At 44.5% G+C, this 54620-nt stretch overlaps 2 protein-coding genes across 5 annotated transcripts; one reads left to right on the top strand and one right to left on the bottom strand.

Annotated features, from left to right (window-relative positions):
• Window positions 1-9948: 9948 nt before the first annotated feature.
• On the bottom strand, window positions 9949-35928 carry LOC139159801 (zinc finger protein 585A-like). Of its 4 annotated transcripts, XM_070737194.1 has the most exons (7): window positions 33064-33142; window positions 31204-31360; window positions 28476-28558; window positions 24470-24552; window positions 21155-21843; window positions 18501-18618; window positions 9949-13497 (listed from the first exon to the last, which is right to left on the bottom strand). In XM_070737194.1, exons 5-7 carry the CDS (start codon window positions 21836-21838, stop codon window positions 10553-10555), a joined length of 3747 nt encoding a protein of 1248 aa, XP_070593295.1. In that variant the 5' UTR covers window positions 21839-21843; window positions 24470-24552; window positions 28476-28558; window positions 31204-31360; window positions 33064-33142; the 3' UTR covers window positions 9949-10552. The 4 variants fall into 4 exon arrangements, with proteins under 4 accessions (XP_070593295.1, XP_070593297.1, XP_070593296.1 ...); XM_070737196.1 differs by lacking the exons at window positions 31204-31360; window positions 33064-33142 and adding an exon at window positions 35910-35928; XM_070737195.1 differs by lacking the exon at window positions 31204-31360 and having other exon boundaries at window positions 33129-33240.
• Window positions 35929-40144: 4216 nt separating this feature from the next.
• LOC139159816 (zinc finger and SCAN domain-containing protein 22-like) lies at window positions 40145-54228 on the top strand. Its single transcript, XM_070737219.1, has 4 exons — window positions 40145-40385; window positions 41981-42814; window positions 48441-48564; window positions 52643-54228. The coding sequence occupies exons 2-4, from the start codon at window positions 42131-42133 to the stop codon at window positions 53809-53811; spliced, it is 1977 nt and encodes a 658-aa protein (XP_070593320.1). The 5' UTR covers window positions 40145-40385; window positions 41981-42130; the 3' UTR covers window positions 53812-54228.
• Window positions 54229-54620: the final 392 nt, after the last annotated feature.

Genomic DNA, 54620 nt, shown 5'->3' with positions numbered 1-54620 from the left:
AGTTCGCAGCGCCCTGGCGGCGGTTCCCTCCGCTTTGACGGCGCTGGTCCGCTCGCTCGTCCCCGCAACCGACCCACATTTCCGGGTTGGCGAGCCTGGATTGTTTTTCCTGCGAGCGCTGGTCCCCGCTAAGCCTTCGCTTAGCGGGGACCAGCGCTCGCAGGAAAAACAATCCAGGCTCGCCAACCCGGAAATGCGAGGCGAAGGACGGCGCTGGTCCGAAGTTGTAGAAGCGAGCCGAGCGGGCAGCCGGAGCTGCGCCCTCCTTCGCCCGCCTCCTTTCAGGCAGGCAGGTGGGGCTGCCCAACTGCGCAGAGCGGCTCCTCCCCTCCAGACGCGTGTCGGGGAAGCGGGTCGGTTGCGGGAACGAGCGAGCAGACCAGCGCCGTCAAAGCGGAGAGAACCGAGCAGATCAGCTGCTGGGCGGCCTCCCTGGGTCTTCCCGACTTCACCCTGTCAATTTGGTTAGTGGAGGCGGGAAACGGCAGGGGGGGGGGTATGTAAGACATACCCCGAAAGTAAGACCTAGTGGGGCTTTTGCGGGTAAAAAGATAGTAAGACACTGTCTTACTATCGGGGAAACACGGTATTTCCGGTATTTCATCTTACAATGGATATATGTTTATCCCAGGCATGTTTAAATTCAGTTACTGTGGATTTATCAACCACGTCTGCTGGAAGTTTGTTCCAAGGATCTACTACTCTTTCAGTAAAATAATATTTTCTCATGTTGCTTTTGATCTTTCCCCCAACTAAATTCAGACTGTGTCCCCTTGTTCTTGTGTTCACTTTCCTATTAAAAACACTTCCCTCCTGAACCTTATTTAACCCTTTAACATATTTAAATGTTTCGATCATGCCCCCGCCCCCTTTTCCTTCTGTCCTCCAGAATATACAGATTGAGTTCATGAAGTCTTTCCTGATACGTTTTATGCTTAAGACCTTCCACCATTCTTGTAGCCCGTCTTTGGACCCGTTCAATTTTGTCAATATCTTTTTGTAGGTGAGGTCTCCAGAACTGAACACAGTATTCCAAATGTGGTCTCCCCAGCGCTCTATATAAAGGGATCACAATCTCCCTCTTCCTGCTTGTTATACCTCTAGCTATGCAGCCAAGCATCCTACTTGCTTTTCCTACCGCCCGACCTCCTGTTCACCCATTTTGAGACTGTCAGAAATCACTACCCCTAAATCCTTCTCTTCTGAAGTTTTTGCTAACACAGAACTGCCAATGCAATACTCAGATTGAGGATTCCTTTTCTCCAAGTGCATTATTTTCCATTTGGAAACATTAAACTGCAGTTTCCATTGCTTTGACCATTTATCTAGTGAAGCTAAATCATTTACCATATTTCAGACCCCTCCAGGAATATCAACCCTAGGTTACAATGGGATACCAGGTTACAATGCCTTGGTCTCTTCAGCCTTGAAAGACGGCGTTTAATGGGTGACTTGATCGAAGTGTATAAAATCATGCATGGGATAGAAAAGTTGGATAGAGAAAAGTTCTTTTCTCTATCACACAATCCTCGGACGAGGGGACAGTCCCTGAAACTCATAGGTAAGAACGTGAGGACAAATCAAGGGAAATATTTCTTCACCCAGAGGCTTGTTGGTTTATGGAATTCACTTCCACAAGAGGTTGTGACAGCTGTCAGCCTGGATAGCTTCAAGGCAGGATTAGACAGATTCATGGATGTCAAGTGTATCGGTGATTATTGAAACAGATGTCCAAGTGCTGCCTCTATGTTGGTTGAGGCAGGCAGGATTCCCTTGAGTACCATTTGTTGGGGGTCAAGGGAAAGGGAGGGTCTTGCCTTCTCTTTCTGCTCAAGATCCCCATGGACAATTGGTGGACCACTGTGTGACGCAGAATGCTGGACTCGATGGGCTTTGGCCTGATTCAGCATGGCTCTCCTTATGTTCTTAAGTGAACTCTTGTAAATCGAGGACTCCCTGTGCTTTTACCAGCTCGAATCACAAAATAATATGCAAAGTTTTTTTCAAAACAGTTGGCTCGGGCAGATCAACAAAATCAATCACACCCAAGGAGGAAGGAAAGTCACTGTCTATCACTCGACACATTTGGGAACAGTAGTGGTACTCCTTGACATATTAATAATAATACTTAATAAGACATTAACACTTATTAATAAGACTTATTAAGACTTAATAAGACTTATTAAGTTGCGACCATTGTAAATCAAGTCACCCATACGGCCGATCCCAATTTTATGTTTCTTTTTTTGCAGCAGCTGTCAGAACTCCGGAGCAAGGTTATAAGAACCTTGAGAGAGGTCCACTATACAGGTAGTCCTCGAGTTATGACAATTTAGCCCAAAATTTTGGAGCTTAAAAGTGAGACATTTATTCAGTGACGTTTCCTTCATTTTATGACCTTTCTTGCCCCGGTGCCTAACTGAATTGTGGTGAAGTGGCTACGTGTACACAACCCTGCTTGAATTGGAGGAAACCAGTGCAACCCCAACCTACCTCCTGTTCTGTTGGGCTCTCTGGTAGACTCCTCCCGAAAATTCACAGGTGCAAATTTCAGACACACACACGTTTGAAAATTCAAAACAATGTTCTTTATAATGAAAATTCACTTAAACCAAGCCCTCTTTTGGTATAGCAAAGAGCACTTTGTCTCCAAACAAACTGGTAATTTGTACAAGTCCCTTATCAGTTCTGAGATACTTAGCTTGCAGCTGTGAGGCAATTCACAGTCCTTCTTTCACAAAGTGAAACACACTTTGCTCTGGTTTAGTTTCAAAGCAAAGAAAAATCAGCACACAAAAGGTCAAACGCAGCAAAGCAGGCACGAAACACAACGATCAGATAATCCTCCTCAATGGCCAAACCCACATGCTGCTATTTATAGCAGCCTCACTAATTACCACAGCCCCACCCAACCACAGGTGGCCTCATTTTCTTTGATAATAATCTCACAGTTGTTGCTGCCTATGCATCGCTCTCCGCATGCGTGGCTGTATCATTAACTCTTGTCCTGAATCCAAGGAGGAGATAGATAATTGATCTCCTTCTGAGCTGTCTGCCACACTCTCCTCCTCCCTGTCACTCATGTCTTCTTGGTCAGAGGAGCCTTCATCAGCAGATTCCACCGGGGGCAAAACAGGCCTGCAGCATGTGGATGTCTCCCCCACATCCACAGTCCTTGGGGCAGGAGCTGGGCCAGAGCTAACCACAGCACCCCCAAAAAATTTTTTAGCACAGGTAGTCCTCTACTTACAACCGTCTAGCTACAGTTTAAAAAATTGCAACAGCACTGAAAAAATACCTCACACTTATGACCATCAGCCTCTCTACAACTACGTGATCAGGATTCGGTACTTGCAAGTGACACGTAGTTATGACAATTGCCAAGATCTTGGGGTCATGCGATCACCAGGTTGTAAACTTCCCAGCTGACTTCTGATAAGCGAAGTCAATAGGGGGAACAGAGTTCATTTAATGACTGTGCAATTCACCATGCTTTGTTTAAAAACAAAGGCCACAAAGTTGTCAAAATAGAACACAACTCAGCCACCTCGCTTAGCAATGGAAATTCTGGTCTCTGTTGCGGTCGTTAAGTCGAGGACTGCCCGTACTGTCGGTATTACTGTTTATGCAACATCCTTCATTGTAGTATTGACGAAAGGAATGAGCAACCATTTGTGGCTGTCAATCATGAGTGTTAACCCGGCCATAGTGGGTCAGGCGGCCATTTTCCTGCACTGCTTGTAGCCCTCTAATTGGAAGAATCTGATTGGCTCTTGTGGAAAACAGAACATTCAATCAGAACAGTGCTTTTCAAACTAGGCAAAACACGTGGACTTCAACTCCCAGAATCCTTTAGCCACCACGCTGCCTGGGGAATTCTGGGAATTGAAGTCCACTTGTCTTAAAGTGGCCAAGTCTGAAACACACAGAACTAGAAATAAGATTGTATGCCCAATTTCTACCCTAAAAAAATTTCAGGTATGTATCAAGATTCCTGAACTAGCATGGACTGGGAGAAAAGAGGTAATCTCTGAATGTAGCAAAAAAAAATTTTTGCGCCTATCCACCTCTGTACAACTCTTGCCCTCTGATGAGGATCCAAGAGGTTAGGAAGTTTTCACCTCCATGAATGGATTTGTTCTCAACCTTCCTGAGATTTGCTTGAAGTACAGAGGTACTAGTCCTCATGAAAGTTAGAAACGGTTGTTTCAACATTTTCGTGAGGTTTTGACAGGAGGTCTGTTCTCCGAGCTTGCTGTTAGCTCTCGGACATTTCATTACCAAACTGTTCTGCCTGGCCGCGGGCCACCCTGAAATGAAGTAATTAACCAAACACACACACACACTCGCAGGCTTGTAAAAAGGAAGCAAAAAGGTTCTCTTTATGTACAGAAAATTGCAAGCCTCGGCGTTAGTTTATGAGTCCAACAGGTCAGAGTTAATCACTCAAGTCAGAACAGAAGCCTTTCTGGCTTATGTCAGCCACATTAACTCACGGCTTGAATGTCAGAATGTCCAAAGATATCCACAGCAAACACGAAATGACAATTCATCAAAGTCTTTCTTCAAACTGAACGATAAACTCCCACACTTATCTGCAAAAACTCCCCTTTATCAAGGCTGCGGCAGTGTCTTTAATTCTTAACACCTGTGACCTAGAATCTGATTCTGCGTTTGCGCAGCTGCTCTTGTTGTCCCAGCATTCTCCTGACCCTAACATTGAGAATAGGATCGTTCAATAAATCCTCCCTGTCTGATTCAGATGAAACTAGCTGGAGATCTGATTGGCTCCATTTCCCTCTCTGCCTCTCCAATCCCTTTCTGCTCCATTTCCCTCTCTTCGTCTCCAACCCTTTCCTCGTCCCTTTCTCCTTCTGTTTCACTGTCTGATTCCTCCTCCAGCCAGACGGGTCTTCTGTGATCAGACGGCTCCTACTCCTCTGAGTCCAAATCAGCAGCCGTAGGAGCTGGCCTGAAGCCAACCACAACACAAACTAGGTGTTGTGGTTGGCTCTGGGACAGCTCCTGCAACGGGGAATTTGGATGTTGGTTTAGGAAAGTCCTCAGGTTCCCAGAGACTTGTCTTACTGCTATCAGCTTCTGACAGTGAGGATTCATTGCCAAGGTCAGACGCCAGGGAGAAGAAGAATGAGATAGAGAGATGGATGCAGCCAGCCCATTAGTTAATGATCCCTTTAGTGGGTCATCGGACTCGGAGGAGGATCAGTGGATAGATGCCAGAATGCGCAGGCTCATGGCTAGAAGAGATCAACTGCGCAGGTATTGTCAGAGATAAGGGAGAACACCTGTGGCTGAGGCAATTAGGCTAATGGGGTTGCTGATAAATTACCAGCGTTGCAGAGCGTGCATGTGGGAGTTTATCTGGTTGGAGAAGGATACGTCGTGTTTGCACTGTTCCTGGACTTTCACAGACTTTTTGGGATATTTCACAGCTAAGTAAATCTTGTGGGCTCACTTGAAGAGGTTTGGCTGTGACACTCTCACAGCTGCTCTGTTTGCTTTTGTCTCACAGCTTTCAAGGACTGTTACCTGTGTGTGAGCTAATTTAAAGAGAGCTAATTTAAACACGCAGTTTAAAGTGCGTGTGCACAGCTTTATTTTGGATAAACTGTTTTTTCTGTTTACTTTAAAACAGCGTGTGTGTTTGACTTTACATTCCTGACTTAATTGGGGCTCGTAACATGAAGCACGGCATAACACTAGGTAGCATCTTCAGCTGAGGGGGTGGGGGGTGAAGTGCCGTGCATGGTCGGTTGGTCCTGGTCAAGGCACTTCACCCCAAAACCCCATGGCTGATATTACCTAGTTTGGTAATGAAATATCCGGGAACTAAACAGCAAGCTTGGAGAACAGACCCCTGCCAAAACCTCCAGGAAATGTTGAATCCCTGTATTGCTTGCTTTCCCTACCGCCCGACCGCACTGTCATAAATATGAACCAGTTGCCAAGTTGTTTGAATTTTGTAACCAAGTGTGAAGAACGGTCATTAAGTCACTTTGTTCAGTGCCTTTTTAACTTCGAAAGGTCACTAAATTTATTTATTCAATTTTTATTTGTTTATTCAATTTTTTTATGCCGCCCTTCTCCTTAGACTCAGGGCAGCTTACATGTTAGCAATAGCACTTTTTAAGAGAGCCAGCATGTTGCCCCCACAATCCGGGTCCTCATTTTACCCACCTCGGAAGGATGGAAGGCTGAGTCGACCTTGAGCCAGTGATGAGATTTGAACTGCTGACCTTCAGATGATGTACAGTCAGCTTCAGTGGCCTGCAGTGCAGCACTCTACCTGCTGCGCCACTCCGGCTCTAAATAAATGAATGGTGGTAATTCTAGGACTTAACCTGCACAACCTTATCCAGTCTACCGACAATGGGCAGAATTCAACAGCATAGAACCATGGTGGCAAGAAGAGAGCACACGAGCCGTTTCCCGTTTCTCTTCCGGGTTCTGCCATGCTGGTCTTCACGCACCGGAAGCGGAAAGAGCAGCTGCCCATTGCACATGCTGGAATCAAGAAGACCATCTTCCTGGCATGCACATGTACACTGGGCGGCTGTTCTTCCTGTTCCTGGCATACGCCCCTCCCCTTTTGACACTTGATGCCTAAAGGTTTTGCCAATATTGGCATAGAACAGTGATGTCGAACCTTTTTTTCCCTCGGTTGCCAAAATAGCCCGTGTGTGCTCTATCGCGCATGCACGAGTGCCCACACCCATAATTCAATGCCTGGGGAGGGAGAAAAGAGCCTCCCCCCCCCGAAGACCCTCCTGAGGCTGGAAACAGCCTGTTTCCCTGTTGGGCCCAGTAGGCTTGTATGTTAGCGAACCAAAACGGCATTCCGAGAAATAAAACAATTCCATGCCTGTGCTTATCACCGGGTGGGATTTAATAGCGGCCATGTCTGGATTCGACTGGAATCATTCCAACTGAGTGCCTTAGATCAGTGTTTCCCAACCTTGGCAACTTGAAGATACCGTTTCCCCGAAAATAAGTCACCCACGAAAGTAAGACACAGGAGAGGTTTCGTAGAATTGCCTAATACAGTAATACCCCTAGATACGAGCATAATTCGTTCCATAAGGGAGCTTGTATCTCGAGGCAACTCGTATTCTGGAACAAATAACTTTTTCCCCCTCCGAGATAACCAAAAGCAAGGATTCTTGCGCCACCTAGTGGACACTCGGCTCGTATCCCGAATTTGAGCTCGGGAGTAGAACAGAAATGTCTCTCCCCTTGTGGCTCGTATCTTGAAATACTCGCATGTAGAGCAGCTCATATCTAGGGGTACTACTGTATAAGGCATCCCCTGAAAGTAAGACGTAGGAGACATTTCATTTCGCAGCATCCACGAACAGAATATATATATAACATATATTTGAAGAAAGTATAATTGTTGTACATGGAAATAATGGTATGGTAGTAGTAAGAAATTCTTGATAGGATTCACAGTTTGTCTGGTTATGCTGGTTTGTGATGACAACTGCTGTACAGTATATAATGAATGTTCTTTCTTTTTTTGTTCAGCAATAAATGTGAATTCTTCTCCATTGAAAAAAAAAAGACATCCCCTGAAAATAAGACGAAGGACATCCTTGGGAGCAAAAATTAATATAAGACGCTGTCTTATTTTTGGGGAAACAGGGTATTTGGACTTCAACTCCCAGAATTCTGGGAGTTGAAGTCCAGATATCTTCAAGTTGCCAAGGTTGGGAAACACTGTCTTAGATTACATCTGGGTCAAAACCCCATCTCACATCCCCACACCCACAAGTGCAGTAATGTAGCTCTCTACGTGGGGCTACCTTTGAAAAGTGTTCGGAAACTTCAGATCGTGCAGAATGCAGCTGCGAGAGCAATCATGGGCTTTCCCAAAAATGCCCATGTAACACCAACACCCCGCAGTCTGCATTGGTTGCCGATCAGTTTCCGGTCACAATTCAAAGTGTTGGTCATCACCTATAAAGCCCTTCACGGCACCAGACCAGGGTATCTACGAGACCGCCTTCCGCTGCACGAATCCCATTGACCGGTTAGGTCCCACAGAGTTGGCCTTCTCCGGGTCCCGTCAACAAAACAATGTCGTTTGGCGGGGCCCAGGGGAAAAGCCTTCTCTGTGGCAGCCCCGGCCCTCTGGAACCAACTCCCCCAGGAGATTAGAATTGCCCCCACCCTCCTCGCCTTTCGTAAGCTCCTTAAAACCCACCTCTGCCGTCAGGCATGCAGGAACTGAGATATTCTTTCCCCCTAGGCCTTTACAATTACGCATGGTATGTTTGTTTGTTTGTATGTATGTTTGGTTTTACAATAAGGGTTTTTTAGTTGTTTTAGTATTGGATTTACATGCTGTTTTTTATTACTGTTGTTAGCCGCCCCGAGTCTACGGAGAGGGGCGGCATACAAATCCAATTAATAATAATAATAATAATAATAATAATAATAATAATAATAATAATTCGCCACTACATCACGCAGTCCTAGGTGCTTGGGAAGCGCCCGACTGGTAATGAAATACGAAATCCAGCATAGTGATCTCGTTTGCTGTGTTGTACTGACATAATAATAATAATAATAATAATAATAATAATAATAATAATAATAATAATAAATGAGGGCCAATCCTATGTCCCGATTCCTTCCTGTGTTTGTTACTCTGGCATCTGGAGAAAGGAATGTGGTGTGGCATCTCTCTCTCTCTCTCTCTCTCAAGCTGTGTCAGGCCCACCTTGGACTTCACATAATGACTTTGGGCCTGATGTCATGTTTCACCCTCCCCAGGCTCCAAAGGCTTCCCTGGAGCCAGGGAAGAGTACAAAACGCCCTCCCCCATCCCCCCGAAGGCTCTCTGGAAGCCAAAAACACCTCTATGCGAGCAAAAAATCAGCTGGCTGCTACACACGTGCACGTTGGAACTGAGCTAGGGCAACAACTCGTGCCAGCAGATATGGCTCCGCGTGCCACCTTTGGCACCCGTGCCATAGGTTCGCCATCACTGGCATAGAACATTGAAATAAAACCGCCACAACTCCCTCACTTCCCAATTATAGCTTAGTGTGACCTCTGCTTCTGAACAGTATCTTGTGGGAGCCCAGCTAATTGTGGTTTATTCAACAAACCATGTGTTGTGGTTAGCTCTGGCCAAGGAATGTAGGGGAAGCATCCACATGCCACAGGCCTGTTTTGTCCCCCGATAGAATCTGCCGACGAAGTCTCCTCTGACGAAGGAAGCGTGAGTGACAGGGAAGAGGGGAGTTTGGCAGACAGCCCAGGAGGAGATCAATCATCCTTATCATCCCTGGATTCTGAACAAGAACTTATGATGGACCCACACATGCGTAGAGTGATGCACAGGAGAGAACAACTGAAGGATTATTACAGGAGATAAGTGAGGCCGCCTGTGGTTGGGTGGGGCTGCTGTAATTAGTGCTACAGATAAAAAGAGCAGCGTGCTGGTTTAGCCTCGTGGAAGTTTATCTGATTCATAGTTCCGTCAAGATCATGGTTTGCTGTTTCCCTGTTCAAGACTGTGTGTGGAATTTCTGGACTTTGGAACTGGACTCAATTTCCCAGTTACTGGGTGAGAAATTGGATTGCATTTAACCTGTGCCTTGTGTGTACCAGAAAATCCCTTTGACATTTAAAAAGGGAGTTGTTTCTGCTTTTCTGTTGATAAAGACCTTTTGTTTTCTTTCTTATCGTGTGGTGTGTGTCTGTTTGGACTAATTACCCTGTAATTACGGGTGTTTGGGACACGCCGGCAGAACACCATGTATCAAACAAATCATGGCTTAGCCCAATGTGGATTAGAGCCAGCTTCCAGGTTTCTTCTCATCTCCCCAGGAGTGCAGAGACTGAACCTGAGGATGCAGCCCCCTGGGACAATGATGTGGGGCAGACAAGTCACTGTTAAGGAGACACAAGCCTCGCTGGTTTCATTCTGCACTCTGCATTTTTATTAGTAGCTCCTTTCCATTAAAACTGAACAAGTAACAGATTTGTGATCATGACGATATAAGTCCCAACGATGCAAAAGAATTCCCAACCATTGTATTACTCACACTTCTGAGGACTTTCACACAAGAGTCAGTGACATGGCACAAAAAGTTCCTTGTTTTTTACTTATTTTTTTTGTCAATATATTTAGAAACCCTGAGTCTGTTCCCCCTTGCCCCACCCAACTCAACTCAACTATCTGCACCTACCAATATACAAGAGCCAACTGAAATGACGCCACGTTCAATAACAAAAGCCAGATGTTGGATGGGCATCCATGTTGGAATTTTTGAAATGTAATGAAGGGGCCAGCAAATCAACAGGGCCTCAGACAGGCAAAGCTCCATTTGGGATTTGCTGATATCCTGCCTCCTTTGGTGAGACCATGGCTTTCGTTATGTGACGGCTCAGAGAAGATTCCGGAAGATTCCCTTCCGTTAAAACTGACAGGGTTTAGTGATTTTTCCTCAGGTTTGCCGCCGAAATATGCAGCACAGTTTCTGGACGTCGGCTTCTGTTAATCGATCGGCCCGTTTTGAGGTCATGCCGTCACCACCTCCGGAGTGTTCAAGGTTGGAACGGGGATCTCCTCTTGGAATTCTAGAGGGCCGTCACACACGCCGGACTCCGACGCGGTGCGTTCGGGCGATTCCGGGGCGGTTAGGAATTCATTGTCCAGAAGTTGCACGGTTAACTCCGCCATCCCGGTGTGGGACTTCTCGTGCCTTTTGAGGCTGTCTTTGTACACGAAGCTTTTCTCGCAGTGCGAGCAGTGGAATGACTTTCCTTCTTGATGAGCGAACCAGTGCCTCCTCAAGCTTGCGGACTGCGTGAAGTGCTTCCCACACTCGTTGCAGGTGTAACGCTTCTCCTTGAGGTGGAACCGTTTGTGTTTCTGTAGCAGCTTCAATTTGGAGAATTTTTTCCCACACTGGAGACAAGGGTAGTTGCCCCCACTTCTGCCGGGTAGCTTTTGAAGCAGGGAGTTCGGCGGTTCTTCCTTACAAGCCTTCGGGGGTTCCTGGAGGGCTGGTTTCTCTTCACAGTGGCTGGATTCGTCCAGTTTCTCTCCCGCGTGGATACTCTGGTGCTCCGTGAGAGATGATACGGAGGTGAAGGTTTCTCCACACTCAGCGCATGGATGACATTTCTCTTCGACTGCATCGTCTTCGGGCAGGAAAGAGACCGCTGGCTCCTGCTTATGGGCCTTCTCCTGGTGTATTTTAAGAGCCGAATCCCACCGGAAGCTTTCTCCGCAATCGGGGCACCGACAGGGCTTCTCCTGGGAATGGATGCGCTGATGTCTCAAGAGGCGGGATGGCCAATTAAAAACTTTCCCACACTCGGCACAGGGATACGTTTTCCCCAGGACGATCGGACTCTCGTCGAAAAAAAGCCCGAGTTTTTCTCTCTCGTGGATCTTTCTATGCCGCAGAAGGGCTGAAACCCCCAAAAAACTCTCTCCGCACTTGGCGCATTTGAAAGCTTTCTCTTCAGTGGAAACTGGCTGGGGCTTGGAATTGCCTTCTCCCTGAGACACGGGCTGCGAAACAAGGGCCTGTTCCTTTTCCTCGATCTTGTGTATATCTTTGCAGTGCACCAACAACGAGGACTGCCAGAAGAAACGCTTCCCACAGGTGGCGCACTTGTGCTTCCTCTCCCCGGCGTGAGTGCTCTGGTGGCTGGAGAGATGGGAAGGTATCCTGAACTCCTGCTTTGGGAGGAGGTGAGCCACCTTCGTGTCCGCGTGGGCCTTCTTATGGTGCAGGCTAAACGAGGAAGCCCACCTGAAGCTCTCGCCGCATTTTGAACATTTGTACGGTTTCTCTCCAGTGTGGATGCGCTGATGCCGGACCAAGAGGTACGAGTGGACAAAGCTTTTCCCGCAATTGGAACAAACGTAGGACTTTTCCTGCGGGGAGGATTTTGGGGGCAAAGGGTCTCCTGGTTTCTTGGTCTCGTGGCTCTTTCGGTGTCTCAGAAGAGAGCGAGCCCACATGAAAGTCTTCTCACAGCTGGTGCATGGGTAGGTCTTCCTGGCGTGGACGCGCCGGTGGTTTATCAGGCTCGAGGAACGGTCAAAACTTTTACCGCACTCAAAACATTTGTAGGAACTCCCTTGCCCCAGGGGTAATTTTTGGAGGAGGGGGACCAGTCGCTTCCCCCTGTGGACCTTCTTCCGATGTCGGTTGAGCGACGACGGCCACATGAAGGACTCCCCGCATTCCGTACACCTGTGGGGCTTCTCGCCAGTGTGGATCCGCCAATGTCGTACGAGGTCCCAGTGTTGTCTGAACGTCTTCCCGCACTCCAAACACTCATTACCGGCAGCTTTGTCTTGCGAAACAGACACCGACGGCACCGGAGGTTTCGGCTTCTGGTTCTTATGGCCCTTCACGTGTCTTTGGAAAGTCGCGTGCCACATGAAAGTCTGCTCGCATTTCGGACACTTGTAGGGATTCTCGCCCGTATGGACCCGCTGGTGCCTTCTTAGATGGGACATCCGGTCGAAAAACTTCCCACACTCCGAGCAGGTTTTCTCTCTTCTGTCCGGCGCCTGTTGCGAGGAGCTATTTATTTTTGCTCTCTGGTGGAACTTTTTGTGTTTTTCCAAGGATTTGAGCGCCGGGAAACTCTTCTCACACTCGGGGCATTTATAGAGTTTCTTTCCGACGGGGAAAGGCCGAAATTTCATGAGATGGGACGCTGGCTTGAAGATTTTCTTTTCGTACGAAAGCGGGATAGGTTTGTTCTTCAAATGGATCTTTTTATGCCGGTGATACGACGAATTCCAAATGAAGCTTTTCTCGCAGTCCGGGCACTTGTACCGTCTCTGTGGGGTAACGTCCGTTGGCTGTTCCTTCAGCTCCAGAGGTTGGTTTTTTCCAGATGTCTCTCCACTCTCTGTCCTGCTATTGGGATTCTGATCCTGGTGGGTCGTTTTGTGTACATTTAGGTCCAGCACGCTGTCGAATTGCTCTCCACACTCGCTGCAAATGTTCTGCGCGATTTGGTCCAAGGGAGGATGAGCTAAATCCTCACCCGGCTGGGCGCGAGAGACGTTAGGGTCCCCTCCGTCAGTACTGTGGGTCCTTTGGTGCCTTTTCAGGGCCGTCTTGTGGTAGAAACTTTTGTCGCACCGGACACACTTGTACGCTTTTTCCCCCGTGTGGATCCTTTGGTGCTGGGTAAGGTACGAGTTCCGTGAGAATGTTTTCCCGCACACCAAACACTGTTTTCTTCTTTTCTCCTTCTGGGTGTCTGAACAGAAGACTATGATTTCTGCTTTTCTGCCGTCCTGCTCGTAATTGATGATGAATGGATTCCCCTCCGTGTGGTACATTCCCGGCTGCCCTCCAAGGATCTCTTCTGGATCGTAACATGGCAGAGCAACGCTATTCGCTCTCTCCGGAGGAACCCCGTGGTGCTCTGCTTGCTTTGTGCTTTCCTGCAGGTGGTTTTCACTCTCACGCAGCTTCCAAATACCTGCAGAAATGACAAACACATCTCCGGGTGAGAGAGGACCCGAGGCCCACAAGAGAACACTTAACAGAACTAATCAGCATTGTGACATCTGGTTGCCAAGCAACGATTCCCCGAATGTCCCAAAGTTGCTTTTTCAAGAGGCAACTGGACTTATGGTTTTTCAGGAAACATTCATTTCCTGGATGTTCTGCCAGAGACCACCTTCTGCCGCAAGAATCCCAGTTAGGTCCCACAGAGTTGGTCTCCTCCGGGTCCTGTCAATTAAACAATGTCGTTTGGCGGGACCCAGGGGAAGAGCCTTCTCTGTGGTAGCTCCGACTCTCTGGAATCAGCTCCCTCCAGAGATTAGAACTGCCCCCACCCTCCTTGCCTTTCGCAAACTCCTTAAAACCCACCTCTGCCGTCAAGCGTGGGGGAACTGAGACATCTCCCCCTGCCTATGTAGTTTTTTGTGTATGATGACTGTATGTATGTTTTTATATATTGGGGTTTCTTGTTTTTTAGACTTTTTTAAATGTATTATTGTTATTTTAGATTCCAACTATTAGATTTGTTATTATACAGTGATACCTCGTCTTACAAACGCCTCGTCATACAAACTTTTCGAGATACAAACCCAGGGTTTAAGATTTTTTTGCCTCTTCTTACAAACTATTTTCACCTTACAAACCCACCGCCGCCGCTGGGATGCCCCACGTCCAGACTTCCATTGCCAGCGAAGCACCCGTTTTTTCAGTGCTGGGATTCCTCTGAGGCTCCGTTCCATGGGAAACCCCACTTCCGGACTTCCGTGTTTTTGTGATGCTGCAGGGGAATCCCAGCAGTGCAAAAATGGGTGCTTTGCTGGCAACGGAAGTCCAGAGGTGGGGTTTCCCAGTGAAGGGAGCATCAGTGAAATCGCAGCATCGCAAAAACACCAAAGTCCTCAAAACCCCACCTCCGGACCTCTGTGTTTTTGCGATGCTGCAATCAGGGGAATCCCAGCAGCGCAAAAACTGGTGCTTCAGCTGGCAAAAGGGGTGAATTTTGGGCTTGCACGCATTAATCGCTTTTCCATTGATTCCTATGGGAAACATTGTTTCGTCTTACAAACTTTTCACCTTAAGAACCTTGTCCCAGAACCAATTAAGTTTGTAAGACAAGGTATCACTGTATATTGTTTTTATCATTGCTGTAAGCCACCCCAAGTCTACGGAGAGGGGCGGCATACAAATCTAATTAATAATAATAATAATAATAATAATAATAATAATAATAATAATAATAATAATAATACCGATTTTACTAGTTGATGCAAAGAGAAGAGAGGAGAGGAGAAGAGAAAATAAAAGGTGTTATAACTAAATAAAAGATCTAGACAGGTTGTCTAGTCCAGTTCCCTGCTCAGGCAAGAAACTGTATAACAATTCAGACAAATGGTTGCTCAATCTCTTCTTAAAAACCTCCAGTGTTGGAGCACCAACAACTTCTGAAGGCAAACCATTCCATCGGTTTTCTTATTAGGAATTTTCTCCTAAGACTTTAGGATTTGCTTCTCTCCTTGATTAGTTTCCACCCATTGCTTCTTGCCCTACCCTCAGGTGCTTTGGGGAATAGCTTGACTCCCCCTTCTTTGTGGCAACCCCTGAGATATTGGAACACTGCTATCCTGTCACCCTTAGTCCTTCTTTTCATTAAAGTAGACATACCCAGTTCCTGCAACCGTTCTTCGTGCTTTATCCTCCAGTCCTCTAATCATCTTTGTCGCTCTTCTCTGCACTCTTTCTAGAGTCACAACATCCTTTCTGCATCGTGGTGACCAAAACTGGATGCAGTATTCCAAGTGTGGCCTTACCAAGTGATAATAACATGTGATCTTGATTCTATATCCCTCTGTTAATGCAGAGATACCCAGCCCCTGCAACCATTCTTCGTATGTTCTAACCTCCAATCCCCTAATCATCTTTGTTTCTCTTGTCTGAACTCTCTATCACTTACTTGTTACGCCCCTCTCTGTACTCCTATAGATCAGTGTTTCCCAACCTTGGCAACTTGAAGATATTTGGACTTCAACTCCCAAAATTCCCCAGCCAGTGAATGCTGGCTGGAGAATTCTGGGAGTTGAAGTCCAAATATCTTCAAACTGCCAAGGTTGGGAAACACTGCTATAGATAGATACTCCTCATTCATGAATTTATTATTTGGACTTATATGCCACCCAACTCCCAGACAACTCTGGGCCGCTCACAGCCAACTACACATAAAATGTAAAATATTACCACCACCACCCTGAAACAATTCAAAGCAATTTAAAATCAACAATTAAAACAGTTTAAAAAACCATGCATATCTTTAATGGATGGATCCTGATAGATCAATGGCCCCAGGCCTGCCAGAAAAGCCAGGTCTTTACGTATTTTCGGAAGGCCAGTAGGGTGGGGCAGTCCAGATCTTGGGAGACAGCTGGTTCTAAAGAATGGAAGCAGCCACAGAGAAGGCCCTCCCCCGGTTAGCTGTTTAGCTGACGGGACCCAAAGAAGACCAACCCTGTGGGCCCTTACCGGTCGCTGAGAGCGATGCGGTAGAAGCCGTTCTTGAAGATAGTCTGGCTCTAAGCCATGTAGGGCTTAACAACCAGTTGGTCCAAACGAATAATGGGCCGTCAATTTTGAAAGCCGATCCTGGCCGGAGAATTCTGGGAGCTGAAGTCCAAGTTACTTTACATAGAAACATAGAAGATTGACGGCAGAAAAAGACCTCATGGTCCATCTAGTCTGCCCTTATACTATTTCCTGTATTTTATCTTAGGATGGATATACGTTTATGCCAGGCATGTTTAACCTTACTGTTCAGTTCGGGTCATATGTGACCCGAAGCCAAGTTTGAGTCCCTGTAAAAAAATTTCCCTGCATATCTGAAACTTGAAATTTCATGACTTTTCATCATTTCAGGGGTTCTCTCTATGAGAATTCTTTTTGGGGGGGTGGGGGGTTTCTTTCTTGCTGAAAAACAAAAAGTCACACTAGTTGTGTTCCCGGGTCACCCTGACCTGGACCGAAAACTCTTCATTTGAAGTGCTTATGTTTGGTCAATTTGAATACTTTTTTCACTTGGAAAGTAGTCCGAACATTTCTGCACACAATGATATGAAAATTGAAATGAAAAAAGTAATTCTTATTGGTTTATTTTGCTGATAGAATGCATGCCCCCCCCGTTTTTGTGAAATATTTTTCAATTTATGGATAGTTTTGCTTGCAAAATGTGTTCAATTTTACTAAAGTTGGTGTGGGATTGGTAGTTTGAACATTTCTGAATATAAGAAAAATATAAATGAACTGAAAGAAATGTTTCTTATTGGTTGTTTACAATCATAAATAACCCCCCCCCTGACTGCTTGCAAACATTTTCACTTTATATTTACGCAAGCTTCAAATCCGAAATATTTTAAATATCTTATGCATTCATTTACTCAATTTAATATTGCTGATCATCAAAACAATATTTTTGGGGTGGTGGCTAATTCTTTTCTGGGCAAAAAAAAAGCATCACTTCGAGTCTGTTTCTGTTCGTATATGACCGGACCAAAAAGAATTTTTTAGGCAATTGAATTTGATCTTTTTGAAAACCTTTTCAACTGGAAAACTAGTTTGAACATTTATGAACATAATGATATGAAAATTGAACTGAAAAAATGGAGGCTTATATTTTTATTTTTATCAAAAAGCCCCTCCCCCCATGTTTTCTGAATTTGTTTTCAATTTATACTTTTTTTAGGCTACAAATCTCTAAGGAATATTCCCCCAAAAGTTTTGATATACTAAATTGAACAATCCTGAACATAAGAAAAATAGAAATGAACTGAAAAAAATGATTCTTATTGGTTTATTTTTGCCACAAAAGGGCCACCACCCCCCCGGCCTTGTAAACCTAAAAAAAATCCACAAACACGGGGGGCGGAGGCACATTTATGTGCAAAATAAACCAATAAGGATTAATTTTTTCAGTTCAATTTTCATTCCATTGTGTGCAGAAATGTTCAAACTTGTTTCCAGGCGAAAAAAGCTTTGAAAAAGACCAAATATAAGTACCTAAAATGATCAATTTGCAGTCCGGGTCAAATAGACCTGGGAACATAAGATTAGGGAGTTTTCTTGAACTGAACAGCAAGGTTAAATTCAGTTACTGGGGATTTAACAAATACATCTCCTGGAAGTTTGTTCCAAGTATCTACTACTCTTTCAGTAAAATAATATTTTCTCAGGTTGCTTCTGATCTTTCCCACAACTTACTTCAGATTGTGCCCCTTGTTCTTGTGTTCACTTTCCTATTAAAAACACTTCCCTCCTGGACCTTATTTAACCCTTTAACGTATTTAAATGTTTCGGTCATGTCCCGCCTTTCCCTTCTGCCCTCTAGACTATACAGATTGAGTTCATTAAGTCTTTCCTGATAGGTTTTGTGCTTAAGACCTTCCACCATTCTTGTAGCCAGTCTTTGGACAGTTCAATTTTGTCAATATCTTTTTATAGGTGAGGTCTCCAGAACTGAACACAGTATTCCAAATGGGGTCTCACCAGCACTCTAAAGCAGCCCAGGGTAAATGCAAAAACATATATATTTTTCCTTTGGAACAGAAGAACAAAGGGGAAGGAGAGGGGCGGCATACAAATCTAATAAAGTATTATTATTATTATTATTATTATTATTATTATTATTATTATTATTATTATTATTAAATATTATACTATATTATTATTATTATTATTATATTATATAATAAATTATTATATTAAGAATAATAATATATTATTAATAATATAAGAATTTATTATATTATAATAATATTAAATTATCAATATATAATAATAATAATTATGATAATGATGATTATTATTATTATCATCATTATTATTATCTTAAAGTTGCCTTGGCTGAGAAATGCTGCCCCAGAGTCTGACCACCTAGATTGGGTAGCCCCCCACCTGCAAAAGGCCTTAAATTAAAATAAGCGCCTCAAATCTTACCTGCATCATCATCATCATCATCTTCAATCTTCAGCTCCCTGGCAAATTTCTGCCCGGCATCGGAGGGCCCTCTCTCCAAGAGTTGCATATTTTCAGACCTCGGACCAAGCTCCTGTCCCTACAGGAATAACCAAGTGGATGTAAGAGATTGCAAGAGAGAGCAGCGATAACAGCAGTAGCACTTAGACCTGTGATGGCGAACCTGTGGCAAGTGGAGCCATCTCTGTGGGCACGTGAGCCAACACCCTAGGTCAACCCCCCCCACCATCCAGCTGATTTTCGTGTCTCTGCCGCGAATGTGGGATAACCATGCTTCCCCCTGCCCTCCTAGGAGTCTCCACGCATCCTGTTTTGGATGCCAGGTAAGTACAGGGCTCACGTGGGTGAAAAACAGGACTTCCGGAAATCAGGAAATGGACCATTTCTGGCATCCGGAGCCCACGGGAGGCCGTTTTTGCCCTCCTGGAAGTTCGTGAAAAGCCTCTAAGAGCCTTGGAAGGGAAAAAAAATGGGTCTCCTGGAAGTGGGCCCATTTTTTGCCTCTAAAGCCCACGGGAGGCTGTTTTCACCCTCCTGGAGGCTCAAGGAAAGACTGTGGAGCCTCGGAGGGCAAAAAATGGGCCTACCGGAAGTCCAGAAACAGGTGGTTTGCAGCCTCCAGAGCAGTGTTTCCCAACCTTGGCAACTTGAAGATATCTGGACTTCAACTCCCAGAATTCCCCAGCCAGCGAATGCTGGCTGGGGAATTCTGGGAGTTGAAGTCCAGATATCTTCAAGTTGCCAAGGTTGGGAAACACTGCTCCATAGGTATCAGGCCCAAAATGGGGTGGTGCACATGTGTTGGGGGGGGGGGTGTTCATGCGTGTAGGCACAGTGGGCATGGTGCACATGGAGGCACTGCATTCAGGATGTGGCCACATGAGCTTTTGGCACCCTAGGGAAAAAAGTTTCGCCGTCCTTGACTTAAGACTTATACACCATTTCACAGTGTATTAAGCTCTCTCTCTCTTTAAGCAGATAATAAATTCAGCCTATTGCCCTCGACAATCTGGGTTCTCATTTTACGGATCTCGGAAAGATAGAAGGCTGAGTCAGCCTTGAGACTGTTGAGGATCGAACTGCAGGCTGTGGGCAGAGTCCTAAGAACCAGTCCGAACGGGGAGCTAAACGCTGCTGAAATAAAAGTCAACAAAAAACCCAGATTCATTTAACAGCTGCGTTTTTCATTTAACAACTTCCGCGCGTCAACGTGGCAAGGAGAGTTATAAAATGGGAGCAACAATGCAAAATTGGTATAGGTATATAGTGGACCACATTCAATTTGAGATTATGGATAAAAGGATGAATTGGATGAATGAAACTGATTTGCAACAGCTGATGGGGCGATGGGACAAGCTAAGACGATATATGGCGAGTAGGATCCGAGACCAAGCTCTAAGAAACAAGTTGGAATCACTCTATAACAGAGGTCTTCAAACTTAGCAATTTTAAGACTTGTGGACTTCAACTCCCAGAATTCTCCAGCCAGCATAGCTAGTTGGTGAATTCTGGGAGTTGAAGTGCACAAGTCTTAAAGTTGCCAAGTTTGGGGACCCCTGCTCTATAATATGCAAAGAAATATTTCACTCTTGGGTTTAAATGATTCATACAAGAAATAACCCCAACTAGTGGTGGGGTATGATTGATTGTCTGGTGGTGGGATCACTGAGCACATATTATATGTTATATGTGTGTTTTATATTATAAAAATCAATAAAAATATTAATTTTTTAAAAAGTAAAATAAGAGCAAAACTCATTTCATTCTCACTTAATGTAAATTTTGGGCTCAACAGTGGTCATACATTGAGGACTACTGTAGCTACCAGGGAGAAAGAGAAGGTTTCAAACTCCCGATGATTAACTAGATTTCACGTTTTCGTCAGGATGTTCCCGACTCATGTTCCCAATTGGGCTGTTTCATTCATTCACCTCGGTACGCCCGTGTTACTCCAACGTTACACACGCTGCATTGGTTGCCAGTCGGTCTCCAAACGCAATTCAAGGTGTTGGTTATCACCTTTCAAGCCCTAAATGGCTCAGGGCCAGACTATTTACAGGACCGCCTCCCCCCTCATGCCTCGTTGCGTCCAGTAAGGACCCACAGCAGTGGCCCCCAAACTACGGCCCGCAGGTGAGTGACAGGAAACCAGAAAACCTTGTATAGCCAATCAGATGTTAACAAAAGAAAATTAAAAACAAAACATAAACATATATGAATTTCAGACTTCTTCCCCCCCCCTCTAAATAGTACGTTCCCATTTTGTTTTTTATTTTAAAATAAGGTATGTGCAGTGTGCATAGGGGTTTGTTCATAGTTTTTTTTATAGTCCAGCCCTCCAACAGTCCGAGGGACAATGAACTGGCCCCCTGTGTAAAACGTTTGGGGACCCGACCCAAAGGGTCCGCCTTCTCCAGGTCCCGTCCACCAAACAATGTCGGTTGCTGGGACCTCAGGGAAGAGCCTTCTCTGTGGTGGCTCTGACCCTTCGGAAGCCACTGCCTCCAGACTTTTTTTGTATGTTCCGTCCCGCGCTCCACTTTGCCGCTTCCTGTCCGATCGCAGCCAATGTCAGAGGAAAATAAACAGAAGGGGAAGAGCTCCCGCACACCTACCTCTTGTTCCGTGATGCCTGGCACCCACTGCCTGAGCAAGAAGTCCTCGGCCAGGGAAATGACCTGGGCGCTGTTCTCCGCATTATGTCTCTTAATCCAGCTCTGCATCTCGGCCGGAAGGATGGCCAGGAACTGCTCCAGGATCAGCATCTCCAGAATCTGCTCCTTGGAGTGTCTCTCCACTTTCAGCCACTGGCGGCAGAGGCTCTGCAGCTGGTCGTACACCTGCCTCGGCCCTTCGGCCTCCTGGTAGCAGAAGCACCGGAAGTGCTGCCGCTGCTTCTCCCGGCTCACCGCGTCGGCCTGCAAGATGGCCGCCTTCATTTTCCCGTAATCCTCCCTGTCTCCCGCCTCCAGGCTGCTGTAGGCTTGCTCGGCGTCCCCTCCCAAGGTGGGCCGCAGGCGGGCCGCCCATTCCTCCTGGGGCCACTGGAAAGCCCTGGCGACTTGCTCAAAGGAGGCTAGGAAGATGTGAGCGTCCTCCCAGGGAGAAGGCTCCGGGAGGGCCTGGGGGACTTCCACCGTAGTCAGGAACTCCTGCCACCGAGTCTCCCAGAGTTCGCCCAAATCCTCTTGGTTTTCCACCTTCACTTCCTGCTGAGTAGCTGTGCTTCTGGAGAAGAAGACGGGTGTGAGGGTGGGCGGGCTGTCTCCTCCAGGGTCCTCCTCTTGGCCCAGCATCATGGCGCCTAGGAACGCAAACAGAGTGGGTCAGTGCCATCTCTCGAAGCAAGAGGCGGTCCTCAACTTACAACCAAAGCTGAGCCCACCATTTAAGTTTGATTTCATTGGATTTGTATGCCGCCCCTCTCCGTAGACTCGGGGCGGCTAACAACAGTAGTAAACAGCATATGACAACCCAATATAAACAGTTAAAAACCCCTATTGTAAAACCAAACATACATACAGACATACCATGCATAAAATTGTAAAGGCCTAGGGGGAAAGAGTATCTCAATTCCCCCATGCCTGGCGGCAGAGGTGGGTTTTAAGAAGCTTACGAAAGGCAAGGAGGGTGGGAGCAATTCTAATCGTAAGACGAAAGGTTTGTAAGACGAAACTTTGTTTCCCATAGGAAACAATGTAAAGTCAATTAATCCGTGCAACCAAAAAAACCCCCCGCAAAAAAACGGCTTTCGGCGACTGCTGGGAAGCCGCGTGGCTGTTTTAAAAGGTGACAGCCGGCCTGGGGGGCTTCCCAGCACCCCCCCGAACCCGTGTTCGGTGTTCGGGGGGGTGCTGGCAAGCCCCCCAGACCGGCTACGACCTTTTAAAACACCCGCGCCGCTTCCCAGCTGTCTCCTGAAGCTGAACGCTAAAGCCGAACTTCCGCGTTCGGCTTCGGGAGACAGCTGGGAAGCGGCGCGGGTGTTTTAAAAGGTCGCAGCCGGCCTGGGGGGCTTCCCAGCAACCTCCCGAACCGAACCCGGGGTTCAGCAAAATTTTGCCTCTTCTTACGAACTTTGTTCGAGTTATGAACCGGCGTTCGGGAGGCTTCTGGGAAGCCCCGCCGCCCGGCTGTCACCTTTTAAAACAGCCGCGCGGCTTCCCAGCAGTCTCCGAACGCTGGTTTGTAACTCCAAAAAAGTTCGTAAGAAGAGGCAAAATTTTTCTGAACCCCGGGTTCGTATCACGAGTTGTTCGTAAGATGAGGGGTTCGTATCTTGAGGTACCACTGTATAGCTTTTCTCTATTAAAACATTACAATAACCTTTACTGACTGGTCTTCAAATTCACTTATTATTTGAGTCTTACAAATCTGCTCAGCACATTATTCCCAAAAGTAATTTTCTTATAATCCTTTAAGCCAAGTAGATTATAGAAACATAGAAACATAGAAGTCTGACGGCAGAAAAAGACCTCATGGTCCATCTAGTCTGCCCTTATACTATTTTCTGTATTTTATCTTAGGATGGATATATGTTTATCCCAGGTATGTTTAAATTCAGTTACTGTGGATTTACGAACCACGTCTGCTGGAAGTTTGTTCCAAGCATCTACTACTGTTTCAGTAAAATATTTTCTCATGTTGCCTTTGATCTTTCCCCCAACTAACTTCAGATTGTGTCCCCTTGTTCTTGTGTTCACTTTCCTATTAAAAACACTTCCCTCCTTAACCTTATTTAACCCTTTAACATATTTAAATGTTTCGATCATGTCCCCCCTTTTCCTTCTGTCCTCCAGACTATACAGATTGAGTTCATTAAGTCTTTCCTGATAGGTTTTAGGCTTAAGACCTTCCACCATTCTTGTAGCCTTTGATATATTTAAATGTTTAAACTTCTTCTCTCTCCTCCCTTTTATCTATCTATCTATCTATCTATCTATCTATCTATCTATCTATCTATCTACCTACCTACCTACCTACCTATCATCACCTATCTATCTATCTATCTATCTATCTATCTATCTATCTATCTATCTATCTATCTATCTATCTATCTATCTACTGGATTTGTATGCCGCCCCTCTCCGGAGACTCGGAGTGGCTAACAGCAACAATAAAACAGTGTACAATAGTGATCTAATACTAAAAACGATTAAAAACCCATTAATATAAAAACCAAACATACATACATACATACCATGCATAGAATTGTAAAGGCCTAGGGGGAAAGAGGATCTCAATTTCCCCATGCCTGAGGGCAGAGGTGGGTTTTAAGTATCTTACGAAAGGCAAGGAGGGTGGGGGCAATTCTAATCTCTGGGGGGAGTTGGTTCCAGAGGGCTGGGGCCACCACAGAGAAGGCTCTTCCCCTGGGTCCCGCCAATGCATTCATTCATTCATTCATTCATTCATTCATTAGATTTGTATGCCGCCCCTACTCTCTTTTCCCTTCTCTTGAGTGCTTCCCCTTACTCATAAGACAACTAGACACAAGAACATTTTTCCCCAAACACCATCACTATACAAAACCAATAATTCCCTCAAGAATGTCAAATTATTTACTAAACCTCACTATTACTAGTTTTTTCTCATCAGTCCTATCACCCATCTCCTCCTACTTATGATTGTCTGACTGTAACTTGTTGCTTGTATCAAGATTTTTATTAATATTGTTTCTTCATTGCTTATTTGACCCCTATGACTACCATTAAGCGTTTTTTACTTCATGATTCTTGACAAATCTATATTTTCTTTCATATACACTGAGAGCACACGCAGCATAGACAAATTCCTTGTGTGTCCAATCACACTTGGCCAATAAAGAATTCTATAATTGAAAGACTGAAATTTTCTTCTCCATTTTTAGTCTAATATTTATATTACATTTCACTTTGCCAAACTTTGGGGAAATTTTTTTTTCTCCTTACCTTTATTCTCACCCCTGCTTAAGCCTTGGCTTCGTTGGTAGGCTTAAGCTTGCAGCTTTCGGAAGATTCAGTTCATAATTGCCCTACAGGAGACAAGTGGGATGTTAAAAAAAATACCAGATGGTTTTACTAAAGAAAAGTAACAAACAAAAAAAACACCAAGGGAGTGGAAAAGATATCAAAAGAGATAAGCAAGCGGCTCCTCCCCATAAAATAATGAACTGTCTACTCTGTTCCCCCCAAAATAAGACATCCCCTGATAATAAGCCCAATCAAGTTTTTGAGTGCATGGCAATAAGGTCAAGTGCTTATTTTAGGCTACAAAAAAAAAATAAGACAAGGTCGTATTTTCGGGGAAACACAGTATTTATAATCAGAATAAGATAAATCACTTTTTACTGTAAAAAAGGGAAAGGGAAGAGACTGCGTTGCGACATTCTGAGCAGAATCGAAGAAATAAGAACATAAGAAACTACAAAGAGCCATGCTGAATCAGGCCAAAGCCCATCGAGTCCAGCATTCTGTGTCACACAGAATTAAATTCAGTTACTGTGGATTTACCGACGACGTCTGCTACTCTTTCAGTAAAATAATATTTTCTCACATTACTTCTAATCTTTCCCCCAACTAACCTCAGATTGTGCCCCCTTGTTCTTTTGTTCACTTTCCTATTGAAAACACTTCCTTCCTGAACCTTATTTAACCCTTTAACATATTTAAATGTTTCGATCATGTCCCCCCTTTCCCTTCTGTCCTCTAGGCCAGTGTTTCCCAACCTTGGCAATTTGAAGATATCTGGACTTCAACTCCCAGAATAGAAGTCCAAATATCTTCAAATTGCCAAGGTTGAGAAACACTGCTCTAGGCTATACAGAGTGAGTTCATTAAGTCTTTCCTGATAAGTTTTATGGTTCAAACCTTCCACCGTTCTTGTAGCCTGTCTTTGGAGCCGTTCAATTTTGTCAATATCTTTTTGTAGCTGAGGTCTCCAGAACTGAACACAGTATTATTCCAAATGTGGTCTCACCAGCGCTCTATACAGCGGGATCACTGTCTCCCTCTTCCTGCTTGTTATACCTCTAGCTATGCAGCCAAGCATCCTACTTGCTTTCCCTACCGCCTGACTGCACTGTTCACCCATTTTGAGACTGTCAGAAATCACTACCCCTAAATCCTTCTCTTCCGAAGTTTTTGCTAACACAGAACTGCCAATACAATACACTCATATTCTTCCTGTGGGTCCTTCCTTCCTCTCACCATTGACCCACTGAGGGCTCCTGCCTCGCTTCTCTGATCATTTCCTAGGCAACATTTCTTCCTCCCGTTTCCTACTCACAGTCATACATTCTGTATTTAATACAGAAAAAGATATTTGCAGAGAAAAGAGAACGGCACCAGATCCAACTTGTCAAGGACATTAGTAACTGTGACTCTGCCAAGTTAACCCAGGCTTTGATAGATCACAAAAAATGTGGTTAGTTTTGATCTCAGATATTTAGGTAAGCAAAGGAAATCTAAGGGGCCGTCCTGAAAGTCTTTGGATAAAAAGCTTTCCGAAAGGGAAGTGCTCAGTGACAGGAAATTAGACCCGGTTAAATAAAAAAAGCACCTAAACCCAGAACATTTTTAAGGAGGCTGGAATGAAATGGTATAGGTTTCCTGCCTGAGCAAGGGGTGGAATAGAAACATAGAAGTCTGACGGCAGAAAAAGACCTCATGGTCCATCTAGTCTGCCCTTATACAGTGGTACCTCGAGATACGAGTTTAATTCGTTCCGGACCTGGGCTCTTAAGTCGAGCAGCTCTTATCTCGAACGACTTTTCCCCATAGGAATTAATGTAAATAATTTTAATTGGTTCCAGCCCTCAAAAAACTCACAAAGTTAGTCTAAATTATGCAGAAAGACATGTTTTTAATGAAGAAATGTACATGTACATATAAATGAATAATGAAGTTTCTTTCACTTAACTTGTAAACTTTCTTAAACTTTTAAATTTACATATGTTCAACTTCTCTGCCACCCAATCCTGTAGGACAGAGGTCCCCAACCCTTTTTGCACCAGGGACCGGCTTTAAGCGATCAAGAGAGGAATGGGTGAATGAATGGACGGAGGGTGGGAAGGAAGGAAGGAAAGAGGGAAGGGACAGGAACAGAGGAAGGAAGCAAGGAAACTTATGAAAGGGGAGAGTAAGAGAGGAATGAGTGAAGGGAGGGAGGGAGGGAAGAAGGTGGGAAGGAGAAAGAAAAGAAGAAATAGAGGAAGGGAAGGTAAAAGAGAGAAAGAAAAAGAGCAAGAAAGAAAGCAAGAAAGAAAGAAAGCAAGAAAGAAAGAAAGGAAGAAAGAAAGGGGGAAAGGACAGGAACAGAGGAAGGAAGCAAGGAAACTTATGAAAGGGGAGAGTAAGAGAGGAATGAGTGAAGGGAGGGAGGGAGGGAAGAAGGTGGGAAGGAGAAAGAAAAGAAGAAATAGAGGAAGGGAAGGTAAAAGAGAGAAAGAAAAAGAGCAAGAAAGAAAGCTGCAAGCACCCCCCCGAGCCCCCCAGGCCGGCTGCAACCTTTTAAAACACGCGCGCCGCTTCGCAGCTGTCTCCTGAAGCCGAACGCGGAAGTTAGCGTTTGGCTTCAGGAGACAGCTCCTTGGCACTTGTATCTCGAATTTGGGCTTGTAAGTAGAACAAAAATATCTCTCCCCTCCCAGCTCTTATCTCGAGTTGCTCTTAAGTAGAGCAGCTCTTATGTCGGGGTTCCACTGTACTATTTTCTGTATTTTATCTTAGGATGGATCTATGTTTATCCCAGGTGTGTTTAAAATCAGTTACTGTGGATTTATCTACCATGTCTGCTGGAAGTTTGTTCCAAGGATCTACTACTCTTTCAGTAAAATAATATTTTCTCATATTGCTTTTGATCTTTCCCCCAACTAACTTCAGATTGTGTCCCCTTGTTCTTATGTTCACTTTCCTATTAAAAACACTTCCCTCCTGAACCTTATTTAACCCTTTAACATATTTAAATGTTTAAACTTCTTCTCTCTCCTCCTTTTAATCTATCTATCTATCTATCTATCTATCTATCTATCTATCTATCTATCTATCTATCTATCTATCTATCTATCTATCTATCTATCGGATTTGTATGCCGCCCCTCTCTGGAGACTCGGAGCGGCTAACAGCAACAATAAAACAGTGTACAATAGTAATCTAATACTAAAAACGATTAAAAACCCATTAATATAAAAACCAAACATACATACATACATACCATGCATAGAATTGTAAAGGCCTAGGGGGAAAGAGGATCTCAATTCCCCCATGCCTGATGGCAAAGGTGGGTTTTAAGTAGCTTACGAAAGGCAAGGAGGGTGGGGGCAATTATAATCTCTGGGGGGAGTTGGTTCCAGAGGGCCGGGGCCGCCACAGAGAAGGCTCTTCCCCTGGGTCCCGCCAATGCATTCATTCATTCATTCATTTATTAGATTTGTATGCCGCCCCTACTCTCTTTTCCCTTCTCTTGAGTGCTTCCCCTTACTCATAAGACAACTAGACACAAGAACATTTTTCCCCGAACGCCATCACTATACAAAACCAATAATTCCCTCACGAGTGTCAAATTATTTACTAAACCTCACTACTATTACTAGTTTTTTCTCATCAGTCCTATCACCCATCTCCTCCTACTTATGATTGTCTGACTGTAATTTGTTGCTTGTATCCAGATTTTTATTAATATTGATTGTTTGTTAATTAATATTGATTCATTGCTTATTTGACCCCGATGACAATCGTTAAGCGTTTTTTACCTCATGATTCTTGACAAATCTATATTTTCTTTCATATACACTGAGAGCACACGCAGCATAGACAAATTCCTTGTGTGTCCAATCACACTTGGCCAATAAAGAATTCTATAATTGAAAGACTGAAATTTTCTTCTCCATTTTTAGTCTAATATTTATATTACATTTCACTTTGCCAAACTTTGGGGAATTTTTTTTTTTCTCCTTACCTTAATTCTCACCCCTGCTTAAGCCTTGGCTTCGTTTGTAGGCTTAAGCTTGCAGCTTTCGGAAGATTCAGTTCATAATTGCCCTACAGGAGACAAGTGGGATGTTTAAAAAAATACCAGATGGTTTTACTAAAGAAAAGTAATACAGTGGTCCCCCGATTATTGCGAGGGTTCCGTTCCAGGACCCCTCGCAATGATCGGTTTTTCGCGAAGTAGCGGTGCGGAAGTAAAAACACCATCTGCGCATGCGCAGATGGTGTTTTTACTTCCGCCGCAGCAGCGAGGAGCCGAAGATTGGGGTTTCCCCACCGCCCACGCAAACTCCTCGCTGCCGCTCGCCCGCCCTTCGCCCGCCCACGCCGTTCGCTCGCGCCGCTTCCCAGCTGAGTCCTGAAGCCAATTCGCTTCAGGACTCAGCTGGGAAGCGGCGCGAGCGAAGGGCGTGGGCGGGCGAAGGGCGGGCGAGCGGCGGGCGCGCGGGCAGGCAGGCGGCGGACAAGCCGTTCGCTCGTGCCGCTCGCTCGCGCCGCTTCCCAGCTGAGTCCTGAAGCCAATTCGCTTCAGGACTCAGCTGGGAAGCGGCGCGAGCGAACGGCGTGGGCGGGCGAGCGGCGGGCGCGCGGGCAGGCAAGATAAGCGGCGGGCGCAGCAGCAGCGAGGAGTTTGCATGGGCGGTGGGGAAACTCCTCGCTGATGCCCGCCGCTCGCCCTCCCGCCAGCAAGAGGGGGAAGACCCAGGGAAGCCGCCCAGCAGCTGATTATGCCCGGCTCCATCTACGCATGCGTGGCCATAGGAAAAAAGGGCACTGATGCGCAGATGGTGTTTTGACTTCCGGGTTGAAAAATCGCCATATAGCCGTTCGCAATGATCGGGATCGCGATACCCGGGGGATCACTGTAATAATTAAAAAAAACCAACACCAAGGGAGTGGAGAAGGTATCAAAAGAGATAAGCAAGCGGCTCCTCCCCATAAAATAATGAACTGTCTACTCTGTTCCCACCAAAATAAGACATAGAAACATAGAATACAGATGGCAGAAAAAGACCTCATGGTCCATCTAGTCTGCCCTTCTCTTCTGAAGTTTTTGCTAACACAGAACTGCCAATACAATACTCATATTCTTCCTGTGGGTCCTTCCTTCCTCTCACCATTGAGCCACTGAGGAGGGCTCCTTCCTCGCTTCTCTGATCATTTCCTAGGCAACATTTCTTCCTCCCGTTTCCTACTCACAGTCATACATTCTGTATTTAATACAGAAAAAGATATTTGCAGAGAAAAGAGAACGGCACCAGATCCAACTTGTCAAGGACATTAGTAACTGTGACTCTACCAAGTTAACCCAGGCTTTGATAGATCACAAAAAATGAGGTCAGGTTTTGATCTCAGATATTTGTAAGCAAAGGAAATCTAAGGGGCCGTCCTGAAAGTCTTTGGATAAAAAGCTTTCCGAAAGGGAAGTGCTCAGTGACAGGAAATTAGACCCGGTTAAATAAAAAAAGCACCTAAACCCAGAACATTTTTAAGGAGACTGGAAAACTGTCTGAAATGGTATAGGTTTCCAGCTTGAGCAAGGGGTGGAATACTGTGGATTTATCTATCACGTCTGCTGGAAGTTTGTTCCAAGCATCTACTATTCTTTCAGTAAAATAATATTTTCTCACGTTGCTTTTGATCTTTCCCCCAACTAACTTCAGATTGTGCCCCCTTGTTCTTGTGTTCACTTTCCTATTAAAAACACTTCCCTCCTGGACCTTATTCAACCCTTTAACATATTTAAATGTTTCGATCATGTCCCCCCTTTTCCTTCTGTCCTCCAGACCAGCGATTTTCAACCTTTTTTGAGCTGCGGCACCTTTTTTACATTTACGAAACCCTGGGGCACATTGAGCCGGTGGGGGGGTGGGGGGGTGGCTAAAAAAAGTTTGGACAAAAAAATTATCTCTCTCTCTCTTCCTCCCCTTCGCTCTATTTCTTTCTCTCTCCCTCTTTCTCTCCCTTCCTTCCTCTTTCTCTCTCCATCCCTCTTTCTTTCTCTTCCTTCCTTCCTTTCTTTTTTGCTCTTTCTACCTCCCTCCCTACCGCCCTCTATGTCTTTCTCTCTCTCTCTCCTTCCTTCCCCCCCTCTCTCTCTTGCTTTCTTTCTCTCTCTCTCTTTCTTTCTCTCTTTCTTTCTTTCTCTCTCTCTCTTGCTTTCTTTTTCTCTGAGCTTCACGGCACACATGACCATGTCTCGCGGCACACTAGTGTGCTGCGGCACACTGGTTGAAAAACACTGCTCCAGACTATACAGATTGAGTTCATTAAGTCTTTACTGATACGTTTTATGCTTAAGACCTTCCACAATTCTTGTGGACCATCTTTGGACCAGTTCAATTTTGTCAATATCTTTTTGTAGGTGGGGTGTCAATATCTTTTTGTAGGTGAAGATCTCCAAAGTCTATTGTTTTGTTATTCTGAATGGGAAAAATCTCACAGAAATGGAAGCCCTAAGCAAATTGGGGGGGAAATTCACACACATAAAAGAACTCAACACAGTCTTGTTTCTATAAATAATTAGGAAGGTGGTAAGTTCCCACATACTCAAATTCTCTGGAAATTGAGAATGTGCCAACAAAAGTTACCATCTTAAAATGCTGAATCTTGCCAACAAACCAGCATTAATTTATCATGAATACTGTAGCCTTGATTCATATATTTCTTTACTTTAAAACCTTCACGGTACCTACAATTTTTGAAGGCAAGTTGCTCCAAGGGTTAATTGTTCTCTTTGTTGGGAAGTCTCTCCTTACTTCCAGGTTGCTTCTCTCTTTGATTAGTTCCCACCCATTATTTCTTGTTCTACCTTCAGGTGCTTTGGAGAATAGTTTGGCTCCCTCTTCTATACTGCTCAAAAAAATAAAGGGAACACTTAACACAATATAACTCCAAGTAAATCAAACTTCTGTGAAATCAAACTGTCCACTTAGGAAGCAACACTGATTTGACAATCAATTTCACATGCTGTTGTGCACATTCAACTTTGTACAGGACAAAGTATTCAATGAGGTTATTTCATTCATTCAGATCTAGGATATGTATATTATTTGAGTATTCCTTTTATTTTTTTTGAGCAGTGTAGTTTGATTGTTAAGTTAGTTTGACTCCCTCTTCTAGTTAGTGTAATAATAGTTAGGCTATTATGTCTAACAATTCCTGCAACCATTCTTCTTTAGGGACGCCTGCCGGAGCCCATCCTCATGGGATTTCTCTCTATTGGTGTGCATGTAAACATTTTTGTTTATTTATTCGCATTTCCCGCTTCTGAACTGCCCATCATCCTCAAGAGAGGGGCTCTTCTCTTTATTTATTTATTATTTCAATTTCTAGGCTGCCTTTGTCCGAAGACTCAGGACGGCTTACAACATAGAATAAATACAAGACATAGCATGGTAGAAACTGAAGTTAAACCAAACCAATAAATAAAATCTAAAAACCATTAGCCATACTAAAATCCAAATTTAAACCACCCTAAAAAACCCATATCTAAAAATCATTCACCTTTCCTTCCACCATTCCAATAGAATAGAATAACAAAATTGAAAGATAATAATAACAAGAGTTGGAAGGGACCTTGGAGGTCTTCTAGTCCAGTGTTTCCCAACCTTGGCAACTTGAAGATATTTGGACTTCAACTCCCAGAATTCCCCAGCCAGCATTTGCTGGCTGGGGAATTCTGGGAGTTGAAGTCCACATATCTTCAAGTTGCCAAGGTTGGGAAATACTGTTCTAGTCCAACCCCCTTTTTGGCAGGAAACCCTACACCACTTCAGACAGGTGGCTATCCAACATCTGCTTAAAAACTTCCAGTGTTTTTAAAGAGACCTTGAAGGTCTTCTACTCCAACCCCGTTTGGCAGGAAGCCCTACACCACTTCAGATAGGTGGTTAGCCAACATCTGCTTAAAAACTTCCAGTATTGGATCATTCACAACTTCTGGAGGCAAGCTGTTCCATTGAGTAATTGTTCTAAAATGTCAAAAAAATTCTCCTAGGTTGCTTTTCTCCTTGATTTACTTTCCATCCATTGCTTCTTGTCCTGCTTTCAGGGACTTTGGAGAATAACTCCCTCCTCCTTCAATATTAAATAGACTTATTAAGGAAGGCGGATCTAATTAAATTTGAATGGATTCCCCAGACAGCCACACACCCGCTACTTTGTTTCTCCTTGGCAAGTCTCTGAAGGCAAGTCAAAAGTTCACACTTATTAGCAGGGTTTTTTTTAAAAAAGAAACCTATTAATTTTTTTAAACATTTTTTTTTAATAAATTGGTGCACCACCGGGACAGCAGTCACCGAGTCCCTATGGAAGGGGGAGGTCTCCTGCGGGCCCTTCCCCAGCTAAGGGAGCAGATCCTGGGGATCTTTTGGGATCGAGCCGCTCGACTGCTCTGCAAAAATGCCCCAAGGAAGGGAGGGGAGGGGGAAGGGGAGGGATAAAAAGCCCCCACCCTTTTCCAAATCTCCAGCCCACGCTTTGTTTTTGCTGCACGCGCCCCTTTGCCCCGGGAAAGGCACGAGCGCGTCTTTCCCCGCCTTCGGCGAAGTCACCTTTATTTGCACCGCTGCTTTGCCGCTCCGGAGCACGAAGGAGCCCGATGAAGCTTGCGACTCACCGTCAAGGGGGGGAGGGGGGGAGAATGACCCGTCGAAGAACCCAGGCCGGAAGTCGGGGAATATGGCTTGCCCCGCCCGTCCGTCCCCTTGACCGCTCCTCACCATCAACTCTGTGGTCTGTGGCGCGGGAGCCGCTCTAGGATGTTGCAGCTCTGCCGATTTGCGGCCGCGTTTTCTCCACTGGATTCTCCTACCGCTTCTGTGCCTGACGTTAATCAAAGGCTGTTATTTTCTTTTCGTTTTGAACAAAGCACCACTTTCGTGGTTGGCGGATTGGTGGTTTTTAAAAAAAAACATAATTTGTTAAAATAAAATAAAACACCACTTTGGTTGTGTTTTGTTTTATTTTAACATATTCTGTTTTGGTTCAAAAACAACCACCAAAGTACCTTCGATTTGGTTGTTGGTGGGTTGTTTTTTTTCCACTGGGTGTGCCAATTGTGAGATGTTCCCATAAAACAACTGTGCATTTTGGATGACCACAAGCCAGCTTGTATTTTTCGGAGAAGGGCGGCATACAAATCTAATAAATTATTATTAAATTATTATTTATTTATTTATTTATCAGATTTGTATGCCGCCCCTCTCCGCAGACTCGGTAGTCCAGTAGTTGGTAATTACAGGTAGTCCTCAATTGACCACAGTCCGTTTAGTTCGAAGTCACAACAGAATTGAAAAAAAGGATTTATGACCCTAACCATTGGAGCATCCCCATGGTCACATGCAAGAGCGGATTGCCACCGGTACAGTAAAGCAGTGTTTCCCAAACTTGGCAACTTGAAGATATCTGGACTTCAACTCTGGGGAATTCTGGGAGTTGAAGTCGAAATATCTTCAAGTTGCCAAGGTTGGGAAACACTGCAGTAAAGGACAGTGTACTGGTAGCTTTGTAGCTACACTGTGTGCAGCTTTGGTTATTTTGCGTGTGTGCGCGTCGCATCCTGTGAATGCACAGGAAGCAAAATTTTGTGAGGGGACGCATGCCCAAGACTTTGGCAATTTTTTGCTTCTGCACATGTGCGGAAGCAAAAAAATTGCCAAAAATTTTGCACATGAGCACGTCCGCTTGCAAGATCATATGCTGCAACATCCTGCCTGTCGGCGACTACTTCAGCTTCAACCACAACAACACAAGAGCACACAACAGATTTAAACTTAATATTAACCGCTCCAAACTTGACTGTAAAAAATATGACTTCAGTAACCAAATTGTCGAAGCGTGGAACTCATTACCGGACTCCATAGTGTCATCCCCAAACCCCCAACACTTTACCCTTAGATTATCTACGGTTGACGTATCCAGATTCCTAAGAGGTCAGTAAGGGGCGAGTACAAGTGCACTAGAGTGCCTTCCGTCCCCTGTCCTATTGCTCTCCTATATCTCCTATACCTTTCTTCTATTCCTATATCTCTTCTTCTATTCTTTCATTGATATGTTCTATTCCTATAATTTCTCTTCTATTCTTTCTTAGATATATTTTACTATGAGTACATCCTCTATAACCGTCATCATGTATTTTACTATGTGTATATTGATATATACCCACTAAAACCCTCATTGTGCATTGGACAAAATAAATAAATTAAAAAATAACAATTTGCAGAAGCAAAAACACACTGGGACACACGCACGCACAAGATAACAAAAGCTGCACGCACAGCACGCAGGTAGAAGCAGTAAAAGGAATCTGCCCCTGGTCACATGATCAAAATTCAAAAGGCTCACATTGATACATGATGGTTGGAGTGTCCCAGAGTCATGTGATCACCATTCGCGACCTTTCAACTAGCAGAAACAATGAGGAAGACAGCAACCCTCTTACTACCTTAACCCGCCTGCAAGGATTCGCTTAGAAATTGTGGGAATATAAAATGGGGCAAAACTCACTTATCAACTGTCTTGCTTAGTGTTCTGTCGGGCTCTCTGATAGGAGCCTCCTGAAAATTCAAGGGTACAAATTTCAATCACACATGTTTGAAAATTCAAAACAATGTTCTTTATCACAAAATTCAAAATAACTTCAGATCGTGCAGAATGCAGCTGCGAGAGCAGTCATGGGCTTACCTGGTATGCCCATGTTTCACCATCACTCTGCAGTCTGCATTGGCTGCCGATCAGTTTCCGGTCACAATTCAAAGTGTTGGTTATGACCTTTAAAGCCCTTCATGGCACTGGACCAGAATATCTCCGAGACCGCCTTCTGCCGCACGAATCCCAGCGACCAATTAGGTCCCACAGAGTGGGCCTTCTCTGGGTCCCGTCAACTAAACAATGTCAGTCGGCGGGCCCCAGGGGAAGAGCCTTCTCTGTGGCAGCCCCAACTCTCTGGAACCAACTCCCCCCAGAGATTAGGACTGCCCCTACTCTCCCTGCCTTCCGTAAACTCCTTAAAACCCACCTTTGCCGTCAGGCATGGGGGAACTGAAACACCTCCCCCGGGCATGTTCAATTTATACATGGTATGTTTGTGTGTGTGTTTGTTAGTAAATGGGGTTCTTTTAAAATCTTTTTAAATATTTTAAATCTATTTGGATTTGTTATGATTCGCCGTATCTTGTTGTGAGCCGCTCCGAGTCTGCGGAGAGGGGCGGCATACAAATCTAAATAATAAATAATAAATAAATAAACTAAAAAGCACTGTTTTTGTATTGCAAAGAGCACTCTTCCCAAAACAACCGGGTAGTCTGTACAATTTCCCTTAAGCAGTCATTAAGTACTTAGCTAGCAGCTGTGAAGAAACTTCACACCCCTTCTTCTTCCAAGGGAGACACACACACACCTTGCTCTGCTTTGTTTTCCAAGGCTTGAAAAAGCAACAAAGTGCAGAAAACACAGGATTCCTGAGGAACTCTGATCAGATATTCTTCCACAACAGCCAAACCCACATGCTGCTATTTATAGCACTATCCCTAATTACTGGAGCCCCACCCAAACACAGGTGGCCTCACTTATTTCCTGTAATATGTTCTTACTTGGTCTCTTCTACGCATAATTCTACGCTTGCGTGGGTCCAAAATGTCATCATCTGAATCAAGGGAAGATAAGGGAGATTGCTGGGAGACATCACACAAGTGTTCCAATATCTCAGGGGTTGCCACATAGAAGGAGGAGTCAACCTATTCTCCAAAGCACCTGAAGAAGCAAAGGGTGGAAACTAAACAAGAAGAGAAGCAACTTAGCACTAAGGAGAAATTTTCTGACAGAACAATTAATCAGTGGAACAACTGGCCACCAGAAGTCATGAATGCTCTAGTACTGGAAGTTTTTTTTAGAAGAAATTGGATAACCTTTTGTCTCAAATGGTTTAGGATCTGCTGCAAAGGGTTGGACTAGAAGACCTCCAAGGTCCCTCCCCACTCTGGTCCCTTCCAATTCCAAAAATAATACTTGTCTTGGAGGGATAAAGCATATCGCTGAGATTTAATATAGATGAGTGTCAACAAACTCAAACTCAACCCAGACAAAACGGAGTGGCTGTGGGTCTTGCCTCCCAAGGACAATTTATTTATTTATTTATTTATTCGATTTTTATGCTGCCCTTCTCCTTAGACTCAGGGCGGCTTACAACATGTTAGCAATAGCACTTTTTTAACAGAGCAAGGCTATTGCCCCCACAATCCGGGTCCTCATTTTACCCACCTCGGAAGGATGGAAGGCTGAGTCAACCTTGAGCCGGTGATGAGATTTGAACCGCTGACCTTCAGATCTACAGTCAGCTTCAGTGGCCTGCACTACAGCACTCTACCTGCTGCGCCACCCCGGCTCTTCCATCTGTCCGTCCATTACCCTGGGGGGAGAATCACTGACCCCCTCAGAGAAGGTTCGCAACTTGGGTGTCCTCCTCGATCCACAGCTCACATTAGAGAAACATCTTTCAACTGTGGCGAGGGGGGCATTCGCCCAGGTTCGCCTGGTGCACCAGTTGCGGCCCTATCTGGACCGGGAGTCACTGCTCACAGTCACTCATGCCCTCATCACCTCGAGGCTCGACTACTGTAACTTTCTCTACATGGGGCTACCTTTGAAAAATGTTCGGAAACTTCAGATTGTGCAGAATGCAGCTGCGAGAGCAATCATGGGCTTTCCCAAATATGCCCATGTTACACCAACACTCCGCAGTCTGCATTGGTTGCCGATCAGTTTCCGATCACAATTCAAAGTGTTGGTTATGATCTATAAAGCCCTTCATGGCACCGGACCAGATTATCTCAGGGACCGCCTTCTGCTGCACGAATCCCAGCGACCAGTTAGGTCCCACAGAGTGGATCTTCTCTGGGTCCCGTCAACTGAACAATGTCGCTTGGCGGGACCCAGGGGAAGAGCCTTCTCTGTGGCGGCCCCGGCCCTCTGGAACCAACTCCCCCCAGAGATTAGAATTGCCCCCACCTTCCTTGCCTTTCGTAAGTTACTTAAAACCCACCTCTGCCGTCAGGCATGGGGGAATTGAGATCCTCTTTCCCCCTAGACCTTTACAATTCTATGCATGGTATGTATGTATGTATGTATGTATGTATGTATGTATGTTTGCTTTTTATATTAATGGGTTTTTAATCGTTTTTAGTATTAGATTACTATTGTACACTGTTTTATTGTTGCTGTTAGCCGCTCCGAGTCTCCGGAGAGGGTCGGCATACAAATCCAATCAATCAATCAATCAATAAATAATGATAATAGAGTTGGAAGGAACCATGGAGGTCTTCCAGTGCAACCCTCTGCTCAGGCAGGAAGCCCTAATTAATGCTATAATTATCATTCTTAAGATGGCTATTATTACAATTGTGCCCTGCTAAGCGCACCTGCAGTGGAGAGCTGACTCATGGTCGCTGGTGTGTGTGTGTAGCCTTTGAAGTGGTGGTGTGGTTTGCGAGAGGAATTATACACAACACAAAAGCTTCCTTGCGGAGTCTCGGGTTGCAACATCCGGCAAATGTTCTACCCTCTATCTAGATCCTATTTCCAGCTCTTGTTTATTTTACCGTCTAGCAGGGAGTGCTGCAAAGCATTCAAGGGCGAGCACAAATATGTGTGTGTGTGTATACACTGCTCAAAAAAAAAAAAGGGAACACTTAAACAATACAACTCCAAGTAAATCAAACTTCTGTGAAATCAATCTGTCCACTGAGGAAGCAACACTGATTGACAATCCATTTCACATGCTGTTGTGCACATTCAACTTTGTACAGAGCAAAGTATTCAATGAGAATATTTCATTCATCCAGGATATATTATTTGAGTGTTCATTTTATGTTTTTTTGAGCAGTGTATGTGTGTTTGGGTGTGTATGTGTGTATAGATTGTTGGGAGTTCTGGCTCTTTCCTGTGTAATATTTTGAGTGTCTTTGCGATGTTTCGGCAAAATTACATTCGCCATCATCAGGCTGAAGTTATTGGCTTTGAGCTGCTTTGAGTATGAGTATATACCAGTGTTTCCCAACCTTGGCAAGTTGAAGATATTTGGACTTCAACTCCCAGAATTCCCCAGCCAGCATTTGCTGGCTGGGGAGTTCTGGGGGTTGAAATCCAAATAAACCATATTCAAAGCAGCATGAAACCAATAACTTCAGCCTGATGATGGCGAATTTAATTCCGGGGGAATCAATTTCCCCATGCCTGACGACAGAGGTGGGTTTTGAGGAGTTTGCGAAAGGCAAGGAGGGTGGGGGCAATCCTAATCTCCAGGGAGAGTTGATTCCACAGGGTCAGGGCCGCCACAGAGAAGGCTCTTCCTCTGGGTCCCGCCAGACTATACTGTTTTGTTGACGGGACCTGAAGGCCAACTCTGTGGGACCTAACCGGTCGCTGGGATTCCACAGGTGCAGAAGCAAAATCGTGCTGGCCCCACAAGCACTTATGAGCCGCAGTGGCGAGTGTAATTTAGCGTTCTGGCTTGTAGCCCACCGCTGCATATACCCGTGAAAATATACAAAAACAAATATATCTATATTTATATATCTATATAGCCGAGGTGGTGCAGTGGGTAGAGTGCAGCACTGCAGGCCCCTAAAGCTGACTGCTAGATCTGCAGGTCAGTGGTTCAAATCTCATCACCGGCTCAAGGTTGACTCAGCTTTCCATCCTTCCGAGGTGGGTAAAATGAGGACCCGGATTGTGGGGGCAATAGGCTGGCTCCGTTAAAAAGTGCTATTGCTAACATGTTGTAAGCCGCCCTGAGTTTAAGGAGAAGGGTGGCATTAAAATAAATTGAATAAATAAATAAATAAATAAATAAATAAATATCTATATATTTTTATATACAGTATCTATATCTCTATATATGCTTTGCTGATGTATCTATCTACCTACCTACTTACCTACCTATCCATATCTCTCCCTACCCCTCTCTCTCTCTCTATCTCCGAGTCTCTGAAGAGGGGCAGCATACAAATCTAATAAATAATAATAATAAATAATAATTCTCTCTCTCTCATCTCTCTCTCTCTCTCTATCTCCAAGTCTCTGAAGAGGGGCAGCATACAAATCTAATAAATAATAATAATAAATAATAATTCTCTCTCATCTCATCTCATCTCATCTCATCTCATCTCATCTCATCTCATCTCATCTATCTATCTATCTATCTATCTATCTATCTATCTATCTATCTATCTATCTATCTATCTATCTCCGAGTCTCTGAAGAGGGGCAGCATACAAATCTAATAAATAATAATAATAAATAATAATTCTCTCTCTCTCTCATCTATCTATCTATCTATCTATCTATCTATCTATCTATCTATCTATCTATCTATCTATCTATCCTAATCTAATCTAATCTAATCTAATCTAATCTAATCTTTCCTTAGGAGCACAAAGGGCCCCTCTGCCCCCCTCAATAAATTTTCCAAAAAAGCAAAAGAGAAAGAGAGACGATCAGAAAGATCCAACCAGCAGAGGGCTAGACGCGACGCGCCTCCTTTTTGGCCTAAAAAAACCAACCACCACAAGATTGCAAAAGGATGTGAACGTTGCAGTCTTCTTCCTAGAGTGGCTCTTCCCCCGGAAATGGACTTTTGGGAGAAAGAGAGAGGGAGGGAGAGAGAGAGAAAAACCATGGAGCCTGGGAGGTAAGGAAGCACGTTTACCTCCCAGCAGGGTTTCCCCATTTTTAAACAAAATTTTGAATCACAATTGCAAGCAGCCCGGAAGGAAGGAAAAAAACGCTGAAGCAACGCGTGGGAGCAGAAATCGAAGATTCTACCACGCTCGGGTGCCTTTGTAGTGCGAAAGGGGGAAAATTGGAAAAAAGGAGGCAGGTAAACTTGGTTGCTATCGCCTACACATTGTTTGTGCATTGTAATACAAATGTCTATATTACACGCGTAAATTATACAGTAGTCTTATGCATTAAATGTATACGTTCATCATCATCATGATTATTAGCGCAATTCATCCCTTTAAACAGATTAAGGGAGTTGGAAGGGAACTTGCACATCATCTAGCCCAGGGGAAGGCAAAGTTGGCGCTTCTATGACTTGTGGACTTCAACTCCCAGAATTCCTGAGCCAATCATGCTAGCTCAGGAATTCTGGGAGTTGAAGTCTACATGTCATAGAAGAGCTAACTTTGCCTACCCCTGATTCTAGTCCAACCCCTTGCCTCTACCTAGGATTGAACTCACAACAACGTCCTGATCGCGAGGCAAGAACTCCACCTCTAGGCCATATCTAGATATCACCATTCATGTGCATTTATGTATTTTTAAATTCGACTTCTATGCCGCCCAATCCCGAAGGACTCATGAGCCTTTTATTCAGGAGCTCAAGGTGCTTTAAATAGAACCCCCCATGTTATCTCCCAACAACAAATTTATGGGGTAGGACAGAGAGAGAGAGCGAATCCTCCCTCAGTTGTATTGGATCCCTTTCTTCTCCAAGAGGATATTTGTTAGCTCAGGGTTGAAATAAAGGGGCCTTGTTGCGCTCTGAGCTTGATTTCTTTTCTTGCAGGCGTTTCATTACCTGATTAGGTAATGCTGTCAATGCTAAGGGGCGGCTTGGTTTATCACTTGGTTTACTTCATTTATTTGCAAACAACGCTGGGAGGCTTGCAGGATTGAAATCATAAAAAGATAACTATTTCTTAAACAATAGAAGTGGAATCCCAATCAAAGATAAAATTATAGTTAAATGCCTATAGTAGTAAATTATATATATTATATATTATAATGTATATTGTAAATTATTATAGCAATATTTCTTTATTTTGATTGCATTGGCATTCTTCAGTCTCAAAAGAACATGGTATCATGCTCTGGATTCCCCAGATTTTGATTAATAATGTGATATTATTATAATGTGATATTAGTGTGATATTAGACTAAGGAATAAAGGAATTTAAAAAACCCCGCTCCCCTCAATCTTTCTTACCAATTTATCTTTAATTGCCAACAAGACGGATGATTTTCACAACACATCTGCCCTATGCTTTACTAAAACTTGGCTAAGCGAGGAAATTGATGATAATAGCATGCACACACCGAGGTTTCAGATACTTCGAGCAGGCAGGATTGCAGAATTATCGGGGGGAAAAGGGAGGGGGCATATGTCAACAACAGCAGGTCTCAGGACATAACCATGTCTTATTCGACCTGTATGAAAATCATTAAGTGTTGTACCTCATGATTCCTGACAAATATATATTTTCTTTTATGTACACTGAGAAGCATATGCACCAAAGACAAATTCCTTGTGTGTCCAATCACACTTGGCCAATAAAATAATTATATTCTATTATTATTAATAATTATTAATATTATTAATAGCCAATATTGTGAAATTAAAAACCCCAACAACCTCAAGCCGCCCAGCATTCCCTGTGGCTGATTTGAAAATTCCTTTTGTGTCTTTAGCTTTTCTTCCTTGACCAACAAGGATCCAGAGATCATAAACTGAGGAGTCAACCTTGATTGCAGCACGGTTCCAAAGGTCTGGATCCCGGGGCAGGTTCTGGAGCATCGGACTGGTTAGTGCTTTTGCCTGGAGACCCTTTGAGAAGGACAATGGAAGAGCAGGACCTCAGGGATCACCCGCAGGAGAAAGACCCTCGCAGGGGGGAACCCCCGCCCCGAAGGAGAGAGATCAAGCAGGAACCGGATGAGGGATCCTTTCAGCAATGGGAAACTCAGTGGCGGGAGTTCCTGAAGACGGTAGACAGCCCGTGTTCAGGGAGCTCTAAACCACCTGTAGATCCATGGGAAAATAGTTCGGCCTTCCTGGACTCCTTCGAGCAGGTGGCCCGAGCTTGTCGATGGCCCGAGGACGAATGGGTAGCCCGGCTCGAGCCAGCCTTGAACGGAGAGGCCGAACAGGCCTGCCTGAACCTGGAAGAGGGCAGCAAGGAAGATTACGGGAAAGTGAAGGCGGCCATTTTGCAAAGGGATGCCCGGCGGCGGGAAGAACAGCGCCAGCGTTTTCGGCGCTTACGTTACCAGGACGTGGAAGGACCCCGCGGGGCTTACCGCCGACTCCAGGAACATTGCCAGCGGTGGTTGAAGGCGGACATGAGCACCAAAGAGCAGATCGTGGAGCTGCTGATCCTGGAGCAGTTCCTGGCCATCCTACCGCCAGATATGCAGCGCTGGGTCCGGGCGTGCGGCCCCGAGAGCTGCTCCCAGGCAGTGGTCTTGGTGGAAGACTTCCTTGACAAGAAGGAAGAGCTCAGCATGTGGGAACAGCACACAGGGGTATCAGTGAAGGGCTGCAAAACGTTTTACTACCACACTGTGGGCCTGGCTTATTTTGTGGGTGTGGCTTTCCAGCCATAGGATGAAGTGGGAGTGGCTTGACAATCATGTGATCAGAGGTGGCTTGAAGGTCATGTGAGTGGCTTAAAGGTGGCCAACTTGACGTCGCTCGTGTCAAGGGTTTGGATTAGGGTTAGGGTGCCTGGCCTCTCCTCACCTCAAAGAGATACAATTTCCATATCTATTTACTATTACTGAACATCCAAAATATACACTTTCATTCTATGTATATATTTATTATTTTATTTATTTATTTATTCAATTTTTTAAAATGCCGCCCTTCTCCTTAGACTCAGGGCAGCTTATAACATGTTAGCAATATCACTTTTTAACAGAGCCAGCATATTGCCCCCACAATCCGGGTCCTCATTTTAGCCACCTTGGAAGGATGGAAGGCTGAGTCAACCTTGAGCCGGTGATGAGATTTGAACCGCTGATCTGGCAGTCAGCTTTAGTGGCCTGCAGTACTGCACTCTACCCACTGCACCATCTTGCCTTTCTCGTATGCCATATATTACACATAGGCACACAAAAATATACATTACAGTGGTATCTCTACCTACAAACGCCTCTACTTGTGAATTTTTCTAGATAAGAACCGGGTGTTTAAGATTTTTTTGCCGCTTCTCAAGAACTATTTTCCATTTACAAACCGAATCCTTCGAAACTGTAACCGGAAAAGGCAGGGAGAAGCCTCTGTGGGGCCTCTCTTGGAATCTCCTGGGAGGAAACAGGGCCGGAAAAGGTGGGGAGAAGCCTCCGTGGGGCCTCTCTAGGAATCTCCTGGGAGGAAACAGGGCCGGAAAAGGTGGGGAGAAGCCTCCGTGGGGCCTCTCTAGGAATCTCCTAGCCCTCAGCAATGGGCTCCTAGGGACACGATCAGTTATGCAGAACCAGGAGAAAAAAATTGAATTATTTTCTTTTTTCCCCTTCTGGGCTCTGAGTATGTTTTTTCTATTGCAGTAAATGAGGTTGAAAGTGTTTAAATAGTAGATACAGTGGTACCTCTACTTATGAACTTAATTTGTTCCGTGACCAGGTTCTTAAGTAGAAAAGTTGGTAAGAAGAAGCAATTTTTCCCATAGGAATCAATGTAAAAGCAAATAATGTGTGCGATTGGGGAAACCACAGGGAGGGTGGAGGCCGTTTCCTCCCAGGAGATTCCTAGAGAGGCCCCACTTCTCCCCGCCTTTTCCAGCCCTGTTTCCTCCCAGGAGATTCCTAGAGAGGCCCCATGGAGACTTCTCCCTGCCTTTTCTGGCCCTTTTTCTGGGAGTTCAAGTCCACAAGTCTTAAAGTTGCCAAATTTGTGGACCCCTGTTCTAGTCCAACCCCCTGCTCAGGCAGGAAATCCTATACCATTTCAGACAAACGGTTATCCAATCTCTTCTTTAAAACTTCCAGTATTGGAGCATTCACAACTTCTGGAGGCACAGATTAATTGTTCCAACTTTCAGGAAATTTCTCCTTAGTTCTAAGTTGCTTCTCTCCTTGATTAGTTTCCACCCATTGCTTCTTGCCCTACCCTCAGGTGCTTTGGGGAATAGCTTGACTCCCCCTTCTTTGTGGCAACCCCTGAGATATTGGAACACTGCTATCCTGTCACCCTTAGTCCTTCTTTTCATTAAAGTAGACATACCCAGTTCCTGCAACCGTTCTTCGTGTTTTAGCCTCCAGTCCCCTAATCATCTTTGTCGCTCTTCTCTGCACTCTTTCTAGAGTCACAACATCCTTTTTGCATCGTGGTGACCAAAACTGGATGCCGTATTCCAAGTGTGGCCTTACCAAGTGATATTAACATGTGATCTTGATTCTATATCCCTCTGTTAAATGCAGCCTAGGACTGTGTTGGCTTTTTAGGGAAGCGCTCGCTTTGTTTTTTTGGGGGTATAAAGTTTTTATTGTTTTTCACACCTTTCAGAGATTCCAATTTACATACCTCAAATTAAAATATAATACAATACAATACAATATCAAATGCCAAATTCTTAGTCAAATTAATCAATTTTTTCTAATTGTTTATCCAATTATTTCTGGTATATATCATTCATCCTGTGCTACTTCCTTTCCAAATGCTATACAGTGATCCCTCTATTATCGCGAGGGTTCCGTTCCAAGACCCCTCGCGATAATCGATTTTTCGCGATGTAGGGTTGCGGAAGTAAAAACACCATCTGCGCATGCGCGCCCTTTTTCTATGGCCGTGCATGCGTAGATGGTGGAGTTTGCGTTCCCCGCCGCCCACGCAAAGGGGAAACCCCGATTCGGCTCCTCGCTGCTGCTGCGCTACTGAGCAGATCAGCTGCTGGGCGGCCGAAGGAACCTTCCCTGGGTCTTCCCCCTCTTGCTGGCGGGCGGGTGAGCGGCGGGCATCAGCGAGGAGCCGGGGTTTCCCCTTTGCGTGGGCGGCCGGGAAGACCCAGGTTGGGGGTTCGGGGGGGTTCTGGGAAGCCCCCCAGGCCGGCTGCGACCTTTTAAAACAGCCGCGCCGCTTCCCAGCTGACTCCCGAAGCCAAACCCGGAAGTGGTTTTTTTTAAATTAATTTTTTTAAAAAATCGCGATATAGCGTTTCGCGAAGATCGAGATCGCGAAACTCGAGGGATCACTGTAATCTAGATTTTAGATAATGTTCTTCGCTTTCATTTATATTTAGAGTGCTATAGCTATCTAAATTTCTCTTGGCTATTTACTATTTTTCCTAACTGAGCCACCGTACTTCAGTCCCTTTCTAGCATTCTTAGAAAACACATTCCTACTTTCAGTTGGAAAAAATCCCTCATTTTATCGTAGCTGCCCTTAACAATAGAAAATATCCAAATTTACTTCTCTTTAAAAGCCCAGGAAGGAAAGAAAAAAAAAGAAAAAAGGAAAAAAGGGGAAAAAAGAAACACTATTCATATTGAGTCTACGGAGAGGGGCGGCATACAAATCTAATAATAATAATAATAATAATAATAATAATAATAATAATAATAATAATCTTAATCTATACATAGGAGGAAGGGTTGTTGTTAGAAATTTTAAAATACATTTCCTACTCAATTCATTTATTTCACTTCTTTCATTATATCAGTACAGTGTTCCCTCGATTTCCCTTAACACTTTAAACCCCTAAATTACCATTTCCCATTCCCTTAACAACCATTTACTCACCATTATTACTGGTACTCATCATTGAATAAGACACTTAGTGATCCTGATATTTATAAACATAATTATTTATTAACAATAATAATAATAATTATTATTATTTTGCAAAAATTATTAGTTTGGCGATGACATATGACGTCATCGGGTGGGAAAACCCGTGGTATAGGAAAAAACCCGTGAAGTACTTTTTAATTAATATTTTTTGAAAAACCGTGGTGCAGTGATCCCTCGATTTTCGCGGGTTCAAACTTCGCGAAATGGCTATACCACGGTTTTTCAAAAAATATTAATTAAAAAATACTCCGCGGTTTTTTTTCTATACCACGGTTTTTCCCACCCGATGACGTCATACGTCATCACCAAGAGTCACTTCTCTCCCTCTTTCTCTCTCTTTCCTGTCATTCTCTGCTTCAATAATTTTCTCATTTCTCTTTTTTTCTCCCTTTTTCTATCATTTTTTTCTCTCTCTACCTTCCACTCTCCCCCCTCTTGCTCTCTCTCTCTTTCTCCCTCTCTGTGAGAACGCCTGCCCTACCTCTCCTGCAGCCCCCTCGCTGATAGCTGGGACGAAAGCTGCTCTCAGCTAAGGGACTGTGAGAGGGATGAGGCAGGCATTCTCAAAGCGCTCAGAGCGGCTACCGGCCGAATGAGGAGGATGAGAAGCCGTAGCCGCCAGCGCTGCTGCAGAAGGACCCTTGTTCCAAGAAAGCCGGTGAGGGGTGGATCGGGCGGGCGGGCGGTAGCGGCGAGGGGGCCAGAGGCGCTGGGGGGGCGGGGGCAGCCGACATTCAAAACAATCTTTGCCGGCCTCTGCACTTTCGTCGCTCCCCGCCCCCAACTTCAAGCCCGGCTCCTTGCGCTGCCTTGAAAAAGGGTGCGTGAGGGTAGTTTTTGGCTGTCCATAGCCAAAAATGGTGTTTTTACTTCCGCACCGCTATTTCGCGGAAATTCAACTTTCGCGGGCGGTCTTGGAACGCAACCCCCGCGAAAATCGAGGGAACACTGTATAGGCTATTTGCGAAGTTCGAACCCATGAAAATCAAGGGAACACTGTATATTGTTTCTACTTTACGCTCGCTTCTTTGTTGACTTGGTGCTTCCCTGAACTCGGCAAAGAAAGCCGTAAGTGAGATCACATGACTGTGGGACTCTTCAGGATTGAAATTGTGATTCAGTTACCAGGCGCTGGAGTTAATAATAATAATAATAATAATAATAATAATAATAATAATTATTATTATTATTTATTAGATTTGTCTCCGTAGACTCGGGGCTCACAACAATAATAACAACAGTATACAATGTAACAAATCTAATATTAAAAATTATCTAAAAACCCATCATTTAAAAATCATACAACACAAGCATACCATACCATGCCTGGCGATATAGGTCGGTCTTGAGCAATTTACAAAAGGCAAGGAGAGTCGGGGCAGTTCTGATCTCTGGGGGGAGTTGGTTCCAGAGGGCCAGGGCCGCCACAGAGAAGGCTCTTCCCCTGGGGCCTGCCAGATGACATTGTTTAGTCGACGGGAGCCAGAGAAGGCCAACTCTGTGGGACCTTATCGGCCGCTGGGATTTGTGTGGCAGAAGACGATCCCTGAGAGCCCTCTGGGACATGATTAAGGGGACATTGTGATCCTATCGCAAATGCCTGTGGTTTGACACTGTTGTATAAATGAGTAGATGTGGAGTGGGATCTGTCTCCTTTGGCATCCCTCTACTACACTCAGCTTTGAGCCTCCTAATTTGCTCCCCAATCAAATGATTTTATTATTATTATTATTATTATTATTATTATTATTATTAATTGGATTTGTATGCCGCCCCGCTCCGCAGACTCGGGGCGGCTAACAACAGCAGTAAAACAGTATATAACAAAATCCAATACTAAAAACAGTTAAAAACCCATTATATAAAAACCAATCATACATACAAACATACCATGCATAAAATTGTAAAGGCCTAGGGGGAAAGTGTATCTCAGTTCCCCCATGCCTGGCGGCAGAGGTGGGTTCGCAACTTGGGCGTCCTGCTCGATCCACAGCTGAAAGATGTTTCTCTAATGTGAGCTGTGGATCAAGGAGGACGCCCAAGTTGCGAACCCTCTCTGAGGGGATAAGTGATTCTCCCCCCCGGGTAATGGCCGGACAGATGGAATTGTCCTTGGGAGGCAGGACCCACAGCCACTCCGTCTTGTCTGGGTTGAGTCTGAGTTTGTTGACACCCATCCAGACCCCAACAGCCTCCAGGCACCAGCACATCACTTCTACTGCACCCCAATCAGATGACCTAAAAAATTGGAGGGTCTTGGTATCCCTGATGGTTGAAAATTGTGTTTGTTGCCTGTTTTCAATCCTTCTTGTCGAGTGTCCAAGGGGCTGATAGAATGCAATGCCGTCCTTTCCTTTACAGGTGTTATCGGAGGAGGCAGCCCCAATCTCCAGAATTAGCCAAGTTGGATCTGAGGCTGGTTGGAAGATGATGTATGTGGAGACCAAACAGGAGGATGATGATGATGCCAGTACTGATCTCTTAGGTAAGGAGGCCCTCTTTGTTTTCCTTAATGTCAAGTGGACAATCTCTGTGGGATTTTGCAGAGTTTAACTGAGGAGCCCAAGTCCTCAAAGTTGACCGCTCGGAATCCCTCTATTCTATGGACTAGGGCTCCCATGGTCCCCAGCCAGCATGGGTGGGCCTGCTGTGGGGGAATGCTTCTAAGAAAAAAATCAGGGTGGGAGAAAAGCTGTTTAAATTTAATCGCTGTTTGGGCAATGGACTTGGGGATTGGTTTTGTAACCTCACATTAAAATTGGTCGAAGTTTCGTTTTTCTTTATAAACAAAACATTGAGCTTTTGGTCTGAGCTTCGAGCTTGGCAATTGGGTTGCAAACATTTTATCACCATTCGAGGAGACATTGTATGCTTTGAAAGTGTGCTTGTCTGGCACAGCACTGATGTTTAACATAGCCTTTTTTATGTGATGCCAATTAGTGTGGTTGTGGCCTTTCTAAGGCTTTATAGAGTCATATTAGTGGTATTAGTGTCTCCTGTGCGGTACTAGGGCTGCTGTAATTCAGTGTACAGGGTTCCCTCGATTTTCGCGGGTTCGAACTTCGTGAAAAGTCTATACCACGGTTTTTCAAAAATATTAATTAAAAAATACTTCGTGGGTTTTTTCCCTATACCATGGTTTTCCCCGCACAATGACATCATATGTCATCATGAAACTTTTGTCTGTCTTTAATAAATATTTTTTTAAAATAAACTTTAAGAAATAAACATGGTGAGTAATAATCTAAATGGTTGCTAAGGGAATGGGAAATTGCAATTTAGGGGTTTAAAGTGTTAAGGGATGGCTTGTGATACTGTTCATAGCCAAAAATAGTGTATTTACTTCCGCATCTCTACTTTGCGGAAATTCAACTTTCGCGGGCAGTGTCGGAATGCATCCACCTCGAAAATCGAGGGAACACTGTATTGGCAACCTTAAGGAATGTGGACTTGGAGAATTCCCCAGTTTATTTAGGAGATTCTGGGAGTGTGAGGCCACACATCTTAAAGTTGCCAAGTTTGAAAAAAAAACCCAACACTAGGGATGTAATTGGTCTAGGTTAGCTTGACAAATACAAGTGGCCTTCAGTACAAAAATCCATTTTATCACCATTTGAAGTTACAATGGCATTGAAAAAAAGTGATGGCCATTGTAGTATCCCAGTGGTCACATAATCAAAATTTAGACGTTTATTTTATTTTATTATTATATTTTATTATATTATATTTTGTTATGTTATGTTTTATATATTATTATATTATATTAATTATATTATATTAATTATATTATATTTATTATATTATATTATGTTATATTGTTATATTGTTATATTATATTATATTATATTATATTATATTATATTATATTATATTATATTATATTATATTATATTATATTATATTATATTATTATATTATATGTTCTGCCGGCGTGTCTCAACCGCCCGTAATTACAGGGTAATTGGTCCAGGAAGACAAACACCCAAAAGTTTTTATAAACAGAAAAACAGAAACAGCTCCCTTTTTAAATGTCAAAGGGATTTTCTGGTACACCCAAGGACAGGTTAAATGCAATCCAATTGCTCACCCAATAACTGGGAAATTGAGTCCAATTCTAATGTACAGAGAGTCCACACACAATCTTGTACAGCACAAAAACCACGATCTTGAGGAAACAATGAATCAGATAAACTGCCATGAGGCTAAAATACCATGCTGCACTTTTATCTGTAGCACTAATTACAGCAGCCCCACCCAACCACAGGTGGCCTCATTTTCTCTTGTAATAATCCTTCAGTTGTTGTCTCCTATGCATCACTCTACGCATGCGTGGATGTGTCATTAATTCTTGTTCAGAATCCAGGGATGATACAGATGACTTATCTCCTCCTGGGCTGTCTGCCAAACTCCCCTCTTCCCTGTCACTCACGCTTCCTTGGTCAGAGGAGGCTTCGTTGGCAGATTCTACTGGGAGCAAAACAGGCCTGCGGCATTTGGATGTTTCCCCCACATTCACCTCCACATTCCTTGGGGCAGGAGCTGGACCAGAGCTAACCACAACTATTATATTATATTATATTATATTATATTATATTATATTATATTATATTATATTATATTATATTAATTATATTATAATATTATATTATATTATATTATATTATATTATATTATATTATATATTATATTAGATCAGATCACATTACATTACATTACATTACATTACATTACATTATATTTGGATTTCTATGCCGCCCTTCTTAGTAGACTCAGAGTCTGGGGAGGAGGAAAACGGCCTTCCCCACTCTCCTGGAGGGCCATTAGAGGCCAGAAATGGCTCATTTTCCAACTTGAAATCGACCATTTCTGGTCTCTGGAAGGCCTCTGGGGGTGTGGGGGGATACCATTTTCACCCTCCCCAGAAAGATTCTGAAGCTTTGAGAGAGCAAAAACCTGGGGGCCATGAACCAACAACAATAACGACCCTATTGTATGAATGTTTAGTATGCATGTTGGGTTAGTTACTATGTTATTAGGGTTTTAATTAATGGTTTTATAACTTAGTTTTATATTTGACTTCTTTTTATTGTTTTGTATTTTATACTGTTGTAAGCCGCCCTGAGTCCTTCAGGATTGAGCGGCATAGAAGTCAAATAAATAAATAATAATTTTATTTATTTATTTTTTAAAGGGGATTTTCCAGTCCAATTGGAAGTCGGCAAACAGAATGTTTCTGGCCTCTGGTGGAGGAGGCTATTTTCGCCCTCCCCAGGCTCCTAGAAAGACTCTGGAGCTTGGGGAGAGCAAAAAACGGGCCTTCCCCACCCCCTCTGGAGGCTGGAAACAGCCTATTCCCCAACTCCCAATGGGCCCAGAAGGCCTGAAAATCAGGCCGTACCTGAGCTCGCATGCCCACCGATATTGCCCCATGTGCTACTTGTGGCCCCGCATGCCGTAGGTTCGCCATCACGGGTCTAAGTGCTATTGCTAAAGTAAATGTGTTGCCAGGCCTAAAGGCCCAAAAGTAAAAGAGTGGTGCCATCTTTTACTTTTGGGCCTTTGTGATAGGCCTGAAGGCGCAAAGGAAAAAGAGTGGTGACATCTTTTACTTTCGGGCCTTCCTGATAGGCCTGAAGGCCCAAAGGTGAAAGAGTGGTGCCATCTTTTACTTTCGGGCCTTCGTGATAGGCCTGAAGGCCCAAAGGTGAAAGAGTGGTGCCATCTTTTACTTTCGGGCCTTCGTGATAGGCCTGAAGGCCCAAAGGTGAAAGAGTGGTGCCATCTTTTACTTTCGGGCCTTCGTGATAGGCCTGAAGGCCCAAAGGTGAAAGAGTGGTGCCATCTTTTACTTTCGGGCCTTCGTGATAGGCCTGAAGGCCCAAAGGTGAAAGAGTGGTGCCATCTTTTACTTTCGGGCCTTCGTGATAGGCCTGAAGGCCCGAAGGTAAAAGAGTGGTGCCATCTTTTACTTTCGGGCCTTCGTGATAGGTCTGAAGACCCGAAGGTAAAAGAGTGGTGCCATCTTTTACTTTCGGGCCTTCGTGATAGGTCTGAAGACCCGAAGGTAAAAGAGTGGTGCCATCTTTTACTTTCGGGCCTTCGTGATAGGCCTGAAGGCCCGAAGGTAAAAGAGTGGTGCCATCTTTTACTTTCGGGCCTTCGTGATAGGCCTGAAGGCCCGAAGGTAAAAGAGTGGTGCCATCTTTTACTTTTTGGGCCTTCGTGATAGGCCTGAAAGCCCAAAGGTAAAAGAGTGGTGCCATTTTTTACTTTTGGGCCTTCGTGATAGGCCTGAAAGCCCAAAAGTAAAAGAGTGGTGCCATCTTTTACTTTTGGGCCTTCAGGCCTATCATGTCTATTTTTAAGATGGTACCACTGTAGTGAGAAGATTTGTATTTTGTGATTTTTGTCCAGTACTTTCTCTTCTGCTGTCTCCTGGTCCTGCCACCTCTGCTATCCGTAACATTTTTTTCCTCATTGGGAACCCCAAACATTCTGGAAGAGGCTTTTTCTGAATAATTTGGATTGCACTCTAACTAATTTCCCAATCTTGATTCCAACAGGATCTGAATGGAAAAGTGAAACTGAGGGGAAACTGTGTGGGGATTTCTCTGAAGACACCGAGCAGGAACCCTTTGAAGAGAAAGTCTGGAGCCGAGTTCAACCCGCACACCTAGAAAGAAACCCACAAGACGAATGGATCGATAAATCCCTTCCTTGTCCATCCGGAGAGTTCCATCAGATCTCACCCCAGCAAAACAACCAGGGAGGAGAGGAAAGGAACGGATGTCTCAGTGATCACTGGGAAATGTCTGCCGAGACCGAAACCCAGAAAAGTATGTTCGGGAAGAACCCCGGAGACAGGGAAATGCTTTCTGAAGGAGAGAGTTCATATACATTTCTGGAAAACGGAGAGAAGTTTCTGGGCTCTTCGATTCCTCCTTCGTATCGGGCTGTCCGTGCTGATGGACAGCATCAACCCTCCGATTTCAGCAAAACCGCATATGGGCCGTCCGCCCAGCTCAAACCGCCGAGAGTCTCCAAAGTGGAAAAGTTGTACAAATGCTTGGAATGCGGGAAGTCCTTCAGTCGCAGCGCCCACCTGACCTCCCACCAGATCATCCACACCGGGGAAAAACCGTACACGTGTATCGAGTGCGGGAAGAGCTTCGTTCAGAGCGCCCACCTTGCCTCCCACCAAATCATCCACACGGGGGAGAAGCCGTACCGGTGCTCGGAGTGCGGGAAGAGTTTCAACAAGAGCACCAACTTTCTGAGGCACCAGAAGATCCACAAGGGGGAGAAGCCGCACCAGTGCGCCGACTGCAACAAGACTTTTTCCGACAAGCCGAGTCTCGTGCAGCACCAAAGGGTTCACACGGGGGAGAGGCCCTACAAATGCTACGAGTGCGGGAAGACTTTCAGCCACAGGGGCAGCCTGACTGCGCATCAGCGGATGCACACGGGGGAGAAGCCGTATGGATGCTCCGACTGCGGGAAGACCTTCCGGGATCAGTCGAGCCTTATTAGACACAAGAGAACCCACACTGGGGAGAAGCCCTACACCTGCTCCGAGTGCGGGAAAAGCTTCAGCCAGAGCACGAATTTGACTTTGCATCAGAAGGTCCACACTGAAGGGAATCTTCCGGAAGATTCTCCCCAAATACTGAATACGGGGATGGGCGTCTTAATGTATCCACCGAATCCCGCAAACGATTTGACTGAGAAGTAAGGAAAATTTTCCTGACGGGGAGAACAATCTATCAATGGAACGGCTTGCCTCCTCCAGAAATTGTGGGGGGGTTGGACTAGAGAACCTCCAAGGTCCCTCCCGACTCTATTATTCTGTGTTCTATTAACCTGCTCCTCCTTTTGCATTGGGGCCTTTGTGTATCTATTTCCGCTCTTAACATGTTTACGTTGAACTCTATGACATTTTTGGCCCAACTGCCATCTTTATAGAACTTGGAAGCTCATTGAAATATGAACAATATACACACGGTGCTCCCTGTATGGCTTCCCTCGGGACTCTCTTGTTTAAATTTCTACCTTTTGTTGGCAACGCAGGTAGTCCTCGATTTACAACCATTAGTTTAAGGACCGAAGTTACAAGGGCACTTTAAAAAAAAAGACAATTTCATTTGCCTCTTAGGTGTTTGCAGATTTGTTCTCCTGTTTATTGATTAAGGTATAGCATTCAATGGGTTTGAGCAGGGTGAGGTTATTGCCTGGATGAATTTATATGTATATTGGAATAGACAGGGGTTATTCAAAAAGAACGAATCGATTTTGTGGCGCATTGCTTCAGTTTTCAAGCATCGTTACATAATGAGTCGGTGACCATTTTAGATAGGAGTTATCTAAGTTTGAAGGCCACATCGAACACTTGCAAGACAGGAAATAAAAGTTGATTTTGTCTTCTTAATAAAACGTAGAGTAGAGTAGAGTAGAAAATAGGATAGGATAAAATAGAACAGTGTTTCCCAACCTTGGCAACTTGAAGATATCTGGACTTCAACTCCCAGAATTCCCCAGCCAGCA

Source organism: Erythrolamprus reginae, chromosome 2 (genome assembly GCF_031021105.1).
Source record: "Erythrolamprus reginae isolate rEryReg1 chromosome 2, rEryReg1.hap1, whole genome shotgun sequence".
Taxonomy (NCBI): Eukaryota; Metazoa; Chordata; class Lepidosauria; order Squamata; family Dipsadidae; genus Erythrolamprus; species Erythrolamprus reginae.
This window is presented reverse-complemented; position numbering and strand designations above follow the sequence as displayed.

Bases quoted from the DNA above. Each gene is read 5' to 3' on its own strand.
- LOC139159801 (XM_070737196.1), bottom strand. From the start codon at position 21,838: ATGATGCTGGGCCAAGAGGAGGACCCTGGAGGAGACAGCCCGCCCACC. The intron at 18,619-21,154 runs GTAGGTGTGCGG...TTATTCCTGTAG, and splicing joins CAGGCATCACGGAACAAGAG to GGACAGGAGCTTGGTCCGAG. The intron at 13,498-18,500 runs GTAAGATTTGAG...TCATTTCTGCAG, and splicing joins TGATGATGATGATGATGCAG to GTATTTGGAAGCTGCGTGAG.
- LOC139159816 (XM_070737219.1), top strand. From the start codon at position 42,131: ATGGAAGAGCAGGACCTCAGGGATCACCCGCAGGAGAAAGACCCTCGC. The intron at 42,815-48,440 runs GTATCAGTGAAG...TTTCCTTTACAG, and splicing joins TGTGGGAACAGCACACAGGG to GTGTTATCGGAGGAGGCAGC. The intron at 48,565-52,642 runs GTAAGGAGGCCC...TGATTCCAACAG, and splicing joins TGCCAGTACTGATCTCTTAG to GATCTGAATGGAAAAGTGAA.